The 60,948-nt window shown below is 51.6% G+C and overlaps 2 protein-coding genes across 2 annotated transcripts; both read right to left on the bottom strand.

The window, feature by feature from the left end:
- Positions 1-350: 350 nt before the first annotated feature.
- Positions 351-11,393, bottom strand: LOC132569878 (atrial natriuretic peptide receptor 2-like). Its single transcript, XM_060236309.1, has 9 exons — positions 11,385-11,393; positions 8,171-8,765; positions 5,111-5,313; positions 4,894-5,007; positions 3,840-3,975; positions 2,923-3,017; positions 2,534-2,667; positions 1,063-1,287; positions 351-438 (listed from the first exon to the last, which is right to left on the bottom strand). Exons 1-9 carry the CDS (start codon positions 11,391-11,393, stop codon positions 351-353), a joined length of 1,599 nt encoding a protein of 532 aa, XP_060092292.1.
- An 8,329-nt stretch (positions 11,394-19,722) lies between these two features.
- LOC132569877 (atrial natriuretic peptide receptor 2-like) lies at positions 19,723-40,711 on the bottom strand. The gene is made up of 11 exons (XM_060236308.1): positions 40,630-40,711; positions 38,778-38,861; positions 38,338-38,504; positions 29,126-29,711; positions 25,441-25,643; positions 25,224-25,337; positions 24,168-24,303; positions 23,245-23,339; positions 22,843-22,988; positions 21,368-21,497; positions 19,723-19,995 (listed from the first exon to the last, which is right to left on the bottom strand). Exons 1-11 carry the CDS (start codon positions 40,709-40,711, stop codon positions 19,723-19,725), a joined length of 2,016 nt encoding a protein of 671 aa, XP_060092291.1.
- Positions 40,712-60,948: the final 20,237 nt, after the last annotated feature.

Below are 60,948 nucleotides of genomic sequence, written 5' to 3'. Positions count from 1 at the left end.
GATGATCCCAAAACTACTCTTCCGCTTCTTGCCTCTGTAAGGTGGCAGCTTCTTCGGAGAGGCAAGGAGGAGAAAGCAAGGGATGGAGAAAGAGAGAAAGGTCAGAAGGGGATCCTGCAAAAGTGCAGCAAACAGAGGACCACTTCAAATGGGCTCAGGAATAGCAAGGCTGAGTGCTGTCACGGGGGCTCTCCTTTTTCTGGGGATGGGGTGGAAGGAAGGCCTTGCCATTGGGAAAGGTACTGCCATTGTGGGGTGGTGTGTGGAAAAAGCCTGGTTTCACTCACTTTTCCTGCTCTGCTGGAAACTGACTAGCCCACCACTGGAGATCTTGAGTGCCCAGCCACTGTTCACCAAGAGTCAGAAGACTTGAGGCTGTCATGGTGCCCAATGATGCCGTGAACGGAATGGAAGATGATGATGCCGTTGAGAAAACCCCTGAGAGCATGAAAGGAGATGTGCTAGCCCACTGGAGAGCAAGCCCACCTCTGTCAAATTCACAGGGTTGGCTGAAAAAAGACCCCTGAGAGGTTACAGGCCTGGTGCCCACCAAGGCTGACCTCTCCCTCTAGCTGTGAAAGAGCTTATGAGCTCTGGAGGGACAACATCAGTGGTAGAGAGAGAAGGAATCCCCCTTGGGCTTTCAGTGGGGGGTCTCTCAGGTGTCTTTAGCAACTGCCCCTCCCTCTTTGACCTCACAATGCCCACCAGCTCTACACACACACACACCTCTCCCTGGTCCTTCCTCACAATCCTTCACCTCCACAAGGTCACCGATGAGCTAGTTGCAGGAACTGGAGTCTCCACTGAAGTTCTCCTTCTGAGTGCCTGGCTGGAGGGGGAGGGGAGAGTCATGGTCATGCAGCCTTGTCCCTCTAGAAAAGGAGTGATCCACAAATAACGGAGGACCCATTGAGGACATCAAGCCGCCCAGGATCCACCCAGAGAGGGTAGTCCCTTTCCATACTGACCCCAATCAGCCCCCTTGTGAATCCCACCCCCCCAGTGTGCAGGCACAAGGCTTCTGTTTGTGTGGAAGAGTTTCCCAAGCCCCTTCCTCACCTGTAAGCTGCTGGAGGGGCAGCATCCATTCCGGGTGGGTCGATGCAGACCCTGCTGAACCAGGCCACGGGATGTCTCGCATCTGGAGCCGGGCAGGAGAGCGTCACTTCTGCTGAGGCAGGCCCACGGCTGGCCCCGAGAGGAGACTTGATGGGAACATGAATCCCCAAGGGGATCTGGGATGGTGCTCCTGGGGTCACCGATGGAGTTGCCCACACCACTCGGCTTCACAAGAGGTCACAACCACACAACCTGTGCCAGTTTGAGCTCTGTGCACTATGCCCTCCAGTTCTCAATGAGATCACGACCAAACATCAAAACCACTACAATAATTTATAATCATTGTTCAACCAATTAATTTTCTCAATGTTTATTTTTATGGCTGGCTGCTGAGCAGGAAGCAGAGATAACAAGTATCTTGGGTGGAGGCAGGACTCCCACTGGGATGTGCAAAATTCTGCAGACTGCATTATATCGTTTGCATATGCAAAAACTTACCTGGGACAGAGGCCTGAGATTCTCTGGTATGGCCAAACTGATTGGCAATCCACCAGTTCCCTCCTCCAATCAGCAAGCAGATCATGAGATGAACTGAGAAGTGTTAGAACATCCCTACTTGGGGTGGGGGGGAGAGGACCATCCTCTCTGATCGGAACCCCCACTTCAGGCTGCAGAGTGTGGATGGAAGGGTACACTGGGGATGGCATCATGACTGCCCATCACAAAGCACTGTAAATTACTCTGGATTGGCTCAGTGTCTTGTTCTGAAGACAAATGCGTCCAACTGGCTAAGCACTCTATCAGAAACCACCCAAAAGCGACTCAGCGGTGGGGATGGAGAGAAGGGCACAAGCTGTGGGGCTTCGGTTTCATTTCCTTCTCTCTTTCCAGCATCTTTTGCCTCTGTGCAGCAGGGGAAAGTGAGGCTCATCCAGGTGATTAAATGACATGGAGAGACAACTAAAATCCCATAAGGCTGAGCAAAAACGTGCATGTGTGAAAACCTCCAATGATCACCAGCAATAAAATGAGCACCAAATGGTAAGAAATAAACCATCATTACTATCAGGCTGAACAATTTGCTCTCTGTCTGTTTTTAGGATCGGCTGCCATGCAGCGAGCAGTGACGGCGGGTCTACGCGAGAGGAGGAAACCAGAACTCCCATTCAGATGTGTGAGAACACACAGATGTGGAATAATGCCAACCGTACTGTATGGATATGCACAAACTTACCCAATAAAAAGATGTCAGCGGCTTGTGAATCGCCAAACCGTTTGGTGAAGACTCACTCTGTGCTCCCAACCAGAGAGCAGAACGTGAGGCAAAATGGCAGGCGTTTGAACATTCCTATTCTGAGCTGTCCAGCCTGGCAGACTTATCACCACTGGGGTGGCAGAGGGGATTAAAGGGTTTAGGAACGGCTACCGTGGCAGGACAGTGAGATGAAGTCCCTCTAACCCTTGGACACACCCACTCTTACCACAGGAGGGGTCATCCATGTCGAAGACACAGGGCGGGTCGTTGAGAGGAGGGCTCCCCTTCTTCCAGTGGATGGGCCCCAGCCAGTTCGTCTGGTTCTCTGAGCCCACAAAATGAGCCACCACCTGTGGGAAGAAGGGGCTGGATTCAGACCACAGACCCAGGGGGCACCTTCCTCCATGTCTGTTACAACTTCCCAGAACCCCCTCCCAATGGAGGCCCTGGCGTCCCACCTCCCTCCACCTTCAGGTCCCCTACTCCCACTCAGGTCTCTCTAGTAGCTTTTTGGGGCATACCAGCCCATTCAGAGACCCAGTGGGGCTGCTTGGGGACTCTCCCCCACCTATTGTGGCAGACACCTCCCCCCACCATACACACACCTGGAATTCTCCGCTCTCCACATCCCTCATGGCCCACAGGTCAAAATCCATCTCTCGTTCATTGTCTCCATTGAGGCTCACTGTCCCAGTGACACCTGGAAGGGGGGGGCAGGGAGGGAGAGGCAGTTTGGTGTAGTGCAGGGGTAGGAACATTGGCTTTCCAGATGTTTTTCGCCTACAACTCCCATCAGCCCCAGCCAGCATGGCCAATGGCTGGTGCTGATGAAAGTTGTAGGCAAAAAAACATCTGGAGAGCCAACGTTCCCTACCCCTGGTGTAGTGGTTAAGACCAGTGGACTCTAATCTGGAGAACCGGGTTCGATTCTCTAGTCCTCTCCCACATGAAGCCAGCTGGGTGACCCAGGGCCAGCCATAGTTCCCTCAGAGTTCTCTCAGCCACAGGCCCGTATCTAGGATTTTTTTTCTGGAGGGGGCTCCAGGGGGTGCTAATTTAATTAAAGGAGCATAAACGAGAGGGGGGTCAGGGGATCAGGAGTGGGCGTGTCTGGCAGATTTGGGAGAGGGCGCTGCCCCCACGGCCCCTGCCTAGTTTCAGCCCCGCCCACCTACTTCACAGAGTGCCTGTTGTGTGAAGAGGAAGGGAAGGTGATTGGAAGCCCCTTCGAGGCTCCTCCGGGTAGTGAAGGGCGGGGCATGAAAAAACTCTTCTTCTTTGAGGATCCCAGCATCCATTGTCATTCGTGACCCATGGCTGAGTTAACCTCTTGGACGGGCTCTGGGGCAGCTCCTCTCTAAAGCCAGCCCCCTTCTGCCATTCCCACCCCCTCCTGGCCTGATCTGTCTCAGCCCAGGGCACCCACTTGCTGCCTCCCCCCAACCCCCAGTCCCAAATTCCTGGCAACCTCCCCGTCCCCCAACCCCCAGCCACTCTTTCCCCCATGGCAAGCCTCCAATACCCTGGAATTTCAGTCCCCTCATCTTCTCCAGGATGTGGCTGGTGTTCCGCTTGGTTCCACCTTCCTGCAGCGTCTCGTTCAGGGCCTTGAGATACAGCAGCAGCACGTCGTGGAAGCAGCCGGCCACCAGCGTCCCCTGCCACAGGGGGAGAGAGAGAGGGAGAGAAACGGAATGGAACGATCTTGTTCCCCGCAGCCTCACTGGCAGCCACTGCCTTGGACCTGAAGGACAATCTAGACAGAACTCTGCTATTGGAGTCATGTGAAGTGACATGTGGTGGCCCCTGATGGTCTAAGCTCAAATATCTGGGAGCCAGAGGGCCCCTGAATGGCTCCAGACCAGCAGCTACTCTTTAGCTGGGGCAGGGGTCTGAAGCTGGGAATCAAGGGTCTGTGTGGGTTTGGTGACCACCATGCCTCAAGCAAGCTTAGAACTGGCAGCCCACCAGAGATACAAGGCCTGGGATTCACCCCTCTTCAACTATGACATGGAGGAGACGCCTGGAGGGACGACAGCATCCGCTGGGAGGGAAGAGCAGTCCAGACCTGGCTGACAAGAGGCAAGCCTTAAAGCACACAAGGAAGGCAGAACACTTGTGTCCATGCTGGGTGTGGGCAGTGAATGTGAGGAAACGGGGAGGGCGAAGTGGACAGCCCCGAGACTGAACCACCCAGCACAGGGAGCACAACTGAGAAGGCACTCAGGACAGTGACTGAGAAAGCCAGGTGGGAGGAAGCCACAGGGGTTGCCCAGAAGAGAGAACTGCCAAGGCGACCACTGCAAACATCCTGCATGACCAGGGGCAAATTCTGACCTCCACCTATCAAGCCAACCCTGGTGACCCACCTGCAAAGCCAAGCCGTAGCTGCCTTCCTCAACCCCAACCCTGGGGATTCTCCTGGGTCGTTTCTTCCACAAGGCCAAGGGGGAAAGTGTTTGTGGCCCCGGAAGGCTGGCTGATCTGTCTCTCCTCACTTCTCATAAAGGGCTCTTCACTCCCTCCCATAATAAGAGTGCAGAAGAAGGCATGCAAGCAGGGGTGTGTAGATTTACCACGGAGTCATTCACAGCCACACCAAAGTCCCTCTGGGCACGCTGGACCAGCTGGCTCTGGAAACGCCGGTATTCAGGGGTTTGGGGCTCATGAGCAGCGACCACCAGCACCGTCTGCAATTAGAGGAAAAGGTCAAGGGAGCTCCAGCTGGTTGGAACTCTGCTCCCAAGTCTCCCTTTCCTTCCTTCCCTCCCTGCAGCAGAGTCCTGGTCTTACCTGGAAGGCCTCTCGGAGGACTCCTGTATCTTGGCTCTCCATGCTCTGCCAGGGCTTCTTGGCCTCACGATGCCCCTCAGCTCTCAGGCTTCCCCCCCAAATGTCCAGGTAGATGAAGACGTAGTCACCGCTGGTCATGTTCTGAGCCTGTGCCTGGTGCATGATCTCCTGCAACATCTTATGGGGCCCCAAGATGTAGACCACTAAGGAGAAACCACCCCCACCCAGAGGAGTGTGTGTCAGACGCAAGCAAGGAGCAGAGGGCAGGCAGTGAGGGGCAATGAGCATGAAGCGCAAGGTTTGACTTAGGATGCTCTGCATTATCTGGCTCGTTGGCTCCTTGTCACATGAGCATTGTGTTGCAGTCCCCCCTCCCCAGTGCTGGCAGCCAGGTGTCCTCCTCACCCGCGTCAATCAAGGAGGACATTTTCCCAGACTGCACTTTAAAGCTCATGGACCGAGCAATTCATGGCGCCATGGTGGATGGATTCTCATCACTTTTACGTGGGCTGCACTCGGTGGTGACCCACCTGTAGGCAAATTAGGCACATGCCTGGGGTGCGGGGGGACCCAATTGCCCCCCCGGTGATTGATATCACCCGGGAGGAGAGCCACTCGCCATCCGTTACCCTGCCAACCTCCTCTGTGGCACCCTCTCTGTCCAGTCGCATGCACCCTTCCAACCTCCACGGGCCCCAGCAAGACTCTGAGCACTGCAGAGGCCCACACACTGTCCGATCGCTGTCCCTCCACCTCTGCCTCCGCGGAGCGACAGTAGCTGGATGGCGTGCAGCCTCTGTGGGCTCAGAACGTTGCCTGGCCGTCGCATGGCTGCCGCGCACACCCTCCCCACCCCCCTATGTGGCACACGCCCTCGGTGGGGGGGCAGAAGGGTGTGGGTGGTGGGACTGTGAGGGTGCTGCGGAGGGGGGGCATGGTGGGGCCCCTGACTCTACTGAAATTCACTGCAAAGGTCTATATCTCAAAGTCTATAGACGGAACATGAGATAATAAAGATCCAACACTTCCTGACACCACCATCGAGCCAAAAAAATGGAGTCAAGGTAGAAATCTTGACGTTTCTTCATGATTTTTACATCAGACCCCACAACACACACAAAAAGTGTACAGAATCCACTGATGTCCACAAACTGCACAAAGGAAAACACGTATCCAGTTCTGTGGTCAGCATCATGGTGAAAAAACATGGATTCAGGGGACGGATCTTCATGAATTCATACTATTTTTACTCAAGTCCTGCTCACAAGTCACCCCGGACACACTTACAATCCTAATGCAGAGTGTACCTGATTGTTCTTTGTAAGTGTGCTGAGTAAGTCTTGTGTTACACTTATCGGATCCATAGCTGAACGTGTGGTACAAACTCTAGGTTTATCCAGTACTAGTTCCCCAAATCTTCCTTAGAGATGGATGTATGCCTGTACAATGGGCTGGACACACATTTATACCACAGAGATGTACAGGGCTACTGAAACAACAGAGTACATCGGTTGTATCACAGCTTGCCGCGAACAAAACCATCAAAATCATGGATCCAGCATTTCATAGCGCTGCCATGGTATAAAAAAGTGGGTGCCCTTTTGGTGTTCTTATTTCACTTGGACTCCATCCCAGTCCAAATTCTGAACACATATCACACTCTTGTCAATGAACTTCATCACAAAAACCACATATTTCATGGTGCTTCAGTGGTACAAAATTCATTAAAAATATGGATCCTTCCATAGCTTTAGAATTTGTGTACGCATTCTACCAAGCTCCGCCTTTAATAAAAAGGTTGTATTCCTAGAGAAGGTTCTGGGAATCCAAGGTTCAAACCCGCTCCCCCCACACCACAGAAGCTCGTTGAGAGACCTTGGCCCAGTCCCACACTCTCAGCCTAGCCTCCCTCACAGGGCTGTTGTGAGACATAACATGGGTGACGGAAGAAACAGGTCAGATGCTGGAGGTCCTCACTGGGGGTAAAGAGGTGGAATCAGTAAAGTAAATAAAATCAAGTTGTTCCCTAAAAGGGAGAGGGGCTTGAATTGTTCCCTAAGGCCACTGCAATTGTTTTTTTTTTAATGTTTCCCTATAATTATTTCTACGAAAAACCCCCAGTGAGCTACCATGAGGTGAGCGAGAAAAACCTCATGAAGCCAAGAATCAGCTTGAGGCAAGAAGCCTCCAGAGCACTGGGCAAGTCCACACCACAGTTGCCGCAAACTCACAAAATACCTGTTTTCCAGGTCTAAAAAAAATTGGGAAAATAACAGAGAAAATACTGGAATACATTCAGAGGCAACGAACCTCTGTGGATTTGTGAGTGAAAATTATGTCCTACAGCCACTGCAAGAAGTACACCAGCTTTTTCTTAAGTGTGGGAGGAGGGAGCTGAGGCTGGAGGGAGGCCTGGGGGAGGGGCTCCCTTCCCAGAAGACACTGACTGCCCCCTTCTGTTCGATGTGCATCTCTAGGCCCACTGCCTTCTCGCCCTCCACAACATGCCTTCCTCACCCACGGCCTTCCCTCCTCTCTTGAAGATTGGGAGAGGGGCTGTCAGGGTCCCCCCTCCGAAAAAGAGGGGCCAGAAGTCTCCAGAGGGAAATGAAGATGAGATTGGATTTATATCCTGCCCTTTTCTCTCAATCTCAGAGCAGCCACAATCTCCCCCCCCCCCTCCACAACAGACACCCTGTGAGGTGGGTGGGGCTGAGAGGGCTCTCACAGCAGCTGCCCTTTCAGGGACAACTCCTATGAGAGCTATGGCTGACCCAAGGCCATTCCAGCAGGTGCCAGTGGAGGAGTGGGGATCAAACCCGGTTCTCCCAGATAAGAGTGGGCAGGCTCAACCACTGCACCAAACTGGTCCCGACATTTGGACATTTAAAAAAATAATAATCTTGTTTCCCCCAAGAGGTCCAGGAACTCCGTTCAGCCGCGTTTCCCCGCAGAAAGAAAGCCCTGGATCGGTGCCCCAGAGGGGTGGGGGCAGGGGCCGCTCCCAGGGCGGGAGAGGCGGCTCCGGATGGGCGGGCGGGGCGGGGGGGGCTGGCTTACCTCGCCCCTTGGCCCGGATGAACCGGACCGTCTCCTCGGGCTGCCCATATCGGTGGAAGTCGGCGATCCAGACGGCCTCTTCAAGTCGCTTGAAGAAGGCGTAATGGTATTGCCAGTCATGGAGCTTCTCAGCGTACACAAGGACGGCGCGGGAGGTCCAGTTGAAGCGCCGGTGCAGCCGGGGCACGAAGGCGAATAGGGCAGGCCCCAGGGGACCGGCGTACACCACCGCGCTGCCGAGATCTGCGCGTCTTCTTGCATAGGCCCCGGCTCGAAGGAGCGGCAGCTGCCAGTGCTGGGCTAAGCGCCCCACTGAGTAGCCTGGGTGGCCGCAGCCCGGCCCCAGCAGCACGTCCGGGTCGTGGAAGCACTTCAGCTTCGCGGCCTCCCACAGGGCCACATAGCGGTTGCAGTCGCCATCCCGGCCCTCGGTGGAGGCGAAGGCGGTGCGGAGGGCGAGGCCTGGGGGGCGCAGCTGGGCCTCCAGCGCCAGGCTCAGGGCGGGTTTGATGCGGTGCCAGGCCCAGGGGTAGCTCACGTTGCGCCCCGGCAGCAGCACCCCCAAAGTCAGGTCCCCCGACGGGGCGGCGCTGGCCTGGGCGGAGGAGGCGGCGGAGGGCACCCCCAGCAGGGCTGGCGGCAGCAGCAGCAGCAGGAGGGGCGGTGGCGCCATGGACGGGGCGGGCGAGGAGCTCTGGGCGGCAGCAGAAGGCAGGGAGAGCCCGTCTGTGGGGCGGCCGCGCTGCGCTCCCTCGGAAAAGGCGCCCCTGCACGGCCCTCCCTCCCTCCAGAGGCCTCCTCGGGGGCGGGGGGAAGTCGGGGGGGCCGCCCCTCTGCGCCCTCCCGCGCACACCTCTCCTGGCCGCAGGTGGGAGGAACCAGGCGGGAACTAGAGCTGAATGCTGCCCGCTTCTCCCGGTGGGCTGCCAGGGATTGCCGGTGGGCCCTCCTGAGCCCCCGATTGCCCCCAAAGCAACAGCCCCACACCTCCATCATTGGCAGCTCCGCGCCTGGCGGTGATCCAGCTCTTCTAGATCAGGGGTGGCCAGTGGTAGCTCTCCAGATGTTTTTTGCCTACAACTCCCATCAGCCCCAGCCAGCATGGCCAATGGGAGTTGTAGGCAAAAAAACATCTGGAGAGCTACCGTTGGCCACCCCTGTTCTAGATGAATCCCCCCCTCCCCGGTTAGGAAACGGGCATCAAGCCCCCTCCAGTTTATCCTCAAGTCGCCCTCCACAACCACGTTTGAATTGAAGCCTGGATCTCAACCCCTCTTCCCAAAGCCCCACTTTGAGGAGGAGGGGGAGCAGGTGCCATGGGGCAGGATTTCCTCACAAAGTCGTGCCTCCCCCACTGCACTGGGGGAGAAAACCTGAGTCTGAACAGAAACCCACCAAGCCTCGATCACACCAGAGGGTGGCCACAAACTGGGTGAGCAGGTGACAATGTGGCAAAGGAAGTTCAGGGTTGGTAAGTATTAAAGTGATGCACAATGGGACCCCCAAAAATCCCAACCTCTGTCCCCCTGCTAGTTCTGAATCTCCCCCCATGCATCCCTTCCTCTGCACCCCCATCCCCACTCCCTTGCAGAAGGCTTACAACGGCCAGAGATTGGACCCCGTTTCTCAGGGAAGAGCCACCCATGGGGAATTGGCGGAAGCAGGAGGAAAGGTGCTATCCAGCCACTGCAGCAGAGATCTGCCTTCCCGTCTCCGAGTCCCCCCTAACTGTCCTGCTGAAGGAGGCTGTCTTCCAGACCTCTGATCAGTGCCCAAACCAGTCAAGAGCACCTGTCTGGACTAGATTGAGCTCCATTAGAAGGGTTGCCAGCCTTAAGGGGGGGGGGGTGAGTGCCCAGAATTATAAGTGGTCTACAGACAGCGATCTGTTCTGGAGAAAGTGGCTGTTCTGAAAGATGGGCTCTATGGCAGGGGTGGCCAGCGGTAGCTCTCCAGATGTTTTTTGCATACAACTCCCATCAGCCCCAGCCAGCATGACCAATGGCTGAGGCTGATGGGAGTAGCAGGCAAAAAACATCTGGAGAGCTACCGTCGGCCACCCCTGCTCTATGGCATTATACCGTGCTGAGGTTCCTCCGTGGCCAAAGCCCACCCTGCCCAGTTTCCATCCACCAGTTTCCCAGTATTTCCCAAAACCAGCGCTGGCGCCCCTATTTATTAGCCCAGCCATCGCTGCTTCCTCAACATTCCCCGCCTTCCTTGGTCAACCACTGAAGCTGCCTGGTCTGCCTTTCTGGAATCTGGACCTTTGGACTGGACGGCTCCATCCAGGCATTCTTCTGGTTCCTGATACTCGGAGCCTGCTCGTCAGTACAATTAGCCTGGAAAAAAAGATTCAGAACAATCCCCCTGCCCCAGATGTGAAGGTGGGAAAGGTCGATTTGAGTCTCCACACAGGAGATGCCCCTGCAGCTCAGTCCTTCCAAGAGAAGTGATGAGGGAGTGGAGGGGCCTGCCCTCTGCCGGCTGCTGCTTCTCTCCGGCTGCACCGGCACGAGGATGCCAGGCAGGTGCTAGTGGCACAAAGCCATGCCCAGCGTGCCTGTGTTGTGAAGAGGCAGCGGAGTTCCTAGGGAGGCAACCCTTAATGCAAAATATTCTCTCATATGAGCTTCAGGTTGTCCCACCGGAGCCCCCCTCTTTGTCCTCGGTGAAGACGCTGGAAAGTACCCTTTGAAGCCCTTAACCCCCCCCCCCCTTCCTGTTCCCCAGGCTTCTTGGGAAATGCTGTGGAGAGTGGCCATCCTCCTAGAGCACAGGAAGCTGCAGCCACGCTAAAGGGATCCACACAAAATGTGCAAGATCTCCCAGGTGTAAAAGTACAATTTGTAACCATTCCACTGCCTCCCCCCCCCTCTTTCTGTTCTACAGGCTTCTGGGGAGGACCCTGCCCAGAGTCGGCCGTCCTCCTAGAAAACAGAAAGCCGTAGCCACTGACCCTGAACCCAGTCCCGTAGCCAAGATTTGAAGAATTGGGGGGCCCTGATGGCTTTCAGGGGGCACATAGTGGCCCCAACCTCCATGGCCTTCTCTCCTACCACCGCTGAGGAGGAAAGCTGACAGCTCGCTGCCATACAGCCTCCCCGCTCCCACAGCTGCCCTAAGGTGATTCCTTTCCACCCCTCCTCAAAGCAGCTCTGGTGGGGATCCACTCAGAGGTTTAGATATGTGCCGCACGGTCTCCTGCCCTTACCTGTAGCATGATCCAGCTAGACAAGCCCAGCGGAACAAGGGGGGGGCGGTGAAAGGCGCCACCAAGTCACAACTGACTTCTGGGGCTACAAGACCTCCAATTCCGATTTCTTCCTGTCAGGTGAACATCACCTCTCCACTGATCCCCAGCCCCGGACTGCAGCCGGGACCTTCACTTGTGTGCGCCAGTCTACCCTACCCTGCCCTGTCTGCAATGGAGCCCTCCACCACCCCTACCCCCACCGCCCCACTTGAGGGCCAGAACGGCCTCTTCTTGCACGCGCCCTCTAGCCCAACGTCAGCCCAATGTGGAGCTTAACTTTCAGCCTGGGCGCTGAAAGTCCCCCGTTGTTTCTGCTTGCTGAGGGGTCAGCGATTTCTTCCAGCCCCTAAGCAAGCAGAAGCAAGGTGGCGCTTAACTTTCAGTCCTGGGCTCCGAAAGTGCCCCCTTGTTTCTGCTTGCTGAGGGGTCAGAGAATTCTTCCAACCCCTGAGCAAGCAGAGGCAACTGGGAGCTTAACTTTCAGTCCTGGGGGCTGAAAGTGCCCTGTTGTTTCTGCTTGCTGAGGGGTCAGAGAATTCGTCCAACCCCTAAGCAAGCAGAAGCAACTCGGAGCTTAACTTTCAGTCCTGGGCTCTGAAAGTGGCCTGTTGTTTCTGCTTACTGAGGGGTCAGAGAATTCTTCCGGCCCCTAACCAAGCAGAAGCAACTGTGTATGAGGACGGCAGAATGGAGAAGGATGCAGCCAAGGAACTGGAGGCTGGTTAGGGGGCCCAAGTCAGGGGGCCCTGCTTAGTAGTCAGGGGGCTATGCCCCAACAGGCCCACTCGTAGCTACAGACCTGCCTGAACCCGAGGCAAAAAGTCCTTCTGCTCCTTACTTTAGTTCTACGGTTTCTAGTTAGAAGCATTTTAAAAACTTTCCCCCATTGTTTATTAACAGTAGAAACAGAAGAACAAGAAAATCCAAAACTACCACAAAATATCCAGTTCTGTCCCTCCCCCACCCCACCGCCTGCGCACATTACTGCCAAAATATTTTAATAGCATCAATATAAAAATATTGTCCAATATTTGTTCATTTTTTTTCAATTTAGAATATGGCAAGTTTGGCATCACTATTCCCCCATCTGTTGTCTTTCTGTATAGAGCTATAGCTTGGATAGGGTGACCATAATGTCTGAAGGCCAGCCAGGGACACTGGGGGGGTGCCGAAGCAGCCTGTCACTAATAACACCGGTCAAGATGCAGGACAGGAACCTGGAAGTGACCGACAGGCTGCTTCAGCGTGCCGCTGCGCCGGCCCCCTCGCCCCACAATGATGGGACCGATGCCACAGGGACGGGCTCGAAACACTCTATAACCCCTCAAAAGAACAGCAGTCTAGCTCGCTTCCCCGAGCCCTGCCGCCATAAGCCTCAAGGGGGCTCATTTTGCGGCATCTCCCGGCGGGAGGGTGGCACCCGCACGGGACACATATCAAATGAAAGAGGGGGCGCAGGGCTATCAGAAACAGCCGGCGGAGGGAGTCGGGAGACCACTCCACTGGGGGATCCACACCCCGAAAGTGATGAAGGTGGCGCAGATAGAGCCAACAGAGCCAACAGGACAAAATAAATAGGCTGCATTATGCAGCACAGTTGAGAAAGTGCCTTATCCCATATACTGATGAAGTAAATACAGGATCTGAGAACAAAATTGCACTAGAAGACACAAACACAAAGCTCCCTTACACTGAATCAGTGCTTGGGTCCACCAAAGTCAGTATTGTCTACTCCAGTCACAAACACAAAGCTCCCTTACACTGAATCAGTGCTTGGGTCCACCAAAGTCAGTATTGTCACATAAGAGAAGCCCTGTTGGATCAGGCCAGTGGCCCATCCTGTCCAACACTCTGCGTCACATAAGAACATAAGAGAAGCCCTGTTGGATCAGGCCAGTGGCCCATCCAGTCCAACACTCTGCGTCACATAAGAACATAAGAGAAGCCCTGTTGGATCAGGCCAGTGGCCCATCCAGTCCAACACTCTGCGTCACATAAGAACATAAGAGAAGCCCTGTTGGATCAGGCCAGTGGCCCATCCAGTCCAACACTCTGCGTCACATAAGAACATAAGAGAAGCCCTGTTGGATCAGGCCAGTGGCCCATCCAGTCCAACACTCTGCGTCACATAACAACATAAGAGAAGCCCTGTTGGATCAGGCCAGTGGCCCATCCAGTCCAACACTCTGCGTCACATAACAACATAAGAGAAGCCCTGTTGGATCAGGCCAGTGGCCCATCCAGTCCAACACTCTGCCTCACATAACAACATAAGAGAAGCCCTGTTGGATCAGGCCAGTGGCCCATCCAGTCCAACACTCTGCGTCACATAACAACATAAGAGAAGCCCTGTTGGATCAGGCCAGTGGCCCATCCAGTCCAACACTCTGCGTCACATAAGAACATAAGAGAAGCCCTGTTGGATCAGGCCAGTGGTCCATCCAGTCCAACACTCTGTGTCACATAAGAACATAAGGAGGGAGGGAGGGAAGGAAGGAAGGAAGGGAGAAAGGGAGGGAGGTAAGAAGGGAAGAAAGGAAGGAGGGAGGGAAGGAAGGAAGGGAGGGAAGGGAGGGAAGGAAGGAAAAAAGGAGGGAAGGAAGGAAGGGGGAGGGAGGGAGGGAAGGAAGGAAGGGGGGAGGGAGGGAAGGAAGGAAGGAAGAAAGGAAGGAAGGGAGGAGGGAGGGAAGGAAGGGAAGGGAGTGAGGGAAGGAAGGAAGAAAGGAAGGGAGGGAAGGAAGGGAGTGAGGGAAGGAAGGAAGGGAGGAGGGAGGGAAGGAAGGAAGGGAAGGGAGTGAGGGAAGGAAGGGAGGGAGGGAGGGATGGAGGAGGGAGGGAAGAAAGGAAGGCCGCCCCCCCGCTTTCGGCCCCCTTACCTGATTCCAGGGCGGCATCCAGCGGCGGCGGCGGCGGGGAGTCCTGCGGCGGCGGCCTCGCGGCGAGGGAGGGAGGGAGCTGCCGGCGCTGGCCTCTGGAGGCCTCCAGGGACCAGCGCCGGGCCTCTCCGCTACCGGCGCTGGCCTCTGGAGGCCTCCAGGGACGAGCGCCGGCTGCTCTGCGGCTTCCCCGCGGCCTCCGCTGGTCCCTGGAGGCCCTCCAGAGACTCTGGAGGGCCTCCAGGGACCAGCGGAGGCCGCGGGGAAGCCTTCGCTGGCCGGCGCTGGTCCCGGAAGGCCTTCCAGGACCAGCGCCGGGTGCCCCGCGGCCTCCCTGCGGCCTCCGCTGGTCCCTGGAGGCCCTCCAGAGACTCTGGAAGGCCTCCAGGGACCAGCGGAGGCCGCGGGGAAGCCTTCGCTGGCCGGCGCTGGTCCCGGAAGGCCTTCCAGAGGCTCTGGAAGGCCTTCCGGGACCAGCGCCGGGTGCCCCGCGGCCTCCGCTGGTCCCTGGAGGCCCTCCAGAGACTCTGGAGGGCCTCCAGGGACCAGCGGAGGCCGCGGGGAAGCCTTCGCTGGCCGGCGCTGGTCCCGGAAGGCCTTCCAGAGGCTCTGGAAGGCCTTCCAGGACCAGCGCCGGGTGCCCCGCGGCCTCCCCGCGGCCTCCGCTGGTCCCTGGAGGCCCTCCAGAGACTCTGGAGGGCCTCCAGGGACCAGCGGAGGCCGCGGGGAAGCCTTCGCTGGCCGGCGCTGGTCCCCGAAGGCCTTCCAGAGGCTCTGGAAGGCCTTCCGGGACCAGCGCCGGGTGCCCCGCGGCCTCCCCGCGGCCTCCGCTGGTCCCTGGAGGCACTCCAGAGACTCTGGAGGGCCTCCAGGGACCAGCGGAGGCCGCGGGGAAGCCTTCGCTGGCCGGCGCTGGTCCCCGAAGGCCTTCCAGAGGCTCTGGAAGGCCTTCCGGGACCAGCGCCGGGTGCCCCGCGGCCTCCCCGCGGCCTCCGCTGGTCCCTGGAGGCCCTCCAGAGACTCTGGAGGGCCTCCAGGGACCAGCGGAGGCCGCGGGGAAGCCTTCGCTGGCCGGCGCTGGTCCCCGAAGGCCTTTCAGAGGCTCTGGAAGGCCTTCCGGGACCAGCGCCGGGTGCCCCGCGGCCTCTCCGCGGCCTCCGCTGGTCACTGGAGGCCCTCCAGAGTCTCTGGAGGGCTTCCAGCGACCAGCGGAGGCCACGGTGAGGCCTCCACCACTGCCGCCGGGCCCCGCGCGCGGGCGGGGAAGGCGGCGAGTGAGGGAGCGTCCCTGCGCGTGCGCAGGGACGCTCCCTCACTCGCCCCTGTCCCCGCCGGCGCCCGCGGCCCACCGGCTCCGGGGCTGCCTAAACCGGGACCTTTAATGGTCCCGGTATAGGCAGCCCGGGAGCCGGGATTGGTTGGCCAGAACCGGGAATGTCCCGGGAGACCGGGACGGTCTGGCCACCCTAAGCTTGGACTTGAGGCCTTTTATTATTCCAAATGAAATCTAAGCATTTTCTCTGCCTGTTCTGCAAAAACTGATCTGAAATCATTATGGGGAGAGTTTGAAACAAATATTAAAAGCGGGGTGTCACCATCCATTCAATTGCAGCTGCTTTCCTAAGCTAGGAGAGGTTTCGCCTAGACCACTTTGAGTTCTTTATTAATATGCTTCAGCAATGAGTCATAATTATACCTAAACAGTTGTGATAACTAAGTTGTAATCTGCACTCCTAAATATTTCTATTCTTCAGTTACCCACTTGAATGCAAAATGGTGTTCTATGTGCTCTATTGGTCCTTATGACAGATGCATTTTAAGAACTTCAGTTTTATCGACATTTATCTTAAAACCAGGACAGAGTGAATTCCTGTATACCTGCAGGTAGTTTGTTCTGCATTGATAACAAACAAAATTATGTCATCTGTATATAATCCTATTTTGTGTTGTTGTTGTCCAATCCAAACTCTTTTAATATCTTTATGCTGCCTGATTACATTAGATATAGATTCAAGTGATAATGCAAATCTTGTCCAATCAAATTATGCCAATGTGTACCTATTAACATACACAAAAGCTTTTGAATCAGAATATAATGAATCTATAATTCTACAGAACTTTCTCCAAACTCCACTGCTGTCAAGAGATATTTTAGGATCCACTCATTCCAATCTATCAAAGTTCATTCCAATCTATCAAAGGCCTTTGCTGCAACAACAGATAGGATCAATGACGCAATTTCAGATGAGGCAATTTCAAATTTCTGGGCATGTTCAATAATATTTAACAATCTCCTTACACCATCAGCTATATGACATCTCTTAATAAATCTTCTTGGATATCTATATAGCGATAATTAAATTTAACCTATCTGTCATAATAGATAGAAAGATTTATTTTATTAAAGAAATAGGTTGGAAAGATTGAGGAGTTGAGAGATCTTTTCCTAAACAAAGTTTGAGTTCAGTGGCACCTTTAAGACCAACAGAGTTTTATTCAAAGTGTAAGCTTTTGTGTGCATGCAGACTTCAGATACATTAAAATGGAAATGATCAGTCCATACATATAGAAGGTGAGCATTACATTAACATATGTCAGGGGTGGCCAACGGTAGCTCTCCAGATGTCTTTTGCTTACAACTCCCATCAGCCCCAGCCATTGGTCATGCTGGCTGGGGCTGATGGGAGTTGTAGGCAAAAAACATCTGGAGAGCTACTGTTGGCCACCCCTGACATATGGCATAATGAAGACAGTTAACAGATCCAAGAACCAAACAGGAATAACAAGCACAGACTGACCGCATGGGACAAGATGTGGTGAGATGGTGATGGAGGGAGAGAAGGCCAGGGCCAGAGAGACGCTGTGGGTGGGCAGGAGAATCCTGGCAACAGGGATGGAGGGACACAGAACAGGCCTCCCTGGACAGTCAGCAGCAGCACTGCAGGCAGGGCAGTGTCGGGAGATCTTACAGGCAGGGCCAAAGACTCAGAGCCCCAGAAGGGCTGCCCCCACGGCCTCCCTCCCCTGGGCCCCCCTCTGAGGAACCGGCTTGTGAAACAGGGAGGATGGTGGGGGGTTTCTGCCTCTGGGCAGCCGAGCTGGACTCAAGAGCACCTTTAGGACAGGCCCCCTGACCTGGCTTCTTGAGGACAAGGACAGTTGCCAGAAGGAAGGCAGAGAGAGTCCTGAGTGTCAATGACAAGAATCAAACAAACTGGGTACTTAAATAATCCTTTACAAGATAACAGTAAAGCTGAACTCTTGATAAGATAAAAATCTCTGTGTCTTTTATCATGTGTTAAGCATCCATCTAGCTTTATCCTGTTTTTCCAGGGTGTTACTGATGGTGCTTCTACTCACTGTTTCCTCCACATGCCTCTCGTCTGCTGTGGAGGAGGAATTACCTGGATTTCAGTAAAGCTTTTGACAGGGTTCCCCCATGGTGTTCTGATGGGTAAGCAAGGGGACTGTGGATTGGACTCTAGGAGGCTGAGGTGGATAGGGCACTGGCTGGAGAACCGCACCCAAAGCATGGTTGTCCATGGCATATGAACATATGAAGCTGCGTTATACTGAATCAGACCCTTGGTCCATCAAAGTCAGTATTGTCTTCTCAGACTGACAGCGGCTCTCCAGGGTCTCAAGCGGAGGTTTTTCACACCTACTTGCCTGGACCCTTTTTTGGAGATGCCAGGGATTGAACCTGGGACCTTCTGCTTCCCAAGCAGATGCTCTACCACTGAGCCACCGTCCCTCCCCTGGCATTTCATCTGAATGGAGGAGGTGTCCAGAGGGGTGCCACAGGGCTTGGTTCAAGGCCCGATACTTTCCGCTACTTTTATCAGTGATCTGGATGAGGGTGTGGAGCGGCTACTCATTAAACTGGCAGATGACACCAAATTGGGAGGAGCAGCGAACGTACCAGAAGATAAGAGATAGAATTCAACGAGATCTGAACATGCTGGGAAAGTGCGCAGATGGGAACAAGATGCAATTTAACAAGGATAAGTGGCTAACAAAAATGAGCAACGCACACAGTAGATGGATAGCGGTGTGTGTGAAGAAGATCTTGGGGTACGGGTAAGTTAAACATAAGCCCGTCATGTGATGCAGTGACAAAAAGGCTATGTGATCATGTGGTGTATCAGCAGAGGAAGAACATCCCAAATGCAAGATGTAATCAGCACGATATTATGCCATAAAGTCCAGGCAAAGTTACGCCATGATGCCCTTTTTGCGGCAGCGCCATGCAGTGCCAAGCCCCACCGACTCTCCCCTCCGCCCACCCACACCCCTCCCTCCCTTGTTGTCTTATTTGCAGTACCGCAATGCAGCGCCGGGCTTCAGTTCCAGCCCCCGGGTGCGCTCACAGGAGCGAGCCAACCTCCCCTTACCCAGGCCACTTCTGTATTTCTGTAATGCGTTCTCTTAAGAGAAAGCACAACACAACAAGTGTTCACTCAGGAGCAAAGCCTCTGCATTGCACGTTCTCTTAAGAGAACACTTTACTGAAATGCCCGGGTCGAAATGGCCCAGGTAAGGGGAGGCTGGTACTCTCCTCTGAGCATGTAGGGGGGGGGGATGGCCACCTTCCGCCCTCCCCCCCCCAGTTTGCTGAGAGGAGCGATGCCAGCCTCCCCTTACAGCTTCGATGTGCGCGTCTACGTAAAGCGTTCTCCAGGAGGGGTGAGTGACGCCTCGTTGTGTCCTGCGCTCTCATACAAGAACATTTTAAGGAGACGCCCGCATCAAAACGGGTAAGGAGAGGCCAGCGTGGTTCCTCTCAGTGTACCAGGCCCCCCCCCCGCAAATTAGGCAGCCAATTTGGCGCCCCCCCCCCTCCTGGCACCCTAGGCAGTTGGTTGTTTCTAACCTTCCAGCATCAACCACACCTTTAGATGGCAGCGGATGGAGGCTAAGGACCGACCTACAGAAGAGATGGCAAAGCGCACACCTCCTAGCCCAGTGCCAGCTGCTTGCCACACATTTTATCTTAGCCTAAAGGCAGAGAAATGATCATCAGCTGCTTGCTGACAACAAAGATGAGTAGTTGCAGGATTAGTCCCAAGCAGCTGGCTGCAAGCATTACCCTTAAGCATATGGCTATAAAAACCAGCTAAGAGAGGGTGTTAGGTATGGACACAACATGTGCAATTAAAAAGAAGGAATGATATCCAATGATCTCAGTTACCAAAAACCATACATTTCCTCATTACAACTTTAACCCCTGCAAAAAAGAGGGAAAATAGCAATTCAGATACTACAGTTAAAAAGAAGGAAGGAATATCCAATGATCTCAGTTACAAAAAACCATACATTTCCTCATTACACCTTTTGCCTGGTATCAGACCAGGGGAAATTTATCACCTTTCTGCAGAAACGTATTTGCCTTTTAACCTTCAAAACCATAAGTCATCAGTTCACCTTTTTTGCTCTTCACACAAGAAATCCATAAAGGTATAAAATGAAGTCTTCTCTTTTGTCAAAGACGGAAGTTTGGCCATCTCTGCAAGTTCCACCATCTCGACCACCAGTCCTCTATTGCTGGAGAAGAGGTGACTTCCCTCACAGGCATGGAGATCCACATCCCCTGGGCATGCGCCCCCCTCCACTGCCTCTGGAAATGCAGCTTTCGGGCTGCTGGGTGAATGTGCCTTTGGCAAGGGCGGGTTCACACGATGCCGAGAGACCTCCTGACGTGAGGAACAAGGTGTTCCCCAAAGCAGCCCACAGCCAAGTGACTGAGAGGGAGGCCCCTTGTCCACTGGAGGTTCCACCCCCTCCTGGAGATGCCACAAGAGCCAAAGGTCTGCTTCCAGCACTCAGTCGTGAAATGCCTGGCATGGGGGGAATGAGAAGAGAGGAACCAGGTGGGGGCTCAAAAATGCAGCTACAACAAGGCAGGTTTTGGCTTCTTGCAAGCCAATGGAGCTCTTCCTTCTTCCTCCTTGTGGCTGAGGTCACTGCCCTCCACAGAGAAAGCACCGCTGCACACAGCTGTCGGTCTCTCTTGAGATGATCCCAAAACTTCTCTTCCGCTTCTTGCCTCTGCAAGGTGGCAGCTTCTTCGGAGGGGCAGGGAGGAGAAAGCAAGGGATGGAGAAAGAGAGAAAGGTCAGAAGGGGATCCTGCAAAAGTGCAGCATACAGAGGACCACTTCAAATGGGCTCAGGAATAGCAAGGCTGAGTGATGTCACGGGGGCTCTCCTTTTTGGGGGGATGGGGAGGAAGGAAGGCCTCGCCAATGGGAAAGGTACTGCCATTGTGGGGTGGTGCATGGAAAAAGCCTGGTTTCACTCACTTTTCCTGCTCTGCTGGAAACTGACCAGCCCACCACTGGAGATCTTGAGTGCCCAGCCACTGTTCACCAAGAGTCAGAAGACTTGAGGCAGTCATGGTACCCAATGATGCTGTGAAGGGAATGGAAGAGGCCACTGAGAAAGCCCCCGAAAGCATGGAAGATGTGTTAGCCCACTGGAGAGCAAGCCCACCTCTGTCAAATTCACAGGGGTGGCTGAGAAAAGACCCCTGAGAGGTTACAGGCCTGGTGCCCAGCAAGGCTCACCTCTCCCTCTAGCTATGAAAGAGCTTCTGAGATCTGGAGGGAGAACATCAGTGGTAGAGAGAGAAGGAATCCCCCTTGGGCTTTCAGTGGGGGGTCTCTCAGCTGTCTTTAGCAACTGCCCCTCCCTCTTTGACCTCACAATGCCCACCAGCTCTACACACACACACACCTCTCCCTGGTCCTTCCTCACAATCCTTCACCTCCACAAGGTCACCGATGAGCTAGTCGCAGGAACTGGAGTCTCCACTGAAGTTCTCCTTCTGAGTGCCTGGCTGGAGGGGGAGGGGAGAGTCATGGTCATGCAGCCTTGTCCCTCTAGAAAAGGAGTGATCCCCAAATGAAGGAGGACCCATTGAGGACATCCAGCTGCCCAGGAGCCACCCAGAGAGGGCAGTCCCTTCCCAGAGTGACCCCAACCAGCCTTCTTGTGAATCCCCCCCCCAGTGTGCAGGCACAAGGCTTCTGTTTGTGTGGAGGAGTTTCCCAAGCCCCTTCCTCACCTGTAAGCTGCTGGGGGGGGCAGCATCCATTCCGGGTGGGTCGATGCAGACCCTGCTGAACCAGGCAATGGGATGTCTCGCATCTGGAGCCGGGCAGGAGAGCGTCACTTCTGCTGAGGCAGGCCCACAGCTGGCCCCAGGAGGAGACTTGATGGGAACATGAATCCCCAAGGGGATCTGGGATGGTGCTTGTGGGGTCACCGATGGGGTTGCCCACACAACTTGGCTTCACAAGAGGTCACAACCACACAACCTGTGCCAATTTGAGCTCTGTGCACTATGCCCTCCAGTTCTCAATGAGATCACGACCAAACATTAAAACCACTACAAAATTTATAATCATTGTTCAACCAATTCATTTTCTCAACGTTTATTTTTATGACTCACTGCTGAGCAGGGAGCAGAGATAACAAGTATCTTGGGTGTAGGCAGGACTTCCACTGGGATGTACAAAATTCTGCTGACTGCATTATATCGTTTGCATATGCAAAAACTTACCTGGGACAGAGGCCTGAGATTCTCTGGTATGGCCAAACTGATTGGCAATCCACCAGTTCCCTCCTCCAATCAGGAAGCAGATCATGAGATGAACTGAGAAGTGTTAGAACATCCCTACTTGGGGGGGGGGGGGAGAGGACCATCCTCTCTGATCGGAACCCCCACTTCAGCCTGCAGAGTGTGGGTGGAAGGGCACACTGGGGATGGCAACATGAATGCCCATCACAAAGCACTGTAAATTACTCAGGCTTCACTTTCCAATCTGGATTGGCTCAGTGTCTTGTTCTGAAGACAAATGCGTCCAACTGGCTAAGCGCTCTATCAGAAACCACCCAAAAGCGACTCAGCGGTGGGGATGGAGAGAAGGGCACAAGCTGTGGGGCTTCGGTTTCATTTCCTTCTCTCTTTCCAGCGTCTCTTGCCTCTGTGCAGCTGGGGAAACTGAGGCTCCTTCAGATGATTAAATGACATGGAGAGACAACTAAAATCCCATAAGGCTGAGCAAAAATGTGCATGTGTGAAAACCTCCAATGATCACCAGCAATAAAATGAGCACCAAATGGTAAGAAATAAACCATCATTACTATCAGACTGAACAATTTGCTGTCTGTTTTTAGGATCGGCTGCCATGCAGGAGCAGTGACAGCGGGTCTACACGAGAGGAGGAAACCAGAACTCCCATTCAGATGTGTGAGAGCACACAGATGTGGAATAATGCCAACCGTACTGTATGGATATGCACAAACTTACCCAATAAAAAGATGTCGGCAGCTTGTGAATCGCCAAACCGTTTGGTGAAGAACCAGCTCTGTGCTCCCAACCAGAGAGCAGAACGTGAGGCAAAATGGCAGGCGTTTGAACATTCCTACTCTGAGCTGTCCTGCCTGGCAGACTTATCACCACTGGGGGTGGCAGAGGGGATGAAAGGGTTTAGGAACGGCTACTGTGGCAGGACAGTGAGATGAAGTCCCTCTAACCCTTGGACACGCCCACTCTTACCACAGGAGGGGTCATCCATGTCGAAGACACAGGGCGGGTTGTCGAGAGGAGGGCTCCCCTTCTTCCAGTGGATGGGCCCCAGCCAGTTCATCTGATTCTCTGTGCCCACAAATTGAGCCACCACCTGTGGGAAGAAGGGGCTGGATTCAGACCACAGACCCAGGGGGCACCTTCCTCCATGTCTGTTACAACTTCCCAGAACCCCCTCCCAATGGAGGCCCTGGCGTTCCACCTCCCACCACCTTCAGGTCCCCTACTCCCACTCAGGTCTCTCTAGTAGCTTTTTGGGGCATACCAGCCCATTCAGAGACCCAGTGGGGCTGCTTGGGGACTCTCCCCCACCTATTGTGGCAGACACCTCCCCCCCCCCATACACACACCTGGAATTCTCCGCTCTCCACATCCCTCATGGCCCACAGGTCAAAATCCATCTCTCGGTCATTGTGTCTATTGAGGCTCACCGTCCCAGTGACACCTGGAAGGGGGGGGCAGGGAGGGAGAGGCAGTTTGGTGTACTGCAGGGGTAGGAACATTGGCTTTCCAGATGTTTTTTGCCTACAACTCCCATCAGCCCCAGCCAGCATGGCCAATGGCTGGTGCTGATGGAAGTTGTAGGCAAAAAAACATCTGGAGAGCCAACGTTCCCTACCCCTGGTGTAGTGGTTAAGAGCAGTGGACTCTAATCTGGAGAACCGGGTTCGATTCTCTAGTCCTCTCCCACATGAAGCCAGCTGGGTGACCCAGGGCCAGCCATAGTTCCCTCAAAGCTCTCTCAGCCACAGGCGCATATCTAGGATTTTTTTCTGGAGGGGGCTCCAGGGGGCGTTGATTTAATTAAAGCAGCATAAACAAGAGGAGAGGGGGGTCAGGGGATCAGGAGTGGGTGTGTCTGGCAGATTTGGGAGAGGGCGATGCCCCCACGGCCCCTGCCTAGTTTCGGCCCCACCCACCTACCTCACAGGGTGCCTGTTGTGTGAAGAGGAAGGGAAGGTGATTGAAAGCCTCTCCAAGGCTCCTCCGGGTAGTGAAGGGTGGGGCATGAAACAACTCTTCTTCTTCTTTGAGGATCCCAGCATCCGCTGTCATTCGTGACCCATGGCTGAGTTAACCTCTTGGACGGGCTCTGGGGCAGCTCCTCTCTAAAGCCAGCCCCCTTCTGCCATTCCCACCCCCTCCTGGCCTGATCTGTCTCAGCCCAGGGCACCAACTTCCTGCCTCCCCCCAACCCCAGTCCCAAATTCCTGGCAACCTCCCCGTCCCCCAACCCCCGGCCACTCTTTCCCCTAAGCCAAGCCTCCAATACCCTGGAATTTCAGGCCCCTCATCTTCTCCAGGATGCGGCTGGTGTTCTGCTTGGTTCCACCTTCCTGCAGCGTCTCGTTCAGGGCCTTGAGATACAGCAGCAGCACGTCGTGGAAGCAGCCGGCCACCAGCGTCCCCTGCCACAGGGGGACAGAGAGAGGGAGAGAAACGGAATGGAACGATCTTGTTCCCCGCAGCCTCACTGGCAGCCACTGCCTTGGACCTGAAGGACAATCTAGACAGAACTCTGCTATTGGAGTCATGTGAAGTGACATGTGGTGGCCCCTGATGGCCTAAGCTCAAATATCTGGGAGCCAGAGGGCCCCTGAATGGCTCCAGACCAGCAGCTACTCTTTTGCTGGAGCAGGAGTCTGAAGCTGGGGATCAAGGGTCTGTGTGGGTTTGGTGACCACCATGCCTCAAGCAAGCTTAGAACTGGCAGCGCACCAGAGATACAAGGCCTGGGATTCACCCCTCTTCAACTATGACATGGAGGAGACGCCTGGAGGGACGACAGCATCCGCTGGGAGGGAAGAGCAGTCCAGACCTGGCTGACAAGAGGCAAGCCTTAAAGCACACAAGGAAGGCAGAACACTTGTGTCCATGCTGGGTGTGGGCAGTGAACGTGAGGAAACGGGGAGGGCGAAGTGGACAGCCCCGAGGCTGAACCACCCAGCACAGGGAGCACAACTGAGAAGGCATTCAGGACAGTGACTGAGAAAGCCAGGTGGGAGGAAGCCACAGGGGTTGCCCAGAAGAGAGAACTGCCAAGGCGACCACTGCAAACATCCTGCATGACCAGGGGCAAATTCTGACCTCCACCTATCAAGCCAACCCTGGTGACCCACCTGCAAAGCCAAGCCGTAGCTACCTTCCTCAACCCCAACCCTGGAGATTCTCCTGGGTCGGTTCTTCCACAAGGCCAAGGGGGAAAGTGTTTGTGGCCCCGGAAGGCTGGCTGATCTGTCTCTCCTCACTTCTCATAAAGGGCTCTTTGCTCCATCACATAATAACAGAGTGCAGAAGAAGGCATGCAAGCAGGGGTGTGTAGATTTACCCTGGAGTCATTCACAGCCACACCAAAGTCCCTCTGGGCACGCTGGACCAGCTGGCTCTGGAAACGCCGGTATTCGGGGGTTTGGGGCTCATGGGCAGTGACCACCAGCACCGACTGCAATTAGAGGAAAAGGTCAAGGGAGCTCCAGCTGGTTGGAACTCTGCTCCCAAGTCTCCCTTTCCTTCCTTCCCTCCCTGCAGCAGAGTCCTGGTCTTACCTGGAAGGCCTCTCGGAGGACTCCTGTATCTTGGCTCTCTGTGCTCTGCCAGGGCTTCTTGGCCTCACGATGCCCCTCAGCTCTCAGGCTTTCCCCCCAAGTGTCCAGGTAGATGAAGACGTAGTCACCGCTGGTCATGTTCTGAGCCTGCGCCAGGTGCATGATCTCCTGCAACATCTTCAGGGGCCCAGAAATGTGGACCACTAAGGAGAAACCACCCCCACCCAGAGGAGTGTGTGTCAGACGCAAGCAAGGAGCAGAGGGCAGGCAGTGAGGGGCAACGAGCATGAAGCGCAAGGCTTGACTTAGGATGCTCTGCATTATCTGGCTCGTTGGCTCCTTGTCACATGAGCATTGGGTTGCAGTCCCCCCTCCCCAGTGCTGGCAGCCAGGTGCCCTCCTCACCCGCGTCAATCAAGGAGGACATTTTCCCAGACTGCACTTTAAAGCTCACGGACCAAGCAATTCATGGCGCCACGGTGGATGGATTCTCATCACTTTTACCTGGGCTGCGCTTGGTGGCAACCCACCTGTAGGCAAATTAGGCACGTGCCTGGGGTGCGGGGGGAGGACCAAATTGCCCCCCCCAGTGATTGATATCACCCGGGAGGAGAGCCATTCACCATCCCGTTACCCTGCCAACCTCCTCCGTGGCACCCTTTCTGTCCTGTCGCCTGCACCCTTCCAACCTCCACGGGCCCCAGCAAGACTCTGAGCACCGCAGAGGCCCACACACTGTACAACCGCTGTCCCTCCACCTCTGCCTCCGCGGAGAGACAGCAGCTGGATGGTATGCAGCCTCTGTGGGCTCAGAACACTGCCTGGCCGTCGGATGGCACACCCTCCCCACCCCGCTATGCGGCAAACGGCCTCGGTGGGGGGGCAGAAGGGTGTGGGTGGTGGGACTGTGAGGGTGCTGCGGGGGGGGCATGGTGGGGCCCCTGACTCTACTGAAATTCACTGCAAAGGTCTATATCTCAAGTCTATAGACTGAACATGAGATAATAAAGATCCAACACTTCCTGACACCACCATCGGGCCAAAAAAATGGAGTCAAGGTACAAATCTTGACGTTTCTTCATGATTTTTACATCAGACCCCACAACACACACAAAAAGTGTACAGAATCCACTGATGTCCACAAACTCCGCCTTTAATAAAAAGGATTCCTAGAGAAGGTTCTGGGAATCCAAGGTTCAAACCCGCTCCCCCCACACCACAGAAGCTCGTTGGGAGACCTCGGCCCGGTCCCACACACTCTCAGCCTAGCCTCCTTCACAGGGTTGTTGTGAGACATAAAATGGGTGACGGAAGAAACAGGTCAGATGCTGGAGGTCCTCACTGGGGGCAAAGAGGTGGTATCAATAAAGTAAATAAAATCAAGTCGTTCCCTAAAAGGGAGAGGGGCTTGAATTGTTCCCTAAGGCCACTGCAATTGTTTTTTAATGTTTCCCCATAATTATTTCTATGAAAAACCCCAGTGAGCTACCATGAGGTGAGCAAGAAAAACCTCATGAAGCCAAGAAGCAAGAAGCCTCCAGAGCACTGGGCAAGTCCACACTGCAGTTGCCGCTAAATCACAAAATACCTGTTTACCAGGTCTAAAAAAACCTGGGAAAATAACAGGCAATGAACCTCTGTGGATTTGTGAGTGAAAATTATGTCCATTCTAGGCTAAATATGCAGCATGGAAGACCCGTCCTGGGATGAGTGTTCATTGATGCAGCTTAAATGTACTTGGAGATCTTTTCTTGGTCTGGCTTGAATTTATCGCCCACCGATCTCATTCGGAGATCCACATCCAGAAATTACAAGAGAAAGGAAAACCCTTCCTGTTTTCTTCTCTTTAAAAGTTCTTTATAATTATTAGGGGTTTTTGTCAACCTTTACCAAATCCCCTTTTCTCTCATCTCAGCAGAAAACTAAACGTGGCAAGGGAAATTCCAGACTGGACCTCTTGCCTTAAAACAAAACAAAAAGAAGTGTTAGATCTGTGATGTTCCTCACAAACAAGGGCTTTCAATCCAACATGGGCCGTGTGTTGGTTGAGGACCCACCCTGGATGGCACATCCCTTGTGCCAGCTCAGAAGGTGAGGAGTCTGGGTGTGATACTGGATGCCACCCTTTCTACGGAGGCCCAGCTCACAGCTGTCGCACGATCTGCCTTTTACCATCTTTGGCAGGCCAAACAACTAGCGCCTTTCCTGGTTCCTCGGGACTTCGCTACAGTGATCCATGCAACGGTCACTTCCGCGTTGGACTACTGTAACTCACTCTACGCAGGCTTGCCCTTGAGACTGACCCGGAAACTCCAGTTGGTGCAGAATGCAGCCGCTTGATTGCTGACTGAATTGCCTGTACGGGCGAGTGGTCAGCCGATGCTGCGCAGTCTGCACTGGCTACCAATCGAGTACCGGGTCCGCTTCAAGGTACTAGTACTCACCTTTAAAGCCTTGCGCGGCCTGGGACCGGCATACCTAAGGGACCGCCTCTTCCCATATGAGCCCCGGAGGTCATTACGATCGGCCTCTCAGCATCTTCTGACTATCCCTGGCCCAAAGGACGTTCACCTCGCCTCGACCACGGCCAGGGGTTTTTCGGCCCTGGCCCCGACCTGGTGGAATCAGCTCCCTGCGGAGGTTCAGGCCCTCCCATAAGAACATAACTATAATGAGCTATTATGACCATATTCTGAACATAACATAATGATCTATGTCAGCAACCGGGCTCCATTCAGAGTGGCTTGGATGGAAGCCCCAGAACAGCCTGCGGAGGTGACCCCTCTCTTGCCCCCCCAACCACCCCTTCCCTCCCCTGGGGGATTCCAGTTTATGGGTCAGGAGGGGGGAGGAATCTGGGGCACCCACCTGCCCTGCTTTGGAAGACGATGATGAGTTTTGACCCCACCCTTCACTACCCAAAGAAGTCTTCGAGCTGCTTACAACCTCCCTTCCCCTCCCCATAACAGATATCCCCTGTGTGAGGTGGGTGGGGCTGAGAGAGCTCCAAAAGAAACTGCTCTTGACCCAAGGTCACTCCAGCAGTTGCATGGAGTCAGAGTGGGAAATCAAACCGGGTTCTCCCAGATATGAGTCCGCACACTTCACCACCACAGCAAACTGGCTCTCATCCGGCCCATGCATCAGGCAGAGCTGGTCTCCTACAGCCACTGCAAGAAGTACACCAGCTATTTCTTAAGTGTGGGAGGAGGGAGCTAAGGCTGGAGGGAGGCCTGGGGGAGGGGGCTCCCTTCCCAGAAGACTCAGAGCGGTTTACAATCCTATGTCTTCTCCCCCCACAACAGACACCCTGTGAGGTGGGTGGGGCTGAGAGGGCTCTCACAGCAGCTGCCCTTTCAAGGACAATTCCTGCGAGAGCGGTGGCTGATCCAAGGCCATTCCAGCAGGTGCCAGTGGAGGAGTGGGGATCAAACCCGGTTCTCCCAGATAAGAGTGGGCAGGCTCAACCACTGCACCAAACTGGCCCCGAAGGAGAAACACAGGGGTGCCCCTCATGACATTTAAAAATAAGAATCTTGTCTCCGCCAAGAGGTGCAAGAACTCCGTTCAGCCGCGTTCCCCGCAGAAACAAAGCCCTGGATCGGTGCCCCAGAGGGCGGGGGGCAGGGGCCGCTCCCAGGGCGGGACAGGCGGCTCCGGATGGGCGGGGGGGGGGCTGGCTCACCTCGCCCCTTGGCCCGGATGAACCGCACCGCCTTCTCGGGCTGCCCATATCGGTGGAAGTCGAAGGTCCGGGCGTCCGCTGCCAATCGCATGAAGGAGGGGAAAAGGTATTGCCTGTAATTGGACTGCTCGGCGTACACAAGGGCGGCGCGGGAGGTCCAGTTGAAGCGCCGGTGCAGCCGGGGCACGAAGGCGAGGAGGGCAGGCCCCCCGGGACCGGCGTACACCACCGTGCTGCCGAGAGCTGTGCTACTTTCTCCATAGGCCCCGGCTCGAAGGAACGGCAGCTGCCAGTGCTGGGCGAAGCGCCCCACTAAGTAGCCTGGGTGGCCGCAGCCCGCCCCGAGCAGCACGTCCGGGTCGTGGGAGCACTTCAGATGTGCGGCCTCCCACCGGGCCACTTCGTGGTCGCAGTCGCCATCCCGGCCCTCGGTGGAGGCGAAGGCGGTGCGGAGGGCGAGGCCTGGGGGGCGCAGCTGGGCCAGGCTCAGGGCGGGTTGGACGCGCGGCCAGGCCCAGGGGTAGCTCAGGTTGCGCCCCGGCAGCAGCACCCCGAGCCTCACCTCCCCCGACGGGGCGGCGCTGGCCTGGGCGGAGGAGGCGGCGGAGGGCACCCCCAGCAGGGCTGGCAGCAGCAGCAGCAGCAGGAGCGGCGGTGGCGCCGCCATGGACGGGGCGGGCGAGGAGCTCTGGGCGGCAGCAGAAGGCAGGGAGAGCCCGTCTGTGGGGCGGCCGCGCTGCGCTCCCTCGGAAAAGGCGCCCCTGCACGGCCCTCCCTCCAGAGGCCTGCTCAGGGGCGGGGGGAAGTCGGGGGGGCCGCCCCTCTGCGCCCTCCCGCGCACACCTCTCCTGGCCGCAGGTCGGAGGAACCAGGCGGGAACTAGTCCCCGGTTAGGAAACGGGCATCAAGCCCTCTCCAGTTTATCCTCAAGTCGCCTTCCACAACCACGTTTGAATTGGAGCCTGGATCTCAACCCCTCTTTGAGGAGGAGGGGGAGCAGGTGCCATGGGGCAGGATTTCCTCACCAAGACAAAGTCGTGCCTCCCCCACTGCACTGGGAGAGAAAACCTGAGTCTGAACAGAACCCACCCAAGCCTCGATCACCCCAGAGGACTCCACAAACTGGGTGAGCAGGTGACAATGTGGCAAAGGAAGTTCAGGGGTGGTAAGTATTAAAGTGATGCACAATGGGACCCCAAAAATCCCAACCTCTGTCCCCCTGCTAGTTCTGAATCTCCCCCCACGCATCCCTTCCTCTGCACCCGCAGACCTGCTCCACCCCCATCTCCACCCCCTTGCAGAAGGCTTACAACAGCCAGGGACTGGACCCCGCTTCTCAGGGAAGAGCCACCCATGGGGAATTGGCGGAAGCAGGAGGAAAGGTGCTATCCAGAATTATAACTGGTCTACAGACAGCGATCTGTTCTCCTGGAGAAAGTGGCTGTTCTGAAAGATGGGCTCTATTGCAGGGGTGGCCAACGGTAGCTCTCCAGATGGGTTTTTTTGCCTACAACTCCCATCAGCCCCAGCCAGCATGACCAATGGCTGAGGCTGATGGGAGTAGCAGGCAAAAAACATCTGGAGAGCTACCATTGGCCACCCCTGCTCTATGGCATTATACCCTGCTGAGGTTCCTCCGCGACCAAACCCCACCCTGCCCAGTTTCCATCCACCAGTTTCCCAGTATTTTCCAAACCCAGCGCTGGCGCCCCTATTTATTCGCCCACCCATCGCTGCTTCCTCAACATTCCCCGCCTTCCTTGGTCAACCACTGAAGCTGCCTGGTCTGCCTTTCTGGACTGGACGGCTCCGTCCAGGCATTCTTCTGGTTCCTGATACTCGGAGCCTGCTCGTCAGTACAATTAGTCTGGGAAAAAAGATTCAGAACAATCCGCCTGCCCCAGATGTGAAGGTGGGAAAGGTCGATTTGAGTCTCCACACAGGAGATGCCCCTGCAGCTCAGTCCTTCAGAGAGAAGTGATGAGGGAATGGAGGGGCCTGCCCTCTGCCGGCTGCTGCTTCTCTCCGGCTGCACCGGCACGAGGATGCCAGGCAGGTGCTGGTGGCACAAAGCCATGCCCAGCGTGCCTGTGTTGTGAAGAGGCAGCGGAGTTCCTAGGGAGGCAACCCTTCATGCAAAATATTCTCTCATATGAGCTTCAGGTTGTCCCACCGGAGCCCCTCTCTTTGTCCTCGGTGAAGACGTTGAAAAGTACCCTCTGAAGCCATTCCACTGCCCTTAACACCCCCCCCCTCTTCCTGTTTCGCAGGCTTCTTGGGAAATGCTGTGGAGAATGGCCATCCTCCTAGAGCACAGGAAGCTGCAGCCACGCTAAAGGGATCCACACAAAATGTGCAAGATCTCCCAGGTGTAAAAGTACAATTTGTAACCATTCCACTGCCTCCCCCCCCCCTCTTCTGTTCTACAGGCTTCTGGGGAGACCCTGCCCAGAGTCGGCCATCCTCCTAGAAAACAGAAAGCCATAGCCACTGACCCTGAACCCAGCCCCGTAGCCAGGATTTGAAGAATTGGGGGGCCCTGATTGTTTTCAGGGGGCACATAGTGGCCCCAACCTCCATGGCCTTCTCTCCTACCACCGCCGAGGAGGAAAGCTGACAGCTCACTGCCATACAGCCTCCCCGCTCCCCACAGCTGCCCTAAGGTGATTCCTTTCCACCCCTCCTCCAGCAGCTCTGGTGGGGATCCACTCAGAGGTTTAGATATGTGCCGCACGGTCTCCTGCCCTTACCTGTGGCATGATCCAGCTAGGCAAGCCCGGCGGGACAAGGGGGGGGGTGGAAGGTGCCACCAAGTCACAACTGACTTCCGGGGCTACAAGACCTCCAATTCCAATTTCTTCCTGTCAGAGGGCGAGCCAAGGCTGCCCTCGCTCGGGTGGCCAGCGAGACCAGGCCAGAAAACCCCTGCAGGTGAACATCACCTCTCCACTGATCCCCAGCCCCGGACTGCAGCCGGGACCTTCACTTGTGTGCGCCAGTCTACCCCACCCTGCCCTGTCTGCAATGGAGCCCTCCACCCCCTACCCCCACCACCCCACTTGGGGGCCAGAACGGCCTCTTCTTACACGCGCCCTCTAGCCCAATGTCAGCCCAACGTGGAGCTTAACTTTCAGCCTGGGTGCTGAAAGTGCCCCGTTGTTTCTGTTTGCTGAGGGGACAGAGATTTCTTCCAGCCCTTAAGCAAGCAGAAGCAACTGGGAGCTTAACTTTCAGTCCTGGGCTCCAAAAGTGCCCTGTTGTTTCTGCTTGCTGAGGGGTCAGAGAATTCTTCCAACCCCTGAGCAAGCAGAAGAAACTCGGAGCTTAACTTAATAGGGGAGGGACAGTGGCTCAGTGGTAGAGCATCTGCTTGGTAAGCAGAAGGTCCCAGGTTCAATCCCCGGCATCTCCAACTAAAAGGGTCCAGGCAAATTGGTCTGAAAAACCTCTGCTTGAGACCCTGGAGGCTGCTGCTAGTCTGAGTAGACAATACTGACTTTTATGGACCGAAGGTCTGACTCAGTAGAAGGCAGCTTCATATGTTCATATGTTCAACTCTCAGTCCTGGGTTCCGAAAGTCCTTGTTGTTTCTGCTTGCTGAGGGGTCAGAGATTTCTTCCAGCCCCTGACCAAGCAGAAGCAACTCGGAGCTTAACTTTCAGTCCTGGGCTCCGAAAGTGGCCTGTTGTTTCTGCTTGCTGAGGGGTCAGAGAATTCTTCCGGCCCCTAACCAAGCAGAAGCAACTGTGTATCAGGACGGCAGAATGGAGAAGGATGCAGAATGGAGAAGGAGGCAGCCAAGGCACTGGAGGCTGGTTAGGGGCCCTGCTTAGCAGTCAGGGGGCTGTGCCCCCACAGGCCCCCTCGTAGCTACGGACCTGCCTGAACCCGAGGCAAAAAGTCCTTCTGCTCCTTGCTTTAGTTCCACGGTTTCTAGTTAGAAGCATTGTAAAAACTTTCCCCCATTGTTTATTAACAGTAGAAACAGAAGAACAAGAAAATCCAAAACTACCACAAAATATCCAGTTCTGTCCCTCCCCCACTCCACTGCCTGCGCACATTACTGCCAAAATATTTTAATAGCATCAATATAAAAATATTGTCCAATATTTGTTCATTTTTCCCCAATTTAGAATATGGCAAGTTTGGCATCACTATTCCCCCATCTGTTGTCTTTCTGGACTTGAGGCCTTTTATTATTCCAAATCAAATCTAAGCATTTTCTCTGCCTGTTCTGCAAAAACTGATCTGAAATCATTATGGGGAGAGTTTGAAACAAATATTAAAAGCGGGGTGTCACCATCCATTCAATTGCAGCTGCTTTCCTCAGCTAGGAGAGGTTTAACCTAGACCAGTCTTTGAGTTCTTTATTAACATGCTTCAGCAATGAGTCATAATTATACCTAAACAGTTGTGATAACTGAGTTGTAATCTGCACTCCTAAATATTTCTATTCTTCAGTGACCCGCTCGAATGAAAAATGGTGTTCTATGTGCTCTATTGGTCCTTATGACAGATGCATTTTAAGAACTTCAGTTTTATCAATATTTATCTTAAAACCAGGACAGAGTGAATTCCTGTATACCTGCAGGTAGTTTCTGCATTGATAACAAACAAAATTATGTCATCTGTATATAATCCTATTTTGTGTTGTTGTCCAATCCAAACTCCTTTAATATCTTTATGCTGCCTGATTACATTAGTTATAGACTCAAGTGATAATGCAAATCTTGTCCAATCAAATTATGCCAATGTGTACCTATTAACATACACAAAAGCTTTTGAATCAGAATATAATGAATCTATAATTCTACAGAACTTTCTCCAAACTCCACTGCTGTCAAGAGATATTTTAGGATCCACTCATTCCAATCAATCGAAGTTCATTCCAATCTATCAAAGGCCTTCGCTGCACCAACAGATAGGATCAATGACACCATTTCAAATGAGGCAATTTCAAATTTCTGGGCATGTTCAATAATATTTAACAATCTCCTTACACCATCAGCTATATGACATCTCTTAATAAATCTTCTTGGATATCTATATAGCGATAAATAAATTTAACCTGTCTGTCATAATAGATGTACAGATTTATTTTATTAAAGAAATAGGTTGGTAAGATTGAGGAGATGAGAGATCTTTTCCTAAACAAAGTTTGAGTTCAGTGGCACCTCAAAGACCAACAGAGTTTTATTCAAAGTGTAAGCTTTTGTGTGCATGCACACTTCAGATACATTAAAATGGAAATGATCAGTCCATACATATAGAAGGTGAGCATTACATTAACATATGTCAGGGGTGGCCAATGGTAGCTCTCCAGATGTCTTTTGCTTACAACTCCCATCAGCCCCAGCCATTGGCCATGCTGGCTGGGGCTGATGGGAGTTGTAGGCAAAAAACATCTGGAGAGCTACTGTTGGCCACCCCTGACATATGGCATAATGAAGACGGTTAACAGACCCAAGAACCAAACAGGAATAACAAGCACAGACTGACTGCATGGGACAAGATGTGGTGAGATGGTGATGGAGGGGGAGAAGGCCAGGGCCAGAGAGAATCCTGGCAACAGGGATGGAGGGACACAGAACAGGCCTCCCTGGACAGTCAGCAGCAGCACTGCAGGCAGGGCAGTGTCGGGAGATCTTACAGGCAGGGCCAAAGACTCAGAGCCCCAGAAGGGCTGCCCCCACGGCCTCCCTCTCCTGGGCCCCCCTCTGAGGAACTGCCTGGTGAAACAGGGAGGGTGGCGGGGGGGTTCTGCCTCTGGGCAGCCGAGCTGGACTCAAGAGCACCTTTAGGACAGGCCCCCTGACCTGGCTTCTTGAGGACAAGGACAGTTGCCAGAAGGAAGGCAGAGAGAGTCATGAGTGTCAATGACAAGAATCAAACAAACTGGGTACTTAAATAACCCTTTACAAGATAACAGTAAAGCTGAACTCTTGATAAGATAAAAATCTCTGTGTCTTTTATCATGTGCTAAGCATCCATCTAGCTTTATCCTGTTTTTCCAGGGTGTTATTGATGGTGCTTCTACTCACTGTTTCCTCCACATGCCTCTTGTCTGCTGTGGAGGAGGAATTACCTGGATTCCAGTAAAGCTTTTGACAGGGTTCCCCCATGATGTTCTCATGGGTAAGCAAGAGGACTGTGGATTGGACTCTAGGAGACTGAGGTGGATAGGCACTGGCTGGAGAACCGCACCCAAAGCATGGTTGTCCATGGCATTTCATCTGAATGGAGGGAGGTGTCCAGAGGGGTTCCACAGGGCTTGGGTCGAGGCCCGATACTTTCCGCTACTTTTATCAGTGATCTGGATGAGAGTGTAGAGCTGCTACTCATTAAACTGGCAGATGACACCAAATTGGGAGGAGCAGCGAACGTACCAGAAGATAAGAAGAAGAAGAAGAAGATGAAGAACATATTGGATTTATATCCCGCCCTCCACTCCAAAGAGTCTCAGAGCGGCTCACAATCTCCTTTACCGTCCTCCCCCACAACAGACACCCTGTGAGGTGGGTGGGGCTGAGAGGGCTCTCACAGCAGCTGCCCTTTCAAGGACCACCTCTGCCAGGGCTATGGCTGACCCAAGGCCATTCCAGCAGGTGCAAGTGGAGGAGTGGGGAATCAAACCCGGTTCTCCCAGATCAGAGTCCGCACACTTAACCACTACACCAAACTGGCTCTAAGAGAGAGAATTCAACGAGATCTGAACATGCTGGGGAAGTGCGTAGATGGGAACAAGATGCAATTTAACAAGGATAAGTGGCTAACAAAAATGAGCAACGCACACGGTAGATAGATAGCGGTGTGTGTGAAGAAGATCTTGGGGTACGGGTAAGTTAAACATAAGCCCGTCATGTGACACAGTGACAAAAAGGCTATGTGATCATGTGGTGTCTCAGCAGAGGAAGAACATCCGAAATGCAAGATGTAATCAGCACAATATTATGCCATAAAGTCCAGGCAAAGTTACGCCATGATGCCCTTTTTGCGGCAGCGCCCTGCAGTGCCAAGCTCCACTGACTCTCCCCTCCGCCCACCCACACCCCTCCCTCCCTCGTTGTCTTATTTGCAGTACCGCAATGCAGCACCACGCTTCAGTTCCAGCCCCTGTGTGCACTCACAGAAGCGAGCCAACCTCCCCTTACCCAGGCCACTTCTGTATTTCTGTAATGCGTTCTCTTAAGAGAAAGCACAACACAACAAGTGTTCACTCAGGAGCAAAGCCTCTGCATTGCACGTTCTCTTAAGAGAACACTTTACTAAAATGTCCGGGTTGAAATGGCCCAGGTAAGGGGAGGCTGGCATGCTCCTGTGAGCACGGAGCGGGGGGGGGGGGGGGCGGCCACCTTCCGCCCCCCCCCCCCCCAGCGTGCTGAGAGGAGTGATGCCAGCCTCCCCTTACGGCTTCGATGTGCACGTCTCCATAGAGCGTTCTCCAGGAGGGGTGAGTGAAGCCTCGTTGTGTCCTGCGCTCTCATACAAGAACATTTTAAGGAGACGCCCGCATCAAAACGGGTAAGGAGAGGCCAGCGTTGTTCCTCTCCGTGTGCCAGGGGCCCCCGGCAAATTAGGCATTAGCCAATTTGGCGACCCCTCTCCTCGCACCCTAGGCAAATGCCTAATTTGCCTAGTGGGCAAGCGAGCCCCGGATGTCATAGTCCCACGGTACACTGTATTGGTCTGGCTGCACCTGGAGTGTCATGTGCAGTTCTGGAGGCCTCACTTCAAAAAGGATGTGGGCAGAATGGAGCTGGTGCAGAAGAGAGCGACGAGGATGGTCAGGGGCCTGGAGACCAAGACCCTGGAGGGACCTGGGAACGTTCAGTCTGGAGAAGAGGGAGCTGAGTGGGGGGGGGGGGGGGACTTGATTGCTCTCCTGAAGTCTTCGAAGGGCTGTCACTTAGAGGAGGGCAGGGAGCTGTTCCTCTTGGCAGCAGAGGAGAGGAATTGCCAGAAGGGGTGTAAATGAAGGGTGGGAAGGTACTGGCTGGATATGAGGAAGAACTTTGTAATAGCAGGAGTAGTTCTACAGTGGAATCAACTACTGAGGGAGGTGGTGAGCTCCCCCTCACTGGCAGTCTTGAAGCAGCGGCTGGACAAACACTTGATCAGGCTGATCCTGCACTGAGCAGGGGTTGGACTAGATGGCCTCTAGGGCCCCTGCCAATTCTGTGATTGTGTGAACCCGCAGGGAAGCACAGATGCTGTTCTTTTAAAACGTATTCTTTTATGAAAGTTTTAAATACAGATGATAAGGAAGAAAAAACACACAAGTAAAACAGATTAACCCCTGCAAAAAAGACGGGAAAATATAATTGATACAGGTAAAAAGAAGAACGATGTCTGATTTTCACCACTACCGGAATCCATGCATCTACTCATTACAACTTTTGTCTGGTGTCAGACCAAGGGACATTTATCACCTTTCTGCATAAATGTATTATCTTTGCCTTTTAACCTTCAAAACCATAAGTCATCAGTCCATCTTTTTTCTTTTTCGCACAAGAAATCTATAAAACGGGTGGCCAACGGTAGCTCTCCAGATGTTTTTTTGCCTACAACTCCCATCAGCCCCAGCCAGCATGGCCAATGGGAATTGTAGGCAAAAAACTTCTGGAGAGCTACCGTTGGCCACCCCTGCTATAATAGGTTTCCAAGTAGTATCTTTTGTCTAAGACATAAGTTTGGCCATCTCTGCAAGTTCCATCATCTTGAACATACGTCCCTCTGTTGTTGGAGAAGAGGCGAGTTCCCCTCACGGGAGGCCTGGCAGGGCATCGAGAAGCCGTACCCCCTGGGCATGCACCCTCCTCCACTGCCTCTGGGTCATGGCCTCTGGGTCAGCTGCCCTGAGCCTGCTTCGGCGGGGAGGGCGGGATATAAATCAAATCAAAGAAACAAATAAATGGGAAATGCAACTTTTGGTCTGCTGGGCGAAGGTGTCTTTGGCAAGGGCAGCTTCACATGATGCCCAGAAACCTCCTGACATTGCCACACAGCAACGAGGTGCTCCCCAAAGCAGACCACAGCCCAAGTGACTGAGAGGGAGGTCCCTTGACCACTGAAGGTTCCACACCCCCTCCTGGAGATGGCACAAGATCCAAGAGTCCTTTCCCCAGTAACAAAGGTCAGCTTCCAGCACTCACATCCTTGAAATGCCTGGCTTGCGGTGAGTGAGAAGAGACTCAAAAATACAAGGCAGAGACCATCTTTGGCTTCTTCCGAGTCCATGGAGCTCTTCCTTCCTCCTCCTCGGGACTGAGGTCCCTGCCCACAATAGAGAAAGCCCCGCTAGACACAGCTGCCTGTGTTGAGGTGATCACAAAGCTGTACTTCTCCACTTCTTGCCTTTGCAAGGTGCTGCTCACGGCTCCTTGGAATGGGTGAGGCGGAGAAGTCAAGTGATGGAGAAAGAGAGAAAGGTCAGAAGGGGAGCCTGCAGAGGTTCAGTGTTCCCTTCAACAGTATACAGAGAGAGGACCACTTCAAATGGATCAGGAATGGCACAGCCATTCAGTGTGGGCTCAATTTATTCTGGGGATGGGGAGGAAGGAAGGCCTTGCCAATGAGAAATTGTGGGCTTAGTGGGCTGCAGGATGGGGAAAGTGTGGTTCTACTCACTCTCCCCTCTATGCTGGAAACCTACCAGCCCACAACCGGAGATCTTGAGTGCCCAGCCGCTGTTCAGCAAGAGTCAGAAGACTTGAGGCTGCCGTGGTTCCCGAGGATGCTGTGAAGGGAACGGAAGAGGCTGCTGAGGAAGCCCTGGGGAGCATGGAAGGAGACACACAAGCCCGCTTGAGAGCAAGCCCACCTCCAGTTGAGAGCTGCCAAATGTATAGGGGGGCAGAGAAAAGACCCCTGAAAGGTGACAGGCCTGGTGCCCACAGGACCACCCAGCAAGGATGACCTCTTCCTCTAGCTGGGAAGGAGCTTCTGAGCTCTGCAGGGAGAACATCAGTGGGAGGGAGGGAAGGAAGTAATCACCCCCGACCTTTCAGTGGGGGGGTCTCTCAGCTGTCTTTAGCATCTGCCCCTCCCTCTCTTACTCCACAATGCCCACCTGCTATACACACACACACCTCTCTCTGGTCCCTCCTCACAATTCATCAAATCCACAAGGTCACCCATGAGTTACAGGATCTCCCGTCTCCACTGAAACTCTCCTTCTCCTGAGTGCCTGGCTGGAGGGAGAGGGGAGAGTCATGATCATGCAGCCTTGTCCCTCTAGAAAAGAAGTGATCTCCAAATGAAGGAGGATCCTATGAGGACATCCAGCCACCCAGGATCCACTCAGAGATGGAGGTTCCCTCCCACATTGACCCCAACCAGCCCCCTTGTGAATCCCCCCCCCCCCCCGCCATTGTGCAGGCACAATGTGGTTGTTTGGGTGGAGAGGTTTTTCAAGCCCCTTCCTCACCTGTAAGCTGCCAGGGGGGCAGCATCCATTCCGGGTGGGTCAATGCAGACCCTGCTGAACCAGGCAATGGGATGTCTCACATCTGGAGCCAGGCAGGAGGGTGTCAGTTCTGCTGGCCCCTAGAGAAGACTTGAAGTGACCGATGGGAACATGAATCCCCAAGGGGATCTGGGATGGTGCTCGTGGGGTCGTTCCCTCTGTGCATGCATGATTCACCCATGCAGATGCTCACACTACTTGGCGTCACAAGAGGTCACAACCACACAACTTGTGCCAGTTTGAGCTCTGTGCACTATGCCCTCCAGTTCTCACTTGACCCTCTGTCATTTTTCTCTGTTCTGGGGTGCTGGGAAAAATTGCTTTTCCTATGTATGTGGGGTGGGCGGGGTGGGGGGAGAGAAGGAACCAACTGTATGCAAATCCCCCGAGTCCACCTTCTGATCTCCCCCTCCCCAACCACCCTGGAAACATCTCCATTCCATCTCACCTCCCAGTTGCAAGCCACTGGAATGCAACACAAACCTCTCCCGAGGGGAGGGTCAGAATGAGTGTGGGGGGCCATGCAGTTGAGGTGAACACGTCTCAAACAAAGAAACTACATTCAACAGCCATGATCGCTCCTCAGCTGAGCCTTGGATCTTTTCACCTTGTGCCATGCACTTTGAGCAACGGCTGAAAACCTTCGGATCTCTGGACTATTTGTGGTGCTTCGGTTTCATTTCCTTCTCCCTTTCAAGGCATTTTTGGATCTGTGCGAAGGTGAAACTGAGGCTCCTCCAGAGAATCAAATGACACAGAGGGAGGACGACAACTCCCATAAGGCTGAGTGGAAAAGCGCACACGCAGATGACAGCGACGATAACATGGAATGAAATTAATACCAAACAGTAAAGCGATTACAGAAGCACACATTCATAATCACTGTTTGACCAATTAATTTCCTCAGTGTTCATTTGTATGGCTGGCTGCTGAGTAGCGAGCAGAGATAACAGGTATTTTGGGTGGAGGCAGGACTCCCATTGAGATGTGCAGAATTCTGCCAACTGTATTATACTGTTTTGAATATGCAAAAACTTACCTGGGACAGAGGCCTGAGATTCTCCAGATTGGCTGAACTGACTGGCCATAAACCAGTTCCCAACTCCAGTCAGCAAGTACATCATGAGATGAACTGATGTGTTAGAACATCCCGATTTCGGGGGGACTGACCTCTCCGATCAGAACCACCACTTCAGCACTAAAATCCCATAAGGCTGAGCAAAAATGTGCATGTGTGAAAACCATCAATAATAACAAGGAATGAAATGAGCACCAAATGGTAAAAAATAAACAATCATAACTACCGGCTGATCAATTTGCTCTCTGCCTGTTTTTAGGACTGGCTGCCATGCAGTGAGCAGTGACGGCGGGTCTACACAAGAGGAGGAAACCAAAACTCCCGCTCAGATGTGAGAGAACACACAGATGTGGAATAACGCCAAGTACGAATATGCACAAACATTCCCAATAAAAAGACCTCAGCAGCCTGTGGACTGCCAAATTGTTTGGTGGAGAATGAGCTCTGTGCTCCCAACCAGAGAGCAGAACGTGAGGTAAAATGGCAGACGTTTGAACATTCCTACTTTGAGCTGTCCTGCCTGACAGAAGGATCACCACTGGACATGGCAGAGAGGATGAAAGGGCTTAGGAATGAATGGCTACCGTGGCAGACCAGTGAGATGAAGTCCCTCTATCCCTGGAGACGTTTTATCACAGGAGGGGTCATCCATGTCAAAGACACCGGGTGGGTTGTCGAGAGGAGGGCTCCCCCTTCTTCCAGCGGATGGGCCCCGTCCAGTTGATCTGCTTCTCTGGGCCACCTTTCTCCACATCTATTACAACTTCCCAGAATCCCATCCCAACAGAAAGGCTTGGAGGACCAGGTGTTTCAGCTTCCAACACCCTCAGGGCCCCCACTGTCACTCAGGGTTCTTTAGGTGCCTATTGGGGCATGCTGGCCAGTTCAGAGACCCAGAGGGACTGTTTGAGGACCCTCCCCCACCTACTGTGACTGAGACCCCTGCCTCCCCGCCTCCCGCATAGACACACCTGGAATTCTCCACTCTCCACATCCCACATGGCCCACAGGTCCAAATCTATCCCTCGGTCATTGTTGCTGTTGATGCTCACTGTCCCAGTGAAACCTGGAGGGGTGGGGGCAGGGAGGGAGGGAGAGCCAGTTTGGTGTGGTGGTTAAGAGCAGTGGACCCTAATCTGGAGAACTGAGTTTGATTCCCCATTCCTCCCCCCCCATGAAGCCAGCTGGGTGACCCAGGGCCAGCCATAGTTCCCTCAGAGCTCTCTCAGCCACAGGCCCGTATCTAGGATTTTTTTCTGGAAGGGGCATCAGGGGACACTAATTTAATTAACGAAGCATAAACAAGGGGAGGGGCTCAGGGGATCAGGACTGGGGGGAAAAAAGGGATCAGGAGTGGGCGTGTCTAGCAGATTTGGGAGGGGCGCTGCCCCCACGGTCCCTTCCTAGATTTGGCCCTGCCCACCTACCTCACAGGGTGTCTGTTGTGTGAAGAGGAAGGGAAGGTGATTGAAAGCCCTCCGAGTAGTGACGGGTGGGATATAAAACTTAACTCTTCTTCTCCTTCCATTCCAGCATCTGTTGCGCCCCGGCAGGTTGCGCCCCGGCAGCAGAACCCCCAGCCTCACCTCCACCAACGGGGCGGCAGTGCTGGCCTGTGCAGCCACCTGCAGGGCAGTGGAGGAGGAGGACTGGGAGGAGGGCACCGCCAGGGTCGCCAGCAGGGCCCCTCAGAGTAGTGGCGGCAGCACAGCCGTGGATGGGGCGGGCGAGGAGCTCTGGGCAGCAGCAGAAGGCAGAGAGAGCCCGTCTGTGGGGCGTCAGCGCTGCGTTCCCTTGGGAAAGGCGCCCCTTCCGAGGAACCTCCCTCCGGCTGCCTGGGCAGGGGCGGGTCAAACTTGGGGGTGCTGTCAATGAAGGGGGACCCCTGAATAATTAATTAATACCCCTATAATAATGAATATTAATACCTACCTTTCAGACTAGGGTGTCTGATGTAACTTTCCGTTGGGGCCCTGTCACTGCCTGAGCGGGTGTGTGGCCAAGCTGGTGGATTAGAGAAGAAAGCGGCCGCCTAAGAACATCTCGCTGTAATAGATAAAAGTGAAGGAACGATGTCATGGAATTTTACCAGAGAGAACTCTGAGAAGGCGGGGATGTTTAGATCAGATAAGCCTGTTCGCTTGCTTGCCTGCTAAGGTGACTGTCTGTGTTCTGTATGATTCGGTTCAGTTCCTTGGGGCTGCCCTGCCGAACTGAACTCTGCTTTTGGTACCAAAGCAAAACCTCCCTTCATACCAGAAATTCTGTGCGGACCTCATTATTTTCTGCTACACCGCCCCTCTGCGCCCTCCCACGCAGCTCCCCACAACTGGGCGCAGGGCCGACTGAGCCAGGCAGGAATGAGAGCCGAAGGTCGCAAGAGCAGTGCTCACCCAGCTGAGGCCTCCCCCTTCTCCCCCTGGGCTGTCCGTGATTGTCAGTGGGGTCCACCTGAATTCCTCTGAGTGCCCCAAAGAAACAACCCCACACCACCATCACTGGCAGCACCCGACCAGGCGATGATCCAGCTCTTCCAGGTGACCGCCCCCCTCCAAGTTAGGAAACAGGCATTAAGCCCCCTGCAGTTTATCCTGAAGTCGCCTTCCACGACCATGTTCGGAGACTGGATCTCAACCCCTCCCCCCAAACCCCCGCTTTGACGAGGAAGGGGAGCAGATGCCATCGGGCAGGATTTTCCCACCCCAAGACCAGTGCATACCTCCCCCCCCCCATAATAGAAGAATTGACAGACATTCTCACATTTTGACATGGCACTGTTTTATGGCTTTCGCACACCCATGCTACCCAGATCAAAGGTTTGCTCAATGTGTTAAGAACATAAGAACATAAGAGAAGCCATGTTAGATCAGGCAAATATATATATATATATACACACACACACACACACACACACAATGTGGCTAATAGCCACTGATGGACCTCTGCTCCATATTTTTATCTAACCCCCTCTTGAAGGTGGCCATGCTTGTGGACGCCACCACCTCCTGTGGCAGTGAATTCCACATGTTAATCACCCTTTGGGTGAAGAAGTACTTCCTTTTATCCGTTTTAACCTGTCTGCTCAGCAATTTCATCGAATGCCCACGAGTTCTTGTATTGTGAGAAAGGGAGAAAAGTACTTCTTTCTCTACTTTCTCCATCCCATGCATTATCTTGTAAACCTCTATCATGTCACCCCTCAGTCGACGTTTCTCCAAGCTAAAGAGCCCTAAGCGTTTCAACCTTTCTTCATAGGGAAGGTGTTCCAGCCCTTTAATCATTCTAGTTGCCCTTTTCTGAACTTTCTCCAATGCTATAATATCCTTTTTGAGGTGCGGCGACCAGAACTGCACACAGTATTCCAAATGAGACCGCACCATCGATTTATACAGGGGCATTATGATACTGGCTGATTTGTTTTCAATTCCCTTCCTAATAATTCCCAGCATGGCGTTGGCCTTTTTTATTGCAAACGCACACTGTCTTGACATTTTCATTGAATTATCTACCACGACCCCAAGATCTCTCTCTTGGTCAATCTCTGCCAGTTCACACCCCATCAACTTGTATTTGTAGCTGGGATTCTTGGCCCCAATGTGCATTACTTTGCACTTGGCCACATTGAACCGCATCTGCCACGTTGACGCCCACTCACCCAGCCTCAACAGATCCCTTTGGAGTTCCTCACAATCCTCTCTGGTTCTCACCACCCTGAACAATTTAGTGTCATCCGCAAATTTGGCCACTTCACTGCTCACTCCCAACTCTAAATCATTTATGAACAAGTTAAAGAGCATGGGACCCAGTACCGAGCCCTGCGGCACCCCGCTGCTTACCGTCCTCCACTGGGAAGACTGCCCATTTATACTCACTCTCTGCTTCCTATTACTTAGCCAGTTTTTGATCCACAAGAGGACCTGTCCTTTTACTCCATGACTCTCCAGCTTTCTAAGGAGCCTTTGATGAGGAACTTTATCAAAAGCTTTCTGGAAGTCAAGGTAAACAACATCTATCGGGTCTCCTTTGTCCACATGTTTGTTCACCCCCTCAAAGAAATGTAACAGGTTAGTGAGGCAAGATCTTCCCCTACAGAACCCATGCTGAGTCTTCCTCAATAACCCGTGTTCATCAATGTGCCTACTCATTCTGTCCTTGATAATGGTTTCTACCAACTTTCCTGGTATTGAAGTCAGACTGACTGGCCTGTAATTTCCCGGATCTCCTCTGGAACCCTTTTTAAAGATGGGGGTGACATTTGCTACCTTCCAGTCCTTAGGAACAGAGGCAGATTTCAATGAAAGATTACAGATTTTTGTTAGAAGATCCACAAGTTAATTTTACTATTTTGTCATTGGATCTTAAATTTGTACCATTTGCATTCTACACCACTGCCTAACAATTGTATATAGCCCTTCTCACTGATGAAGTGTGCTTGCTTGGAACACACGAAAGCTTACGTTCTGGATAAAACTTTGTTGGTATTAAAGGAGCACTTTATTCCTGCTTTATTCTGTTGCTGAGAATGAGAACAAGACCTGGGGGTTGTAGTGGACAGCTCAGTGAAAGCGGCAGCAGTGTGTTGCGACAGTGAAAAAGGCAAACTTGTGCCTATTGTAAGAGGTTTAAGAGGTGAGTTGTTTTAGCTTGACGTCAGTGGAAAAATATTCTTGTTTAAAATTACAATCAGGACAGGACTGGCTCTATGAGAAAACACTGAGATGTGAAACATGTACCAGGAAGTCGACATATCAACCTTTGGAGCTTTCTTTCATGGGGATTGGGTTCTTCTACTACTCAGAAGGAAATTGGTTGCCGCTTGAATTTATGGACTCTTTATGAACTATATTGGCATAGGACGGGGTGCCTGAACTTGCTTAACATGAGAGCCACGTAGTATAAACATCAAATGTTTGAGAGCCGCAAGACAGGAAGATCAGATGTTTGAGAGCCACAAGGAAGGAAATAGATGGGAAGAGGGAGGGAGAGGTGGAAAGAAAGCAACTATAAATGCATTCTCCAAGCCTCCTGCAAATGCCTTCTAGAAGCTGGCCAACAGGGCAGTGGGGGCTTTGAGAGCCACACAATATGAATGAAAGAGCAACATGTGGCTCCTGAGCCATGGTTTGGCCACCCCTGGCATGGAACCTACCCCTTGTGAATTCTGTTGTTCACAGGGTATCTTTGTGTTCTGTTTAATGAAATAGTGGTTGTTTATATCGCTTTGCGCACAGTTGTTTGTTCATGGTGTCCAAGGAGCGCAGGCAGAGTGGTGCCCCAAAACCCCTCTTCCTTATTGGGTCTTCAGCAACTCTCACGAGCAATGTTCCCTCTAAGCTGCAGAGTCTTGTGAGCAAAAATTCCACTGTGTGAGCGACTGCCCTTAAAGCTATGAGCTGCTGGCATTGCTGTGAGCCACTGCATAAACTATTATGCTCTGAGGTCAATTTTCCTGAGCTAAGACAAGAAATGTGTGAGCTGGAGGCGAAAAATCGGTGAGCTAGCTCACCCTAACTCAGCTTAGAGGGAACGCTGCTCGTGAGGTACATCAGGCTGGGCAGGCTCCAAAGTCAGCCTGGGGATTTCATATCCAAATATATATGTGCCTGGGGCTAATGTTAGTTCGCACGTGGCGTTTAAAGCCCTCTCTAGGCTTTGAGGTTTCGTGATCTTATGCTTGTTTTACCTGGTGGAAAACCTCAGCCCCCGTGCCGGTAGTGCTTCGGAGTTAGGAACACTTTGGAAAGTTTGATCGTTGGATCATCAAGAGTCCCTGCGGCAAGCAGTGAGGAAGCCGTGCTATCTCCCCGACGTGGGAGTGAACAACAGCCAGTCTCATTGTTAAGAAAATACAACTAGAGCAGGGGTGGCCAACGGGAGCTCTCCAGATGTTTTTTGCCTACAACTCCCTACAACTCCTCCCCTCTCTCCCCAGGATCCACCCCCAACCCCCCAGGGCCTCTGCAAGGCCATTTCACCCAGCCAGGTGCCCCTGAGGCAGAGGGCGATGCCCTCTAAGGCCTCGGCTGGCACCATCTTGCCCCCCCTAGGATGCTCAGCCACTCAGCTGGAGAGGCAGGCAGAGAGTCCCTGGGCTGCCCACCGACCCTGGAGCTCCTCTGGGCCCTTGGCAGGCATGAGCAAGGATGGGTGTTTCTGCGAAAGGCTGGGCACACAGCAACGCCCCCCACAGAGCTGGTGGGCAATGCAGGCTCCAGTGACAAACAGAATCCAAAATTGCAATAGAACAAAACACTTGGTAAATGATAAAGGTCAAGGAACATCTTATCATATCTGCCCTTGTCATTTGTTTTCTAAACGGACTTTCTTAGCAAAAGCTGGCATCTGCGCGTGCTCTGCTGGTCCCTATCTTTATCAACAGGGATGCTCAAGAGCACAGATTAACAAGCGTATCTCTCCAAGTTCTGGCACTTAGAAGCACATTGTAAGATACGCTTGTTAATCTGTGCTCTTGATCATCCCTGTTGATAAAGATAGGGACCAGCAGAGCACGCGCAGATGCCAGCTTTTGCTAAGGAAGCCTGTTTAAAAAACAATTTTGTTTCTCCAGCCTGGTCCATCCGCGGCTATTTGTCACAAGGTGTAGATGAAACTCTCTGTCTGGGGCAAGCGATACTCTGTATTCTGGGTGTTTGCAGTGTGTGTGTGGGGGGGGGGGCAACAGTGGGAGAACTTCTAGTGTTCTGGCCCCACTGGTGGACCTCCTGATGACACCTGGGGGGTTTTGCCACTGCATGCTACAGAGTATGGACCGGATGGGCTATTGACCTGATCCAACATGGCAGTTATTATGTTCCTAGTACCCTTCTGTATCTGCAAATGCTGCTGTTGGCAGGAGGGGCCTCCAGCATACCCTCTGGTTTCCAGACTCCCCTGGGGTTTGAGCGCATAGCTCAGCGGTGGAGCATTTTCCTTGGAAAGTGCCTTTCCTAAGTTTTCCCACTTGTTCTATTTTATGCCTAATTTATTCACTCTCTTTGACACCCCCTGTGGAGAAACGCCCTCCATCCAAAAATTCTCCCAGGTACTTCACTTTGGCCAGTATGACTACAGTCTGTGCATGCTCAGGAATCCAGGTGCAAACTCAGACTTGGAAAAACAGGAGGAGTAAAAAGTGCCAGGCATGGAGCACTCAGGCAAGGTGACACCCAAAGAGTCAGAAAGTGGTATCTTCTCTTCTTTTGGGGGTCAGAAGGATCCAGAAGACTCCAATGTGCGATGGACTCCGATTTGGCTGTGGACGGAGCATTCCCTGGTATGAGCAAATTAGCACTGTTTGCAACCTGCTTCTTTGCCATTCAAAATAATTAGTGCTGTGAGTCAGCAGGCAGTGTTCCCTCTAACCTTAATGTGAGCTAGCTCACAGATTTTTAGCCTCCAGCTCACACATTTTTGTCTTAGCTCAGGAAAAACGGCCCCAAAGCAAACTAATTTATGCAGTAGCTCACAACTTTAATGCCAGGAGCTCACAGAGTAGAATTTTTGCTCACAAGACTCCGCAGCTTAGAGGGGGTATTGCAGCCAGGGCTCAAAAATAATGAGGACTCTTCCGGAGAAGATAACTCCTCAGGAGAAGAGGAGCCCCATGTAACCAGCTTTGATTCAGCAGAAGCCAGCAAGTAGGAATATGAGCTGGAAGCTTGGAAGGATTCACAGTTAACATTGGTGCAGAGTCACAAACACCCTCCAACCCTGATTTAACAAGCTGAAACTCAATTGGTTGTTTCTAACCTTCCAGCATCAACCACACCTTTAGAGGGCAGCGAATGGAGGCTAAGAACAGAACTACAGAAGAGATGGCAAAGTGCACACCTCCTAGCCCAGTGCCAGCTGCTTGCCACACATTTTATCTTAGCCTAAAGGCAGAGAAATGATCATCAGCTGCTTGCTGACAACAAAGATGAGTAGTTGCAGGATTAGTCCCAAGCAGCTGGCTGCAAGCATTACCCTTAAGCATATGGCTATAAAAACAAGCTAAGAGAGGGTGTTAGGTATGGACACAACATGTGCAATAGATGCTCAACCACTGCCTTGCCTGATTTTCTGAAACTTTGATCTCTGGACTGAATGACTTTGTCTTGTCTGATTTCTGGACCTTTGACCTTTAAGCTAAATCATTCTGTCCAGCCAGACTTCGGATCCTTGTACTCCAAGCCTGCTAGTCAGCTCAGTTATTCTGGGGGGGAAATCAGAACACCCCCCCCAGGTGTGAACGTGGAACAGGTCAATTTGAGTCCCCCCAGGGGAAGCCCCTGCAGCTCAGTCATTCACAGTCACCCTGTGGAGAAGAGAAGAACTGAGGTGATTGAGGGGCCTGCCCTCCGCAGGCCACTGTATAATTCTACACAAGTTTGGTCCAAAATCCATTTCTTTCAAAAGATTCTTTAAGAATTGCCATTTCAATCTATCACAGCCTCACAGGCCTTATCTGCATCTAGGGCTTTTTTTGTAGCAGGAACTCCTTTGCATGTTAGGCCCCACATTCCTGATGAAGCCAATCCTCCTGGAGCTTACAGTAGGCCCTGTAAGGAGAACCCCATAAGCTCTTGGAGGATTGGCTACGTCAGGGGTGTGTGGCCTGATATGCAAAGGAGTTCCTGCTACAAAAAAAGCCCTGCCAAAGAACAATGGCAGCACAATATATGGAATACAAAAATATCAAAAATATTGTGCAAAACACACTCTTGAATAGTTTATACAAAATTAAGTATGTTGTATTATGTCATATGATGAACACCATACAAAGGTAGGAATACATTCATACATTCAGAAATTAAAGCCAAACAAGAGTCTCAAGTGCAGTATTTCAGGGTCACGTCTGTTGTTTACCGTTGGCTTATGAGGAAGCTGCAGGAGCAGCGGAACCCAATCAAAGCCGGGGTTTGCGTGAAGGCAAAAATTTTTCCTTCGGAAGCCAACAAGCAACGGAGGGACTCCTGTGGAACTTTATTATTGAGTCTTAGTACTCTATCTGGAAAATTAAGAGACTGTGAGGGGTCCTTCCTGAAATACTGCACTAATCTTAAATAGGTTCACCGATGGCCTGTCCCAACAAGGTCTCCAGTATCTGGAGATCTTACAGGCAGGGCCAAAGACCCAGAGCCCCAGAAGGGCTGCCCCCAATGCCTCCCTCCCTCCCCTGGGTCCTTGTTATGTATTAAACATAAGTGAACAGGCCGTATGGCGATCGCTACTGAAGGCGACCCCAGGGTACTCGGATGGAGCTCGCCAGGCGCCCCGCCCATTAAGATCTGTGGTGGGAAGTTTAACCGACCAGGATTGGCCTGGTCGGAGGAGGGGGCTGTTCCGGGTAGTGTATATAAGCGGGGCCCGGCCCGCGTGTTCTCTCTCTTGTAATGTGCTAGAATCTTAAAAGACAACAATTTGGAGAAGTTTAAAGAAGACTGGAGTAAATTCCAAAGTTACGTGGAAGTACAATGGAGGGTGAAGAGTCATTTAGTAGTTTATGACAACATTAATTGAACTTTAAATGATAAAGAAGAATCGTGATTATTGAGTTAGTAGGATATAGTTACATGGTAATTATACATATATGAGTTAAGATAAGATTAAGACAGGTGGAATTCCGGAGTTGATTCTATAATTATGAGTTTTGTGTTTAATAAATACTAAGTGAATCATAGAGAAAAGGTTATTGAAAGATAACTCTTTGTGTAAAAATTTTATAATGGTGAAAAGATATTTAGTAGTGTATGACAACATTAATTGAACTTTTAATGATAAAGAGGAAATGTGATATTGTGATAAAAGCATTAGTAGAACATAGTTATTTGGTAAATATATATATATGAGAGTTAAGATAAGACTAAGATAGGGGGAACTCTGGAACTGAATTAATAATTATGAGCGTTGTGTTTAATAAATGCTAAGTGATTATTAGAGAAAAGGTTAGTGAATGATAATTTTTTCTCTTTCTAAAGATTTTATAATTGTGAATTTACCTTTAATATGCTTTTAATTTGTTTTACGTACCGGTGGAGGTCATGAATAAGAGTGGGGCGGGGGGGAGAGGAAAATATGTAATGTATTGGAGAAGTATATTTGAATTTGAATAGATGAATTTATTTCAATATATTGCAAAATAAAAAGTTTGGTCACAGAAAAAGATCTGTGGTGGAAAGTTTAACCGACCAGGATTGGCCTGGTCGGAGGAGGGGGCTGTTCCGGGTAGTGTATATAAGCGGGGCTCGGCCCGCGTGCTCTCTCTCTTGTAATGTGCTACTGAATAAACTATGTTGCCTTCAAACTGTCTGGTTCTCAGTACATTACAGTGGCGACGAGGATGGGATCCTAGCTAGCCATTCCAGAGGGCCTAGCGGATCCAGTCGGAGACGACGAAGGCAAATCGGTGTAGACCGACCCGCCTGCCGCCGCGGCCACCATGGCCAACCAGAGCGGAACCACGGGCTGCCTTGAAGAGTTCAACCCCGCTACCCCAGAGAGGTGGGAGACCTACACGGAGCGAGTCGCGTGCTACCTTCGAGCGAACAGGATAACAGAGGATAGCCTGAAGAGAGACATCCTCCTGAGCGTCTGCGGCGAGGCCACGTTCGAGATCGCCAAGGGTCTCTCGGCCCCCGCGAGGATCACGGAGAAGACGTACGAGGAGATAATCAGACTCCTCACCGGGCACTTCCTGCCCCAACCCTCATTCATCGCCCGCAGGTTCCTCTTCCACAAGAGGGACCAAGAGGCGGGAGAATCTGCAGCGGACTACCTGGCTGCTCTCCACCAAATCACGGACAACTGCAGTTATGAAAAGCTAGAAGTCACCCTGAGGGACCGTTTCGCCTGGGGCCTGAGGGACAAACGACTGCAACAAAAGCTCTTCGTGAGGGAAGAGCTCACCCTCCAGAGTGCCTTCAACGAGGCCGTTTCATTCAAGTGGACCATGAAGACCTTCCCCAAAACGAGGGCCGAAGCCGTCCATCAGGAAGAGACGGAGCCCAGCCAACCAGACAAAGAAGAGGCACTCCAGCTACGCCGCCAAACAGGCCCACGAGTGACCCATTGCCCCTGAGCGACTGAGAGACTAGCTGCCACCAAGTGCGCCAGCTGCGAAGACCAACACGAACAACGGGACTGCCCCTACCGCAACATGGTCTGCAGGAACTGTGGCAAGATGGGCCACATCACGAGGGCCTGCCGGGCCAAGAGCAACCGCCGCCGCCAGTCCACCCACCAGGAATCGACCGGGGACTACTCGATCGCCTCAACCAGCGTGCAGGTAATGAACTTGCCCGACAACTCCCCCCAAAAGGTCAAGGTTTCGGTCAGGATCGAGGGCAAACCCTGCCTGATGGAACTGGACTCGGGTTCCTCCATCTCCATAATTTCGGGGGAATCCTTAAGGAAGCTGTGCCCACGTGGCTGGCCCAGACTGCGACCGGCATGCTTCGTGCTACGGGACTTTCAAAAGAACCCCGTTGAAATCCTGGGTTGGGCAATGGTGGGGGTGGAGTACCCCGGTGAAGCCGAACGGGGAGGTGCGCATATGCACCGATTATAAGTGCACCATTAAGAAGGCACTATAGGATAACCCCTACCCCGTTCCAGTAATCAGCCACGTTCTGGCAGCATTAGGGGGGTCCAAAATCTTTGGGAAGCTAGACTTGGCCCAGGCATACCAGCAGCTGCCCATGGACGCCGCGCCGGCAGAAGCACAGACCATAGTAACCCACAGGGGGGCGTTTAAGGTGCGGTTTGGAGTGAGCATGGCCCCGGGGGTGTTTCAGAGCCTGATGGATTCTTTTTTTTTTTGTTATATATTCATCATTTATTGAGATTAGTATCTATAACAGATCCATAGTAATAATAAGTATTTAACAATTAAACAAACAAAAATTGCGTAGTTCATAATTATCCACTCATCCAGCACCCTGTGACCCGTCACCCTTGTTGCCCATACTTATCTATCACTGCCTATTGTATGCCTAATACTTGATATAGCTCTCTGGACCACCTTGACCCCCACAGCCTAGAGGGAACTATGTTCAAATTCACATCCCGGACCCTGTAAATTATTGACAGCCGCCAAAAATGGTGCCCAAATGTCCTCGAATTGTTGTTGTTGCATCATTCGTCGGTAGACCAGCCTTTCATCCACCGCCTGATGGATTCTCTCCTCAAAGGGATTCCCGGGGTGCAACCGTTTTTCGATGATGTTCTGATCGCCGCACCGGACGCAGAGGAATTTAGCAAACGGCTGAGAGAAGTCCTCTGCCATTTCCAAGAGGCCGGTCTGAAAGTCAAGCGAGAAAAGTGTTCCCCTGGGGTACCGAGGGTAGAGTTCTTGGGGTTTGCGGTAGACGCGGCGGGGAAACACCCGACGCCAGACAAAACCAAGGACATTGTGGAGGCCCCCATAAACTATGTTGCCTTCAAACCGTCTCGGTTCTCAGTACATTACAGTCCTCCTCTGAGGAACTGGCTGATGAAACAAGGAGGATTGTGGGGGGTTTCTTTCTATATGTTTATAATCTGTATTCTATATGAAATTTTAATTAAAGCCCTTTATTGTTTTTAAAGAAGGTGATTGATATTGGAAATGCAAATGTATTTGATGCTAATAGAATAACAGTCGTTTTATAAATTCCGGTGACCACTTGTTTATATAGCCGGGTGGCCAACAGTAGCTCTCCAGATGTTTTTTGCCTCCAACTCCCATCAGCCCCAGCCATCAGCCATGCTGATGAATGCACTTCATGCGTGGCTGAGGGGCACATTGCCCCTGACTGACTGCCCTCTGTTCTTTAATTGTGTCTGACACACCCTTCTCTGGTATGTGTGGTTTCTCCTTAGTGGTCTTCTTCTGTGGGACTCTGGAGATGTTGCAGGAGATCATGTGCTGGGTGCAGAGTGAGAACATGACCAGCAGTGATTACTCGTCTTCTACCTGGACATTTTGGGGGAAAGCCTGAGAGCTGAGGGGCATCGTGAGGAAGCCAGGTCCTGGCAGAGCAAGGAGAGCCAAGACACAGGAGGCCTTCGAGAGACCTTCCGGGAAAGTCCGGGACTCTGCTGCAGTGAGGAAGGAGGGCGGGGAGGGGAGGGAAATGAGGGAGCTGAGGATAGGTGCTGGAATCACCCCAAAGGATATTGCCTTCTCTGGGTATGTTGCAAAGCAAATTAAGGCAATGGTGGGATTTGGGGAGGGCCACAGTTTAATGTGTTGAGCCATGACCTGCAGGAGATTTGAAGAAAAAACGAGTCCTGTGGTGATTCTGAGCAGGAGCAGAGCTCTTTCCCCTTAGGAGTGAGTCCCCACAGCAGACTCTTTGCCTTGACACTCAGGGAAGGGAAGTTTGCTTCTGGGCTCCTCCAGACTGACCCACAGCAAGTCTCATGAAGGAGGGTGATGGTTTGTTTTCAGCAGGGGCCCAGGCCCAGATGAAAGGCAACTTGATGAACAACAGTGATAGGAAAATGCAACCCTGTTCTTTTTTCACCTGGACAAAACCCAGCGGAACTTCTGGCCTCCATTCTATGTGTCGAGGCAAGCGTTTCTGGGACAGAAATCCATGACCAAACGGAGGTGAGAGGGGGACACATGAGAGGCTTTTCTGTCTTGCAGGAGACCAGCCGCGGCAGAACCTTGGCCTGTATAACCTGCTGGTGTGTGTGCTGAGCTGCCCAGACTTTCCTTGGAAGGCCTGAAGGAGTCCCAGCCAGCTGGAGCTCCCTTGACCTTTGTCTCTAATATTACATTAGAAGAATGGGAGAGACTGTGGAAGCTTAATGTCAAATTAACTAGGTCAGCAACTTTTAAAGAAAATTTGTATAAGATGTTTTATAGATGGTACTTGACCCCACAGAAATTGTGTAAGATTTATACTAATATGTCTGACAAATGTTGGAAATGCACTAAGCAGGTGGGTTCCTTTTACCACATGTGGTGGACATGTGAGATGGTGAAGGGCCATTGGAAAATGGTGCACGAAATATTACAGAAGATTATGAAGACACAGATTCATTTTAAACCAGAACTATTTTTGTTGAACATATTTCCTGAGGATTCTTCCAAAGAAATTAGACATTTGTTGGCACACTTTAACACAGCAGCTAGAATTCTCTTGGCGCAGAGATGGAAATCTCAGCAAATTCCCATGAAAATGGACTCAGTGGGAAAAATTCTGGAAACAGCAGAGCTGGACTTTCTGTCCCAGCTGTTGGGTGGGAGATCTAAAGATGAAGCAAGAAAATATTGGATGAAATTTTATGCCTGGTTAGTCAGGACTCTTAAGATTCTCTGGTGTGAACTTATTTCTTCTCCCCCCTCCCCTGTATTTTATATTATAAAGTTGCCTTTATTGGAATTGTCAAAATCAATTGATAACTTTAACAAAGGATTTAAACTATACAACCTTAAAATGTGGATGAGGCTTAGTATAGGCATTTGGGACAATTTATGTAAAGAAAGCATTCTAGAAGTAAGCTTGTATTTTTTGAAAGTATTTTTATGCAGAATAAGGTCCAAATGTATTGTGCTTTCTATCTCCCCTATCCCTTGCCCTTACTCTTTTTGAAACCAATAAAACTTTTTGAAAATGAAGTAGCCAATCATACGTTTTAGAAATTATCTTCTGCTTGGACTCTAAGATAAGATCTAATTCAATTGGTTTATTCGAAAAGCCCCTTTCTTTGTCTTTCTGAAATCTTGATTTGAGTTGACACTGGAGCCACCAATTTAACTTAGATAGTTCTTCCTCAATCAAATCATTTCAGCTATTCAACAAATAGGCATAATCTTGTGGGTTATCCCAATTATACAAGTTGGGGTGAGTCAGAGCTTCTATCGGAGATAACCACTTTGGAGTATAAGTATACATCAGCTTAATTTCATCCCAAATCTTATACAAGGATCTTCTTATTTCGTGTCTGAAAAAGCGTCCAGTTTTTACAGGAGTGTGATACCACATATAATTGTGCCAGCCTTCTCCCAAACCTACGCCTTCAATAGTCATTAGCCTCTTATTATCTAGCTTACACCAATCCCTTAACCATGCAATACAACAAGCCTTATAGTACAGATTCCAATCTGGGAGAGCAAGACCACCTCTTGATTTGCTGTCTTGTAAAATTTTCAATTTTATTCTGGCCTTTTCCCCTTGCCAGATAAACAACTTGATCATAGAGTTAAGTTTCTGGAAAAATAGTTTGGGTAAGGTGATTGGGATTGTTTGGAAGAGAAATAAGATCCTCGGAAGAATGTTCATCTTTATTGTAGCGACTCTACCTAAGAGCGAAATATGGAGATCTTTCCAGTTAGCTAGATCATCCCGTATTTCTTTCAATATTTTTTCATAATTGTCTCTGTACAAAGTCTTTAACTCATTCGTCAAATAAATTCCAAGGTATTTTATCTTTTTTTCTTGCTTAAATCCTGACAGCTGTTCTAAAGATTCAACTTGAATTTTCTCCATATTTTTCATTAAAATTTTTGTCTTAGACACATTCAGTTTGAAACCAGATACTTCTCCAAATTCTCGTAGTCTTTGCTTCAGAGGGACTATCGAAGAGATGGGTTGTTCCAAGATAAATACTAAATCGTCCGCAAACGCCAAAGACTTAAATTCCACGTTATTAATTCTGGTTCCTTGAATTTTGTTGTCTTCTCTAATCTTCTTTATTAAAGGTTCTAACGTCAAGATAAAAAGCAATGGGGATAACGGGCATCCCTGTCTAGTGCCTTGTTGTATTTCTACTAAATCAGACATCACTCCATTAAAACTCACTCTCGCATTCTGCTTCGAGTAAATAGCTTCGACCATTCTGCGGTACCTATCACCACAACCAATCGCATCCAATGTCACTTTGGTGAAATTCCAATTAACATTGTCAAAAGCCTTTTCTGCATCCACAAAAATAGCAGCAAATTCTTTGTCCGGGTGATCTCTGTAATATTCAATCACATTTAAAAGTAGCCTCACATTCTGATTCATTAGTCGTCCCGGGACGAAACCTGCTTGATCCTCATGAATTAAGTCGGTAATCACCTTCTTCAATCTATTCGCTAAAATTGTTGCAAAAATCTTATAATCACTATTTAAAAGTGAAATTGGTCTATAATTTTTAATTTCTGATGGGTCGGTGCCTTCTTTGTGAATGAGAGTAATAAGCGCTTCTTTCCAAGAATCTGGAGTCTCGCCTGAATGATAGACATTCTCAATTACCTTCTTAAAGGGCAACAATAACAAATCTTCAAAGGCTCTAAAAAACTCAATCGGAAGTCCATCTGGACCTGGGGTCTTGTTACTTTTTTGGGTTTTAATTACATCAACCAATTCCTGCATTGAGATTGGGCTCTCCAAACTTGCTTGCTGTTCCCTTGTTAATTGTTTCATTTTGACTCCTTTAATATAATTTTCTTGCTTGAATTGTTCAATCTCTTGCTTTTTGTACAGATTCCTATAAAAGTTTTGAATAATTTCTTTCATTTGAAAATTTTGAAACACCTCCTCCTTGGCATCATTTTTCAACATTTTTATGATCTTCTTCTCCTTTTCCTTCCTTAATTTGTAAGCCAACCATCTACTCACTTTGTTAGCATTTTCAAAATAGTTTTGTCTTGTCCATTTTAGTTTTTTCTCCATTTCTTCTGCTAAAAGAATATTTATCTGATGTTGGATAAAAGTAATTCTGGCCTTCACCTCTCTTGGATTCCCAGTTTTCTGTTGTTTCTCATAGAATTTCAATTTTGTTACAAGTTCATTGTAAGATTTTCTTTGTTCTCTCTTCCTCCTCTTTGAGTAACGGATGGCGACTCCTCTAAAGAAGGCCTTGAATGCGTCCCAAATAACTGGGATCTTCGTGTCTTTCTCCAAGTTGAGTTTAAAAAATTCCTGAATCTCTTTTTTAGCTACTTCCAAAAATTGAGTTTCTTTTAAAATTTGCAAATTGGGTTGTAAAAGAAGCTTGGATCCGCTGGCTTAAGGATTTTGGCTATAATATTGATTTGGATGAATGGGAAAAATTATGGAAACAGAATTTAAAACTAATAAAGCCAACTGATCTCAAAGAAAATCTATATAAAATGGTATATAGATGGTATCTTACACCAAATAGACTGGCCAAAATTTACCCCACATACTCTAATAAATGTTGGAAATGCCGAGAAGTTGAAGGATCGTTGTTCCATATATGGTGGCAATGCAAAGAAGCCAGGAAATATTGGGCTCAAGTTAATATTTGGATTCAAAAAATCTTGAAAATACAAGTTAAGCATGTGCCAGAATTGTATCTTCTGAATATCTGTAGGCAAAATTTGCCTACGACCAAACTGAAAGTGTTACTGTATATAGTTACCATTGCTAGAACTTTGTATGCCAAGTATTGGAAAAATGATAGAATCCCGAACAGAGACGAATTCATTAATAAGCTGTTGGAAGTCACTGAATCTGATCTAATGTCCACAAGATTAAGAGAGGGTAATGTGCAAAAATGTCAGGAGGAATGGGACCCCATTTATAAATGGGTCAAAAGTAGAGGCTTCGACATGGAGTAGCTAGAATTTTTTTTTTTCCTTTCAGATCCTCTCCATCCCCCAGTGTGTATGATTGGGATGTAGTGGTAGACGTTAGACATAGATGTGTTTTTGACTGTATGGCGCGCCCAAGCGTCTAAGGTGTTTGGAATGTATTTTTTTCGTATGATTAATGTTGATTGTATTTGTTCGTTCTTTATTCTTTCTTTTCTTTGTATGTCCATCTTTTCTTAATAAAATTTCATATATTTCTAAAAGAAAAAAAAACTTTTTGAAAATGGAAAAACACTAACTTTTGCATTCAGGCAGCCATGGATGTGCTTGGATTGCATTCTTTCAGAAGAGCTGGATTCGAGTCCAGTCGCACCTTAGAGACCAACAAGGTCTCTGCCAGAAGGAGATTTGACACTCGAAAGTTTATATACCCCCAATCAGTGCTCCCTCTAAGCTGTGAAGTCTTGTGAGGGGGGAAGAAATCTACTTTATGAGCTAGTGGCATTAAAGCTGTGAGCAAGCATAAATTATTGTGCTCTGGGGTCATCCTTCCTGAGCTAAGACAACATGTGAGCGGGAGCCTAAAAAACTGTGAGCCTGGCTCACACTAACTCAGCTTAGAGGGAGGACTGCCCCCAACATTTTGTTGGCCTCCAACTGGGGTGGCCAAACTTGCTTAAGAGTCACACAGAATAAATGTCAAATGTTTGAGAGCAGGAAGGAATGAAGGCAAATAGATAGGGAGAAGGGAAGGAGAGGCAGAAAGAAAGCAACTTTATTTGCATTCTCCAAGCCACTGGCAAAGTGGCTTTCTTTAAAGAGAAATGCCTTCTCCAGGCTGGCCAACAGGGTGGTGGGAGCTTCAAGAGCCACACAATGTGTGTGAAAGAGCCACAGGTGGCCACCCCTGGCCTGGAAGGTGCTACGGGGCTAAGAAAAAACAGCAACAACAAAACAGCAGCATTTGGCCAGGTCAGCAACAGCCTGTTTCCTCATGTGCCATCCGAGTGTTAAAGAGAACTCCATATCAAATTGTCAAGAAACTGACTATTCATGTTGTGTGTGTGTTTGTATTGGTCAATGTCACTCTGTGTAAGTTGTGAAGGGATTTGTCTCTGGCAGAAGGAGATTTGACACTCGAAAGTTTATATACCCCCAATCAGTGCTCCCTCTAAGCTGTGGAGTCTTGTGAGCTAAAATTCTATTTTGTGAACCACTGGCATTAAAGGTGAGTTACTGCATAAACCAGTCTGCTCTGGGGCCATGTTTCCTGAGCTGAGACAAAAATGTGTGAGCTGGAGGCTAAAAAATTGTGAGCTAGCTCACACTAACTCAGCTTAGAGGGGACACTGGTCACAGCCTGGCTCCTGACTCAGCCCCTCTCAAATGTGTCTCCCAGTCTGCGGTCCCAGCCCCAAAGTGGGCCGTGAAGCCTGTGAAAGTGGGCCTTGGGGCTTCTGGAGCTTTCGTGCATTTGCTGCATGCTCTGCTCTTTTCAGTGGGTCAACATACCAGGGAAATCTGGACTCGTGGGCCACCACACCCAAAAGGCTAGGAAGGATCCACTGGTCCTATGTGCTAGAACAGAACGATGCTGCTGGTGACCCCGGCAATGGGGAAACAGCGCCACCAGCTATGCTAAATCCATGCTTTTGCCTCAGATCTGAGAGAATTTTTTATGTCAGAGGAACCCCTTGTGACCTGTTCGGGTATAGACCTTGCTCAAAACCACCCCAAGCAGCTTCCTTGACTCCCTTCCGCAGCCGGAAAGAGCCACAAAGGGAGGCCTTTGGACCAGACTCCTCCTCCCCATCCTCCTTCCTGGCTTCTGCCTGCCCTGAAGAGAAGCAACCAGGCAGGGAAATCCCACTCGCAAGGTCTGCACCCCTTTGGCATCGCTGCGCCTTCCTCCAAATCCACCCAGTCTTCCACCAGGGAGCCTCCTCCGAGGCCTCACGGCAGACAGCCAGAGAGCCCAGTGTCCACACGTCCCCACTGGGCTGAGCGGCTGCAGTGCTGGACTTGGGTTGCCAACTCTGGGTTGGGAAATTCCTGGAGACTTGAGGGTGGGAGTTGCGGAGGGGAGGGGACTGAGGGGGCTATGGTGCCCTGCAGACCCACTCCCCCTTCTAAAGCAGCGGTTTCCTCCAGGGGACTGGAAAACTTCAAGCCTGGAGCCATGGGATAAAAAATAACGATGACCTGCAACCCCACCGCTCACAAAATGTTTCTCCCTGCTCATGCACCGTTCATGTCTTCATAGTATGAACTTATTTCGACTGTTTCTTTGTACAAAAAATATCTTGATACAAAACTCAGTCTATAAAGTTGTCCATAGTCTTATCTCTGTTACTATGTGCCCAAGACAACCACCAAGCTCCGCAAGGACTATCCTTTGCTCATTGCCGTAACATAAACCACAAACACAATGATTGCATACAGGAGTGCCACACATGGTTCTGAGAATACGTGGACTCGTGTATGCGATAATTGTGCAATATTTTAAATACATGAATGGCACATAAAGAGGGAGAAACGTTTTGAGCAGTGGGGGTTGCATGTAATGGTTTCTTCCAGGGGGCCTGAGCTGGGGGTCCTGCCATTCCGGGAGACCTCCATGCCTCTCCTGAAGGAAGGCCGCTCTGCACAGCAAAGGGCTTTTAGGGCTTCAGCCGTTGGCGAGTGGAGTCGGACTCTGCAGCTCTGGGCCTCTGAGAGAGCGCAGAGTCTAGCGAGCGTCCTCTGCTTCTGCCACAGAGCGGTCT

This window comes from Heteronotia binoei, chromosome 4 (genome assembly GCF_032191835.1).
Source record: "Heteronotia binoei isolate CCM8104 ecotype False Entrance Well chromosome 4, APGP_CSIRO_Hbin_v1, whole genome shotgun sequence".
In the NCBI taxonomy this organism is placed as follows: domain Eukaryota; kingdom Metazoa; phylum Chordata; class Lepidosauria; order Squamata; family Gekkonidae; genus Heteronotia; species Heteronotia binoei.
This window is presented reverse-complemented; position numbering and strand designations above follow the sequence as displayed.

Coding starts and splice junctions, on each gene's coding strand:
- LOC132569878 (XM_060236309.1), bottom strand. Junction 3,018..3,839: donor GAGGGGACTGAAATTCCAGG/GTATTGGAGGCT, acceptor CCCCCCTTCCAG/GTGTCACTGGGACAGTGAGC. Junction 439..1,062: donor GCCCCTCCAGCAGCTTACAG/GTGAGGAAGGGG, acceptor TCATGCTCTCAG/GGGTTTTCTCAACGGCATCA.
- LOC132569877 (XM_060236308.1), bottom strand. CDS start 40,711: ATGTACTTGCTGACTGGAGTTGGGAACTGGTTTATGGCCAGTCAGTTC. Junction 25,338..25,440: donor TCCTCCGAGAGGCCTTCCAG/GTAAGACCAGGA, acceptor CTCTAATTGCAG/TCGGTGCTGGTGGTCACTGC. Junction 22,989..23,244: donor TGGAGAGCGGAGAATTCCAG/GTGTGTGTATGG, acceptor TTCTTCCCACAG/GTGGTGGCTCAATTTGTGGG.